The 71466-nt window shown below is 48.3% G+C and overlaps 1 protein-coding gene across 12 annotated transcripts; it reads right to left on the bottom strand.

Annotated features, from left to right (window-relative positions):
* Nucleotides 1–21473: 21473 nt before the first annotated feature.
* CNPY1 (canopy FGF signaling regulator 1) lies at nt 21474–57807 on the bottom strand. 12 transcript variants are annotated; one of them, XM_003896914.5, is made up of 5 exons: nt 57656–57801; nt 32252–32455; nt 30374–30470; nt 26417–26501; nt 21480–21755 (listed from the first exon to the last, which is right to left on the bottom strand). In XM_003896914.5, exons 1-4 carry the CDS (start codon nt 57731–57733, stop codon nt 26464–26466), a joined length of 417 nt encoding a protein of 138 aa, XP_003896963.2. In that variant the 5' UTR covers nt 57734–57801; the 3' UTR covers nt 21480–21755; nt 26417–26463. The 12 variants fall into 12 exon arrangements, 7 of the variants coding, with proteins under 7 accessions (XP_003896963.2, XP_031520836.1, XP_021792166.1 ...); XR_004183067.1 differs by lacking the exon at nt 21480–21755 and adding an exon at nt 25197–26273 and having other exon boundaries at nt 29966–30470; nt 57656–57758; XM_031664976.1 differs by lacking the exon at nt 21480–21755 and adding an exon at nt 25197–26273 and having other exon boundaries at nt 57656–57807.
* Between the last annotated feature and the right edge of the window lie 13659 nt (nt 57808–71466).

Here is a 71466-nt window from a genome sequence, read left to right as displayed (position 1 = left end):
ACTCTGCCTGTGCTCTATAAATGGACTAACAAAGCCTGGATGACAGCACATCCGTGTACAGTATGGTTTGCTGAATACTTTAAGCCCACTGTTAAGACTTACTTCTTAGGAAAATGATTCCTTCCAAAATATTACTACTTACTGACAATGCACCTGGTCATCCAAGAGCTCTACTGGAGATGTACAAGTTGATGAATGTTGTTGTTTGTTTGTTTGTTTTTGAAACGGAGTCTCATTCTGTCCCCCAGGCTGGAGTGCAGTGGCGTGGCATGATCTTGGCTCACTGCAACCTCTGCCTCCCAGCTACAAGCAATTCTCCTGCCTCAGCCTCCTGAGTAGCTGGGATCACAGGTGTGTGTCACCACGTCTGGCTAGTTTTTTGTATTTTTGGTAGAGACAGGGTTTCACCATGTTGGCAAGGCTGGTCTGGAACTCCTGACCTCGAGTGATCCACCCACCTTGGCCTTCCAAAGTACTAGGATTACAGGTGTGAGCCACCATGCCTGGCCTGAATGTTGTTTTCATGTCTGGTGACACAACATCCATTCTACCACCCATGGATCATGGAGTCATTTCTACTTTCAAGTCTTATTATTTGAGAAATACATTTCATAAGGCAATAGCTGCCATAGATGATGAGTCCTCTGATGGAGCTGGGCAAGGTAAATTGAAAGCCTTTTGGAAAGGATTTACCATTTGAGATGCCATTAAGAACATTCATAATTCATAAGAGAAGATCAATTATCAATATTCACAGGAGTTTGGAAGAAGTTGATTTTAACCCTCATGGACGACTTTCAGAAGTTCAAGACTTGCATGGAGAAAGTATCTGTAGATGTGGTGGAAACAACAAGAGAAATGGGATTAGAAGTTAAGCCTGAAGATGGGACTGAATTGCTGCAATCTCATAATCAGACTTGAACAGATAAGGAGTTGCTTCTTGTGGATGAACAAAGAAAGTGGTTTCTTGGCCAGGCACAGATTACAGGCTCACCCCTGTAATCCCAGCACTTTGGGAGACTGAGGTGGGCAGGTAACTTGAGCCTAGGAGTTTGAGACCAGCCTGGGCCACATGGCGAGACCCCATCTCTACAAAAAATAAAAGAAATTAGTCAGGCATGGTGGTGCACACCGGTAGTCCCAGCTATTCGGGAGACTGAGGCAGGAGGATCACTTGAGTCTGGCAAGTCAGGATTTCTGTAAGCCAAGATCGTGCTGCTGCACTCCAGCCTGGGCAATATAGTGAAACTCCGTCTTTAAATTAAAAAAAAAAAAAAAAAGGCTGGGCGTGGTGGCTCATGCCTGTAATCCCAGCACTTTGGGAGGTCGAGACAGGTGGATCACTTGAGGTCAGGAGTTCGAGAGCAGTCTGACCAATGTGGTGAAACCCCATCTCTTCTAAAAATACAAAAATTAGCCATTCGTGGTGGCACACGCCTGTAGTCCCAGCTACTTGGGAGGCTGAAGTGGGAGAATTGCTTCAACCCAGGAGGCGGAGGTTGCAGTGAGCCGAGATCGCGCCATTGCCCTCCAGCCTGGGCAACAGAGTGAGACTCCATCTCAAAAAAAAAAAAAAAAGTGGTTTCTTGAGATGGAATCTAATATTCCTGGTGAAGAGGCTGTGAACATTGTTGGAATGACAACAAAGGACTCTGAATATCACGTCAACTTAGTTGATAGCAACAGGGTTTGAGAGAATTGTCTCTAATATTGGAAGAAGTTCTACCCTGGGTAAAATGCTATCAAACAGCATCACATGCTAGAGAAGTCTTTCATGAAAGGAAGAGTTCATTCATGTGGCAAAATTCATTGTCTTATTTTAAGAAATTGCCACCACCACCCCAACCTTCAGCACCCTGATCAGTCAACAAGACCCTCGACCAGCAAAAAGATTATGATTTGTTTAAGATTCGTATGATTGTTAGCATTTTCTAGCAATAATATATTTTTAATTAAGTTTTTTTAGAGTTGTTTACACTATACTGTAGTCTATTAAGTATGCAATAACATTATTGTATTTTTTTAGAATAATGTTATTGCAGGCCGAACACAGTGGCTCATGCCTGCAATCCCAGCAATTTGGGAGGCCCAGGAAGGTGGATCACTTGAGGTCAGGAGTTTGAGACCAGCCTGGCCAACATGGTGAAACCGCATCTCTACCAAAAAAATACAAATATCAGCCAGGCATGGTGGTGCATACCTGTAGTCCCAGCTACTTGGGAGGCTGAGGCATGAGAATTGCTTGAACTGGGAGGTGGAGGTTGCAGTGAGCTGAGATTATACCACCGCACTCCAGCCTGGGCAACAGGGTAAGATCTTGTCTCAAAAAAAAAAAAAAAAAAAAAGTTATTGCATATCTAATAGACTACAGTATAGTGTAAACATAGTATAAGAAACTAAAAAATTCAAGTGACTCGATTTACTGCAATATTCATTTTATTGTAGTGATCTGGAACTGAACCCACAATATCTCTGAGATATACCTATATATATTTATATACAGGGTATCTATTTCTCAGCCAGTAATCACTTCTCTCCACCCCTTGACCCTTTCTGTGTGATGAAGTATGCTTTCCCATGCTCTTTGATGTTGAGCTTGGCTGTGTGACTTGCTTTGGTCAATGAAACATTTGCAGATGTCTTTGGCTTTACTTTCACTCTCTGGTGATTGGCTATGAAGGGAGCATGCTCCAGGTATCCTGGACTCTAGAATGAACACATGTAATGCAGACCTGAACCCACTCTGCGCCCCTGCAGCAAAACCGCCCCACTGAGCCCATGCTTAGGTCTACTGCAGTGGACCCGCAGACCCAGGAGCATAGGGGGAAATGCCTGCTTTTAGCAGCCACCGAATCCTGCCCTGATTTGCTGACGCAGGATGATGATGGTGATAGCTGACTCGAATGGCCTCTATCAAAATTAACTCCTTGTCCACATATGGAAGTTGGGGACTGATTTTTGGAGGGTTTAAAATAATCATCCTGACCCAGCTTTGATTTTAAATTCCATGTAAAGTTTAAGCTTGACATTTCAAAGTTTCTGATTTCTATTTAAATTCTTGGCTCTTAGTGGTGTCTACTCACTGCTCATTGAGAGTTACCTGTAAATCTCCCCAATTCACCACTACAAAATGATTAAGTGCTGATTCCCATTGTTCTCTTCCAATGGTAAAGCTAACATGCAGTCTCAGAACAGTCATTAGATGTGAAATGAAGCTGAACACAACTGGGGACCTCGTGGTGCTGGGTCTAAGCCCTCCCAAGTGGATTCCCTCTGTATAAAGTTCTTTCATGTTTTGGGGTGCTTTTTGGCCCATATATTTGTCCCAAGCCGCGTAATAAGCTTTTCTCATGGTATTCCCTAAGACAAGATCAAATAATTTCCCAAAGTTCCTCACCTACACTAGAGGACCTGTGTTTCTCTGCTCCCCGTAGCCTGGCAGCAGAGACCGGGAGTGGACTAGGGCGAGGCTGTGACTGCATCACCTGCCCAATGCCACATCCTTCTTCCTCATGCACATGGCCCATGAAAGCCAGACTATGCTCAGAACATGCTCAGAACATGCTCAGAGCACACTCGGAACATGCTCAGAACATGCTTGGAACACACTCAGAACATGCTCAGAACACGTGCAGAACAGGTTTGGAACACACTCAGAACACACTTAGAACATGTCAGAACACACTTAGAACACGCTCAGAACATGCTCAGAACATGTTCAAAACATGTTCAGAACACACCCAGAAGAGGCTCAGAACACATTTGGAACACACAACACTCTCAGAACACCCTCAGAACACACTCAGAACATGCTCAGAACACACAACGTGCTCAGAACATGCTCAGAACACACCCAGAACATGTTCAGAACATGCTTGGAACATGCTCAGAACATGCTCAGAATGCACTCAGAACAGGCTCAGAACATGCTCAGAACACACTCAGAACACATTCAGAACAGGCTCAGAACATGCTCAGAACACGTGCAGAACAGGTTTGGAACACACTCAACACGCTCAGAACATGCTCAGAACACGCTCAGAACAGGCTCAGAACACACTCGGAACATGCTCGGAACATGCTCAGAACACACTCAGAACATGTCAGAACACACTTAGAACATGCTCGGAACATGCTCAGAACATGCTCAAAACATGCTCAGAACACACCCAGAAGAGGCTCAGAACACATTCAGAACACACAACACTCTCAGAACACCCTCAGAACACACTCAGAACATGCTCAGAACACAGAACATGCTCAGAACAGGCTCAGAACACACCCAGAACATGCTCAGAACATGCTTAGAACACACTCAGAACGTTTGGAACATGCTCAGAACACGCTTAGAAAACGCCCAGAACATGTTTGGAACATGCTCAGAACACACTCAGAACATGCTCAAAACATGCTTAGAACACAGAACAGGCTCAGAACACACTCAAAACACACTCAGAGCATGCTCAGAACGTGCTCAGAAAATGCTTAGAACACAGAACATGCTCAGAACACGCTCAGCTCTGCTCCGTGTCAGCTTCCTGAGTAGCTCCACCCGTGACGCCTTCAGAGGCAAGTGGGGGCTTTCCAAGTCCTCATTCAAGCTGCTTTCCAGTGCAAGAATACTGCCTCATGGAAACATTAAAAATACCACAGAGAAGTAGAGAAAATGCCAGGATTTTCAGGAGTAGACTTGACAGACTTGCCTCACGTGTGAAATGGGTGGCTCTAGGAGAAGGTGTCCGTCACACTTCGGGCAGACGGAGAAGCTCGTTCGCTCATGCCATCAACCTTCACTGGGTATCCAGCAGGGGCCGGACGCAGGTCTCAGTCCTGGGAGTGCAGGGGGCACACGGTCAGGTAAGCCCCAGCTTTCAGCGGGCTTGTGTCTCGGTGAAATGCCAGGAGAGGGCCACTTGGGGAGCACTGGTCACTTACACGGGGTGATAGTGGTGTCCCCCAAGACAGGAAAGTAGGACTTTTTCCTACACACATGCCACTCTGAATCGAAGCATTTCTTTTGTTTCTTTGATGTCCAGACCCAAAGTGTACAGCAACTTTTCCTTCTTGCTGCTTTTCCTCTCTGCTCTTATCACAGACAAAGTCCTTTCAACGGGGGCCTCAGTCTCTCCCTCCCTCCATGGCTTCCTGCTTTCTCTTCCACGCTGTATTGATTTTCTTTTCCCCCAACGTGGGCTTCTGTGCTAATGCCTTATTCCAGTGAGGGAGGCTAATAGCGGGATTTCGGGGACTGAGGCAAGGCCATGAGGATCTCGTGCGCGGGGAGGCCTTTGTTCTGCAAATCTTAGCGTGCAGCTTGCACTCTCCATTCAATTAGGATCAGACTTGAAGAGGAGATGGGGCAAAGGTGACTCATTCTGTCTTTTTCAGTTTCAGCATTCTGTGTAACACGATGTTCCAAATCAATGTAAAAACCGCAATAACAAAATTGTTACTTGCCATAACTGAAGCCCATCCTGTGGCCCACAGAGAGAGCCGGGGAGTCTCAGGTCTGTGTGTGCGAGAGGCTCAACTGTTCCTTCCACTGCCTCCTCCTAGAAGGACTGGGGGCTGGCATCCAACAGTACACAGTGATAGAAGGAACTCTTGTGAAGAATCAACTCAAGAGGTGTTCGACAGGGCTGCGTCTCAGAGACTTCCTTTTGGTACACCCGCCTCTTAAAGCCTAGCACATAAGTGGAGCCTCCTCTGGAGGGAGACAAAAAGACCAGAATGCACTGCACGCAATGTGCTGCCTCAAACCAGATGTACAGGAGTCTCCGCAGTGGGAATCCTGCCCTGGGCACTTGCAAACCATATCTTTGACCACACAGTGAGCTTCAAGTTTGTTTTAAAAAAAAAAAAGTCTGGCCCTGTCTAAGCGGCTGTGCTGGAAGCTGCAGCTGAGGCCCATGTCACTGTGGACAGCCCAGGCAGCTCTGGGTCTCCTGCAGCTGTGCCGCATTGCCACTGCTTGGGACCTGGTCATCTGCCAGCAGGATGACCGCCGGAGTAGGAAAGACAGCTCCCTGTCATGACAGACACACGGGCGAGCAGCCATGTGCACGCGTGTGGGTGTGTGCATGTCCATGCATGCGTGTGAGTGAGGCGTTTGTAGGGGTGAGGCTCTGTCTGTTTCCCTGTTTGATGCCAAATGTTAATTGCTCTGAGGACCAGAAATCAAACCGTGATGCGGTGAAAAAGAGGACAAAACAGCTTCCCACAGGCTTTTGGGGAACTAACTGGGCAGCCACTCAGAGCCTCTGAGTTTCCATCCCCTGCTGTTTAAAGGATGTTGGTGGGGGGGGGGACTCCCAGTCTCTAAGACCAGGAAGGGGGCTGGTGACCTGCAAGGCCAGCAGGGCTCCTAGGGAAGTTCAGGGCTGGTACACGAGGTCCAAGGTCTAGGGAACCCCCACTGCACTTTTGCCAGGCTGGTGCCACAGCACGATCCTCAGTCCCACCAACTGCATCCGGCCAGCCTCCAGCTTTCAGGGTGAGAGAAGAAACCAAATTTGGGAACAATTCTGAACAAACAGGAATATCTCCCACTTTTTTCCCTGCACACACTATAGTTGTCTTCCTTGGTGTGGCTGGCTCCCTGAATTGAGTACGAGGCCTTAAGCGCCCAAATGTGAGGGCCACAGCCTGATGGAAGCTGTGCTTGGCCACCTGTTCACTAAGGAAGTCCATGATGACTAAGCAGAACAATGAATTCAGTGACGCTTTGGAATACAGTGATCACACCAGCACCTAAGGCCTTTGAGGGACAGCATGTTGTCCAGCCTTGTAGGCATTGCTTCATGTAAAACGGACTTACAGCTGTCAGGCCAGCTTCGTCACAGTCACAGAAAAGACCAACCCAAATGGGCTTAGACAACAAAGGGGAATTCTCGATCCACCAACCCCAAAGTCCTGCAGCCAGACGGGCTTCAGGTAGGGTTTGACCAAGGCTCAACAATGTCCCCAGAGGCTGGTTTCTTTTGGTCTCTTCCCTTTGCCTTCCACGGTTTAGGCTTAATCCTGAGGCTTCCTCCCTGCATGGATACAACTTGGCCTCCAGCAAAATCGGCCCGTGAGCTTCCTGGTTTGTATCTGGAGGAGAGGAACCCCCATCAGGTTCCATCAGCTCCCAGTGAACATTTGTGGATGCCTCATTGGCTCACATGGGGTCATATGCTTTTTCTGAGCCAATGACTTGAATGATGCATGGACTGCCCATCCCCAAGGAGCTGGGGGCGGGGCCACCCTTGCAGACCTCAGCCCTGGAACCTCAGCCCAGGACCCTGCTGAGAAGGAGGGATGTAGGGACTGGGTTGGCCTGACACATGGCTGAGGCAGCCCCCCATGACTGCCAGGGCCTCCTCTATCCTTCTGTTCAGTCACTGTCCCCTCCTCTGGCCTAACCCAAAGGACACTGTCCCTTTGCTAATTCCCTGGGGCCCTGTTTCCATCCCAGGAGGGACGATTTTACCACCTGCCCAACTCCTGCTTTTGGGCTCAGATTTAATAACAATTATCCACCTGCTGACATCCATCAGATCCGCACTCCACCCCCAGCAGCTGCCCACCCTCAGCGGCTGCACCTGGGCAACTTTGGCTTCAGGAAGCCAGCAGGTCCTCCACTATCCCCCCAAGGCCGGCTTTTCCTTGCCAACAGCACATCCTGGGTTCTTCCAAACTGCTGCCCTGGCTCTGTCGCTTCTCTGTAGGCTGCACCTCCCACCGCAAAGCCCCCTCCCCATCTCACTCACCCCTCCCCAACTCCTGCTGAGTTCTCTGTCCTCCCTAAGGTCACAGTTACTCAGGAAGGTTTGCATGTCTGACTCGAACCCCGGCCCCTCTATGGGTCCCCGTGCTGTGTCCACAGTCAGGTCCAGTGGAACCCCAAAGAGGGGGTCAGAAAAGGGTGTTCTTCATGGGGGAGGATTCTAGGGCCGGAGGCTATTCACTCGGTCCTTCGGCCTTCATTGGCTACAGGGGGTCCAGGGCTCCAGGAGGCGATACAGGGATACAGCAACACTGAGCTCCCACTGGACAGACGTGGCTCTGTTCACCACGTCCCCGTCGCGGTGGCCCGGGAAGGACAGAGAATCATTCTTACTTAGCACAAGGTGCTTGTTGACCTATACAAAATTAATTTCTTGACTGTCGCTGAGAATTCCCAGTGGAGGTGTTCACATCAGAGAGAACTAAGCGCACGATTGCCTGTTATCCGACAGCCTGAACAGAGGCTAGCAGGTGCCTGGCAGGCTGGGAAGACCTGGGGTAAAGGGAGATTTTTCCTAGTTCAGTGGTGAGGCCTCCAAGAAGCAAGACACGCCTCCATTGCTGCAGCTCCACGTGTTACTCCAGCCACCACCGAGGTGTCCAGAATGGGGCTGGGGCTGGGGCCAGGGCGCCTGGCTCTGAAGCTTGACTGTACCTCTCCTAGCTGTGTGCCCCTGGGAATGGGACTCAACCTCTCTGTGCCTCAGGTTTGGCATCTGTAAAACAGGGATGGGAAATTGAGTGCTTTCTTCAGCTGGGGACTCTTGTGTGCCTTAATCACTTCAAATCATGTGCTTCACCTATTGCTTTGTACCCAGGCCAGTGGGCAAAATCCAGCAGTGCCCATGGCAGCTCCAGGCATAGCAGGGTGCAAGAAGCCAACCCGGGAGGCCTCTGTCTCCTCCACAGACCCTACTTGTCGCTCTCATCTGGTTCCATGATTCCCAAACTTTGCAGGTACAAAGATCTCTTTGTGGCTGGGCGCGGTGGCTCAAGACTCATCCCAGCACTTTTGGAGGCTGAGGTGGATCACCTGAGGTCAGGAGTTCAAGTCCAGCGTGGCCAACATGGTGAAACCCTGTCTCTACTAAAAATACAAAAATTCGCCGGGTGTGGTGGTGGCGGTTGCCTGTAATCCCAGTCACTCGGAGGCTGAAGCAGGAGAATCGCTTGAACCCAGGAGGCAGAGGTTGCAGTGAGCTGAGATCACGCCACTGCACTCCAGCCTGGGGGACAGAGTAAGACTCCATTTCAAAATATATATATAAAATATATATATTTTAATATCCACAGACTTTGAGGTCTGTAACCAGATGGTAGTTTATTTTTAGTACTTTCTGAGAAAACATACAAAGTCAAAAAAAAAAACTCTGAGTTCTAAAGGGCCTTTGAAAGGCTCTGCATTTTCTCAGTCACAATAGCACCCACCTATGCATTTGAGGCCTGATTTATATACACACGAATAGGCCTACAACAAACACATATGCATTCAGAAATACATACATCCACGATACATATGTATAAATACATACATCCACAAATACACATATGTAAAGCTTGGGTGGCTTAACAGAGTCTCCCCAAAATACAGTGACCTAGGGAACGCAGTAGTTTACTTCTGTCACGACATCCTCCTGCTGTTAATGGGCCCCAGACCATGGGGCAGCTGTGTTCCTAGGGGTCATTTAGAAACCCAGGCTCAGCCGGGCACGGTGGCTCACGCCTGTAATCCCAGCACTTTGGGAGGCCGAGGCGGGCAGATCACAAGGTCAGGAGATCGAGATCATCCTGGCTAACACAGTGAAACCCTGTCTGTACTAAAAATACAAAAAAGTAGCTGGGAGTGGTGGCGGGCACCTGTAGTCCCAGCTACTCAGGAGGCTGAGGCAGGAGAATGGCGTGAACCCGGTAGGCGGAGCTTGCAGTGAGCTGAGATTGCACCACTGTACTCATCTGGGTGACAGAGCCAGGCTCCGTCTCAAAAAAAGAAAAAGAAGAAACCCAGGCTCCTCCTGGGTGCTGCCTGATAGACTTCCTGTGACGACAGAAGTGACCTGAGCAGGTGCTGTCCCATACCGTGGCCACCAGGCCCTGTGGCTACTGGGCATTTGAATTGAGCTAGTGCAACTGAGGAAATGAATTTTAAATTTTAGTTAATTTGAATTGGTTTTAATAAAGTGGCACATGGGGCTCGTGGCTACTGTGCTGGAGAACACGGCTCTCCTCGTCCCCAGGGCCTCGCTGCCATCTGCCCAGCTGAAGTTGTGAGTGGCCTCACTGTCCAGCCTCCGCTGCTGGAGGTGTGGAGAGGTGGCACGGCCGGCGTCTAGAGGCCAGGCCTGACCTTCCTTGAGAACATGTCACCACGTGATCACGCTCAAGCACGAGGAGGCAGGGAATGTGCTCTGACCAGGCAGCAAGTTGCTGGCTCCAAGTGCGGGACTCAGGAAGGAGGGAAGGAATCCCGGCGCTCAGTGAGCCGAGCCGGGCCATCTAAACCCAACGCCCGCTATTTCTTCCGGATCTGAAGGCTGTTCATCAGGACTGTACGCCCCCAGGGGTCTGTGGTGAGAGGGTGGAGACCACTTACCCAGCTCAGCTGCCTACTCAAGTCCCCATTCACTCAACACCACAGGCGAGTGTCAGCTATTCTTGGGGTACAGGGAGCCCTGGGGAGCTCCCAGGAGATGGTGTGGCCCCTACTGCTGGCCCTCCTCTGACCCCTTCAGCCTCTGGCACTAAGACATCGTCTGTGGTGTGGCCCTCTTTTTAAAAATCGTGTTTCTGTTATCTGGGGTATATACACCCAGCCATGGAAATGTGGGCCATATAGTCATTCTAGGTTTAGTTTTTTGGGGAGCCGTCATCTGGCATTCCACGGTGGCTGAGCCATTTTTCACTCCCACCCGCAGGGTACAAGGGCCCCAGCTCCTCCCCATCTTCACCAGTGCTTGTTATTTGCTGGTTTTCATAGTCGTGGTCTGGGCCTCCCGGCAGGGCATGATGTCCTCCCGGCAGCGGGAGACCCCGGGTCATTCCCTCTCTCCTTCGGCACCCAGGCACCCACCATGCTATCTCCCGCAGGCGCCCATCGGTACCCAGGGACTATGGACAGCAAGGACCTGTAAGAGGTCCTGCCCCTCCCTCTGATCACACCGGAACAGTGACTTCTCTGAGGAGGAAGCGGGTGTGGGGCCCTCTACCCAGGACAGGGCGTGGAGGGACACAGGCTTACAGCCAGCCCCAGCTGGGTCCAGCCGTCAGCTCCTGGACCTCAGTTTCCTCCTCGTAAAGGAGAGATGATGGTGCCTACTTTGCCTGGCTATTATGAAGATTAAAAGAAATCATGTTCACGAAAAGCTTAGGACAGCCCTGGCACGTGAAGCGCTGGGGAAACATGAGCTGTGGTTATTACTGTTGCACAAGTCGGCATCTCTGCTTATACAAAGCCATTGTCTCCTATTGTCCCCACACCTCTCCAAGTCCTCCAGCCAGCGTGGGAAACCCGAGGGCATCCTGGGTGCTGCTCAGCAGCAGTGTCTCCTCCTCCTGCTCCCTGATGTGGCCTGGGGGCTGCAGGACAACCCTCACCCTTTCTTCAGCCCTGCCCTCTCCCCAGCCCACTGCGTTGCCGTCTAGACTCGCGCTGGGCTTTCCATCTATCACCTGGGTGGGGTGATCTTGGCCCGAGCCTCTGTACTCACAAGGGAGCTAACAGTCCAATAGTGCTCAGCGCCTGGTGGCAGGAAGAACTCAGGCAGCAGCAGGCTGTGGTCACTCGCACGTTAATGGGGCACTGGGCTGTCAGACTGCACTCCGCTTAAAGGTCTGTGCCCCTGGAGGCTCCCAGCTGAGGGGGAGGGCAGGTGTGCATTTGGGTGGTGGTTGGTCTTGGGCAGGGTAAACTGGTCACCAAGCTAAAATAGTCTCCTTTTGCCGGAAAATTAACTTTTTGCCCAAGACAGACACCTGGTGGCCCTTGCCCAGGAGTCATCTCTCCAGGTGTGCAGGAAGGCGGCAGAGATCCCCTGGCCTACCCTCGACCATCGTCCTTCTGTCCAGCACCCCGGCCCCATCCTTCAGCCCAATGTGGGCCAGCTCCTCGCCCTCTGAGCCCAGGCCCTCCCACCCTTGGTGCTCAGCTGCTGTTGAAACCCATCCCTGCAGCCGAAGGGACACCCCACCCCAGGCCTGGACTCAGTGGGGCAAGGCCGCATCCTCCCATTGTATTCTCTAAGCACTGTGAGGATGAGCCCTTCATCTCATTCCTCCTGCAACCCTGAGAGGGATAAAAGGGCTGTCACCACCTCCCTGTGGGGGACACTGGCAGGGTGAGGTGACTGCCCAAGCCACGCCAGCCACGCCCTTTGGAAATGTCCTGCACAGCGAGCTCTTCTCTCTGCAGTGATTCTGCCTTCGCTGCCTCCACAGCCATCTTCCAGCCCTGGCCCAGTCTGGGACCATCTCACCACCCACAGATCCTTGCATGTCACATTTGTTACTTGGCCGCTCCCTGCCACTTCCCATTTAGTCTGGTAAGAAACTCGGCTGCTTAAAATTTTACTCAGTCTATAAATACTATTTGCTGAGCGTTTTCTATAACAATAGGAGCTGGAGACCCCCAAATCTGGCTGGCTCGTCTCATGTCTGTTGCCCCGCCCACTCCCCGCAACTTCTCAAGCAGCTCCCTTTGAATGATAATGTGTGTCTTAGAACTGACACGGCTGCGTCCCATGTGCCAGGTGTTGTGCTGTGTGCTTGAAGTTACAGCAACCCCTCACCACAGCTCTCTGAGGCAGCGGCAACTTCCATCCTTCTTACGGGAGGAGACGCTGAGGCTCCAGCCTCCACGGGGACTTCAGGGCTGAGTTTCCCTCCTGACAAGCAAGGCACTGTGCTGGGTGGGGCAGGTACGACCAGCCTCCCAGAGCTCAGGAGCATAGGTGTCTGGGAGCGAGATCCCCCCACCACACACACACTCCTGCAGGGACGCTCTCAGGGAACCTGGGTGCCCGCCTCCTGGCTTCAGCCAGGTCTCAGCCTCCTGGAGATGCTGTTGAGGCCAACCCTTGGGATGCTGCCCTGTCCTGCCCCTCCAGGGCAGGCCTCCATGAGCAGGGGCCTGGACTCTGTGGGTAGACAAGGCTTGTGTGGATTGAGACCGGGGCTGGTAAGTCCAGGAAGGGGCGACTATAGGCACTGCCCAGGTTGGGGCAGAATCATGCCATTGCCCGGTGATGCCAGGTACACAAAGGCAAAGCTGGAGGGACAGCATGGAGGCCCAGACTCATTTGGGTGCATTGAGAGCCAGTGGAGGCCTCCAGGACAGCGTGATCATAGGACTGCTTCTCGAGACTTCTCTGGCAGCGGGTGGGAGGGAGGCCGCCACTTTGAGGCTGGGACAGAAGGGTGAGGACCTGCACTGGGCATGAAGGCAATCGCAGCCACACGCAGAGCCAGGGAAGCCAGAGCTGTGGAGCAGATCTGTGCCCAGAGCCGGTGGGGCAGGCTGGCTCCTCCCGGGGCTCTGTGTCTGTCCTCTTTGGGCCCAGGCTGTATCCAGCTTGCCAGGCAGTGGGAGAGAGGCAGCATCCAGGCTCCCCTTCCCATATGCCAGGGGAGCGGCACCGGCTGGGACCACCAAGCTTCCCTGGCAGGACAGAAGAGTGGGGTCACTTTCACACTGCGGAGGGGAGGCTCCCTCAGTCACAGCCTCCCATCACAGGAGGGAACTCAGGACACAGAACCACGGGGACAGAGGCCCAGCTCCCGGCCTTGCCCTGCCCAGGGAGGATTGTCCTGAGAGCCACTGCCCAGGCCTTCATGCTTCAGAAGCCACCAGAAACAGAGGCTGAACGCGGCTGCCCTGGCCACTGCAGAGCCCAGGAAGGGCAGGGCGCTGAATGGCCCGCCCAGCTGCACGCATGGCTGCGTCTTCTGTGTGCCCTGGGAAGAGAAAAGGAGGGACCTCTCAGGAAGTGGCGGGGCATCTGCTCCCGCAGGAGAAACTCTTTTACATTTCTAATCAGGAGCCTGGGCTAGGGCGTGTCCTGCCCCCGTGCCCGCAGGGATGGGGGACAATGAGGCTCCCCAACTGTTCCAGGGTAGCCCTTGCAGGCAAATCGGAGAAGGCTATGGCTTCAGAAGGAAAAGGATCAGGGAAGAAGTCCTCGCAGGAATAGACCAGGCCTTGGGCGAGGCTGAAATTCTTCCTCTACGCCAGGACTGCTACAAGAGGTTGTCTGGTTTCTCTGCTGGTACTGTCTTCACACACTTACAATTAACATTATCAGCAGCAAGTGTCACTAAGGAGCAAGGAGCGATTTCTCCAGGAATCGGAAACTCCCCTCTGCCCCCCTGAGCACCCGGCAAACTGGAGCTGCCTAAAAGCCTGCCACAAGGGGCTGGGTTTCTGGAATGTTCTTTCATCCCCTGGGAGTCCTGGGCTGCTCCGTCCGGCCCTCCCTCCGTGAGAAGGGGAAGACGGGGCTTGGATGAGCTGCCCTGGCCGGCTCCGGGCTCCACCCCCTGCACCCCGGCTGTTGCCATGGTTGGCCTCAGGCATCTGGCTCGGCCTACAGGAAACACGCTTATAGGACTTGCTAGGGCAGGAGGGAATGGGGTAACGAGGAAGATGGATTTTTTTTTTGAAATGAGCAAACAGTTTAGAGAACCCCACAGAAACAAAAGGGAAAAAGAAGGAGACGATCCAACAAAAGCCACTAGAGCGAAGAGCATCAGTGACAAGACGCAGCTACGAGGGCGACCAGGTGGAGGAAGGGTGTGGCCGCAGCGGGTGTAGAGACCGCAGGGGGGCCAGGGTGGGGCAGGGCCTGCGGCAGAGGGGTTCCCGGGACCAGGGTGCGGGAACCCGACAGGCAGGGAGACACCAGGTGGGAAACAGGTGGACAGACAGACCTCCAGGGCTGAGGCTGAGAAACATGACCCAGGCTGGAGAGGGGAGGGCGAGAGACGGCTACCACCACAGCACGTGGGAGTGGGCTCTGGGAGTTCACGGAATCATGGAGTCATCAAAGGAACTCAGAAACCATCCCGTCGACCCTAGATTTTACCGGGTTTTTACAGAAACTGAAGCCAAGGGGTCCAGCACACAGCCCAGGGCCATCCCTCTGGCCTGAAGCAGTGTCCTCACCACACCAGGTCTCTGTGGCCAGCTCCTTTCCTGGGCCCACCCGGCTTGCTTTGGAAATACCCAGATGTACTTGAATACCGGGATTAAAAAACTGGAAGGAGACAGGAAAATGCTGAGAGAGGGGGAAGGGTTAATCCAAGAAGGAAGAAACAAGCAGGGCAGGAAGGAGGAGGAAGCTGGGGGCAGAGAGGAGAGGGACCTGGTGACGTGGGGGGCTGAGGGCGCAGGGACCCCCCTAGGCATTCTGGGTGCCATCTCTGTACGTGACAAATCTCCAGACTCAAGCTCACATCAGCCTCTCTCAACTGTCTCCGCGAAGCAGGAGAAGGGGCTGTAGGGTTATCCATGGCTGAGACTCAGAGGACAGGGGGAGGCAAAAAGAAATAGAGCCGAGATGAAAGTCAGGGGACAGACAGAGGAAACCAGTCCGGAAATGGCAGAGAGGGAGAGTTCGTCTCCTCCTGGGAGGGTTCACCGTGAATGGGTTAGGATGTCTTTATTATGGAAAGATGACTGTGGTATCGTGCAATAACCTTGGCGGTCGTGGAAAAGAAATTGCTATGGGAACTTATACTTCTGATTTACGATAGAGTGAAAGAGTCACATTACCCATGCTTTCATTTATATTATTAGTTAAATGAGGACATAACCGCAGACCATTCCATTCTATCTGGCATACATTTCTAGAAGTCTATGAAATCAATCTGTATTTGGGAAGACCACTGCCTCCAGAGCGCTTTATTTTGTGAACTATTTTGGCCCCTGAGGACCCAATGGTCATGGTCCCCTCTGCCACAATAAATGGAGCTTACAGCTGACTTCTGTAGAAATGTCCATTTCCTTTAAGTGTGGATGTTGGTCTGAAGGATTTCTTCAAACAGTCTCGTCACTAATTTTATCACGTGACCAAAACTGAGCACTGGACATTGGATTTTCAAGATTTTCTCTGATAAAAATGAATCTTCTAATCCTCCCTAATTGAACAATTCTGTGTGTGATTTGGGTTTGAATTGTAAATTATAACCCTTTTCCTATTTTCTAAAATGCTCCTTTAAAAGTCTTATAAATTCACCAGTAGTCTTCATCATTTGAGTAGTAAATATAGTCAATTAGTCTTTTTGGAAGCATTTTAGGATGAAACTTTCAGATTAGTATTCATTTTAAGACTGAGAGTTAATGAGGAAAAAGCTGGAGACGGCACTGGCCAGGCAATGTATTCAACAGAAGCTCTAATTTGCTGTGCTGTCTTGGACCAAACACTCAGCCTCTCTGTGTTTCGGGCTCCTCTAAACAGGATTACTTATTTCTGTTTACTTTAAAGCAGGTATTTTAAATCTGGAACCTGTGAACTTGGATGGGAAAAGTTCATCCTTGTTTTTACTAGTCCATCTCTAACTGGAATCCACTGATTCTTTTCATTATGAAGTAGACATCAAACCCTTGCAGGGTTTAGCAGTGCCTGTGACATTGCGGCTGATTTAAACCACAGATATTTTCATATCATGTTATACCTACAGATATCTCAGAATATCATTTCTGCTCCTCACTACTTCAAAATTCGCCAATAGACCTGCTGCTACATCTTGTTATTAAAGATATTAGTAAAGAAAGATGCATCACAATGAAAATACATTTTGTAACTATTTAAATCTGACTGGTTCCCTTGAAATCCTGTGTATGTTATTGCATGCATTTAAACATATTCATCTCAGAAGGGTATGTCAGTAGGCTTCCCATGGCTGCCCAAAAGATCCATGGCGTTAAGAAAGGTGAAGAAGCTCTGGTTTACAGGAATATGGAAAGGCGAAATGAGTATTTGCTAAAAGGACGTCAGCTCTCTAGAGCAAAAAAAAAGGAAGAAAAGTAAGGTCAACAAATCAGTGCTACAACGCTGAGGAATCCATACAATCAATAGCTGTGCCAGGTAAAGGGTTTGACCCTGTGGCCACACTCTAAAATTAATTGTATTCAAAGGAGTCAGTCCCCGCAAGGAGGATTTCTGACACACTTGGCCCTGTGTTCCTCTCTGGGTCAGCAGTAACATGTGGGTGCTGTTTCTGTTCCCCACCACTGGGCCATGTGGGGCCTCAGGGACCCCAAACGCCTTGTGCTGCCACGGAGGCCTGGGAGTGAGCATTGGTTCCGTGGTCTGCTCTGCTGCAGCCACGACGCTGGGTCCCCAGCACACCTTTGCAGTATGTGTTCCTCAGGGTGCCCTCCTGCCTCTCGTTGGCATACATGTTCACACCACGATCTCTAAGAGAGATGTCACCACGGACAAGCCCACGTCCAGCCTGTCCTGATGAGCAGCCGCCGGGCTGCCCAGAAAGTCATGGTCTTCTCAAAGGAAATGCTTCGGTGCTGATGTGTGACCCCACCACATCCGAGTGCAGAGCCCTGCAGCCTGGATCTCCTGACACCCTGCTCCTGCGTCAGAGCCGAGGGCCGCAGGCACTGTCTGGTCCAACCACTGCCTTTACAGGGTCTGGCCCATGAGAGCAGGGAGGGCAGGAAGCCCAGGTCTGGGGTCTTTCTCTGCCTGAGCGGCCCCTCAAGGGAGGCACGGGCGTGCTGCAGAGCCAGGAATCTGGCCTTTGATCTGGGCCACTTGTAAGTCTCCAGACCCTGGTTTGTTCTTTCCAACGTGGAGATGAAAATGGCACTTCTCTACAAAATTTGTACAAGGATGAAATAAAATAGTGCCCTCGGGAGGGACGTATAAACTGTAAAGGGCAGTGCTGAGCTCGCCACCATTGCTGTGCTAGCAGGAGCCGTGGTGCGCTGGACTCACCTGGCCGAGGCTCAGCAAACAGCCCTGCTGCAGAGCGTGGGCGGGCGGGGCTCGGGTCCGTCCAGGTCCCCTGTCCTGGAACTGAAGATGGGAATTTCCCATGGGCAGGACTCTTCTGCCTCCTCACCTGTCCAGTGCCAGGTCTCCCTGGAGGACTCAGAGTCGCTGGAAATGTGGGTCCAAATCTCTCTAGACCTTCCTAGAGCAGCAAGAAACCTGGCACCACGGGTGGAAGCCTGGCCTGCCCCAAGCCAGCCTCTCCCACCATCACCAGCTTCCCAGCACCGACTTCCCCTGGGAGCCTTTCACCTCTGCAATTTTAGCTGATGGAAATGTTCTTGAATTTGCTAAATATTCTCTTACAAAAATTAATGTCTGCATTGTTCTCAATAATAAACACTTGAAAATAATCGAAACGGCCTAATACAGGAGATCTGTTAAATAAACGTGGCTTGCAATACGTGAAATAAACACTTTGCAGCCATTAAATTTTATGCTGTAGAAGAATTTGAGTGACATGAAGACAGATTCACAATACATCAAGTGAAAAGGCCAGGTCATAATATGGTCGAAAAGATATAATCTAATTTATAGATGTGTGTATATACACACACACGTATTAACAGATTTGCATGTGTATATATAGGATGTAAACAATTATTTGGATGATGAAATTTTGAGAATTTTTATTTTCGTGTTTTTAAAATGTGCTTTCTAAATGTTTGTATTTCTCTTATAAGAAAAAAAATATATTTTTCCAATTTTCATTTTGTTTTATCTGGTTTTAAATAAGAAACCCAAGCTAAAGAGGTTGGCAGCCCTTTTCCTCCATAGTTTTCCTGCCTGAGCAGCCTGAGGTGGTAGAGACCGCCTGCCCCATCCAGGCTGGGCCTGCTCTGGTCGAAATATCCCTCCAGAGGAGCAGAGTCTCAAGGCTCCCCAGAGCAAGGCTCGCACAGGCCCACCCTGCTCCTCTGAAGGGTTGGGGAGGGCAGCTGGGACAGTCCAGCTGCATCTGCAGCACGGGAGGAGGCTCAGATCAGCATGAGTTGGTCTCTGAAGTGGATGCAGTGGAAAGAATTAGAAACATCCCCTCAGTGGGCACGAGGCAGGAGGCTAAGCCCGCTGTCAAAGCAGGCCGCAGTGAGGAGCTCCACGCAGTGGCAGTGATATCTTGAAAGGAGAGAATCCCCCGACCCAGGACCCTCAGGTACCAGCCTGTGTTGGAGACACACTCCCTAGGCCTGGCTTTCAAAGGGAAGCTACCAGGATGCAAATTGGCTTCAGGCCCACCACCGAGTCCATGTGTGCCGAGACAGGTGCAGCGACCTTACAGTCAGAGTCTGTGTTTAGCTTGAAATTTCACAGCACCTGTCCTCCAAGGTCTCCGGGCTACCCGCGGGCACTTCCTGTGGACATCCTGTCCCAGGCACAGCCCCTGGGGTCTACGCAGTGGCGTGGGCAGGGGGCGGTGCCTGGAGATTCCCAACACTCTTAGTCCTGCTGCAAAACCAAGTCCCTGCCTGAGATCAGGAAGTTCTCTGTCACACAGCCTGGGAGCACTTGCCCTGGTTTTTGGGCTAGGACAAAGCCTGGCTGGGTGAGGCATTCTGGGCCACCATGGGGTGGGGGGCAGGGGAAAGTTCCCTTCTGGATCTTCCCAGCTGGGTGAGGCATTCCAGGCCACTATCGGGGTGGGGTGGGGGGAAGTCCCCCTCCTGGGTCCTTCCAGCTGGATGAGGAGTTCAGGGCCACCATCCAGGGTGTGGGGGAAGTCCCCTTCTGGGTCCTCCCAGCAGGTACTGAGTCCTCCTGATCTGACTCCTTCACTCTCAGGCGAGAGACTCCAAGGGGCTCCCTTATTCCCTGACGTCACTGGAGCTCTTGGCCTGGCCTCCTTCCCTCATGGCTACCACAGCCCACCCAATCAAAGAACACGTTTTTTGACTTAAAGTTCTCCAATTTTGGTGTTTTGTGTAAGTGCTTCCAGACAGCCAGTGGCCTAGTCTTTCGTGGTCCCTGCTCTCCTCGCAGCTCAGGATGGAGGCCCTGTCCAACTAAGCAGAGCACCACCCTCCACATTAAATGTCCTCACCAGGCCGCACCACAGGTCACCCTCCTGCTATGCTGGTCTGACCTCAGGGGCTCCTCTCCCCATGAGGACCTCTGTGCCCCCCTGCACCACTCCTGTATCCTTCTCGGCACCCAGCATGGGGCCTCAGGTGCACTAGGGCTTCCCGAGTATTTGCTTATTTAAGCACAAACCCAAAAAGGCCAAGGGCAAGGGTGAGTGTGTTCAGAACAGTGAGCACGGCAGGTTTTAGGGGGCTGGGCGCTCAGAAGGGCCCACTGGGCATCTGAGTTCTGTGCGGAAGATTAAACCAAGAGGAATTTCAGAGGGGAGCGGTGCTTACTTGGAAACCATCATCGGCTACCAAGCTCAGCTGCAAGACCCCACCCAACTGTTCCACAGTCCTGGAGGGGCTGAGGTGCACTGCCCCCAAGCCAGGGGTGCGGGACTGGATCACCGGGAGGCTCCCCCAGCCCTTTCTCAGGATTCTGCACCACAGGTTCCATTCGGATCACGCCCAGGGGGAAGCGCTCCTCCAGTGGGGACAGTGGTAACTCACAACTAACCGGAAGCGCGGACTCATTGTGCCAGCCGCGAGCAGGGCCCTGAGCTGTGCTGGGGCCTTTCCCAGGTACAAATCAATGTGAGAATGAATGGGAAGGAAGCAGTAGGCTCACCCTCCTCCCAGAGATAAAGCTTTGTTTGAGCCTATGCTGTGGTGTCTGTTCCTTTGGGATCCACATTGGCGGGGTGAGGATAGCCTACGCTCAAGGGCATGGACTGCCCGGAGCAGGGATACAGGACAGCCAGGGGATCCCGAGGCACAGATGCTGCAGCAGCCAGCCTGGGCTCTCTGCCCTCACTGCCTGTGCCCAGGGGCTCCGCCTGGGCCAGCCAGCCCTGGGCTGGGTCACCCAGCTGGCCTGTGCAGGGCCCAGGTTGGGGCCTCTGCACCTGCTGCCGCCTGGGCTGAGGCATAAGGCCAATGGTACCTTACTTAACACTGTCGGTGCACAGGAGAAAACGCCCTTGGTCTGTTAACGAATCACCAGTTACTAGAAGGGAAGCACAAGAACTAGAGATGCTATCGTTTTCTTGGACTTGAGACTCAGTTATCAGGTACAAAGGAAAGCATTTCTTAACAACAACAAAAAAACCAAACGTGTTTCTTTCTGAAGCCCCAGTGCATCACACCGGTTAGGAAGGCAGAGCAGCATCTTTTACTAGGCTTTGTTTCAGAAAGGGATTTGCTGCAATCAGCCCTCTCTTCCAACCTCGACACAGCCATCTTTCTACAGCGGGATCTTGCCATAGGGCCAGTGCATGCTCACAAAAATGGCTGGGATTTTTGCAGTTTGAAAAGAGAGAGCCACACCACACCCATGGGCACACACGAGCTCCACCAGCCACAGCTGACCCAGATCCCTGGAATCGACTGAGGATTTCCAGTGGGGCTTCCACTCTCGAAATTGGTCAAGGTGTCAGCATCCACAGCATATGCAAAACTGAGCTAACCTGCAACATTTTCTGTTTATCATTTAGGGGCACTGCTTCAAAACATGCACGCACCCGTGACCCTTTAATCTTAGGGCCTTAATATTTCATCATGGCTTTGATTGCATATAAAAGCGATTCAAGGGTATATTTTTACCTGAAGGTCTAATAATTTAATAACACTTGTTGAAGCCACATTTGTATTAGATTTCACTCTGTTTTAATACCACATTGCTTTACATAGGGTCCATTTTTAATAAGGACCAAATAGTCTATTTTTTGGTTCTCCGCTTTCTTCTGTAAACCACAGGGCATGAAGGTGCTTCATCAGCGCCCTTTGATGAAGAACAACAGAGCCATGAAGATTACTTCTATCAAACAATGAAAATCACCTGATTGAAATCTTCTCTCTCTCTGTTGACAATGGTGTCGCCTCGTGGATTACAGTCACCTTTTATCGGCCAATATCAGAGAATACGCTGTAGAGAAATTCCCACTTATTCAGAAAGCTGCTATGAGGCAAAGCCTTAATATAAAACGTCAGGAGTACAGTCTAACTTTTCAGGTGCCAACCTTGTTATTCCTAAAGTTTGAGACAGCTATTCTTGTTTTTCCTAAAGTTTGAGACAGTTATTCACATTCTTACTTATAGTATACCGGATCTTTCTGAGCCCTGGCCATGCTTAATCAGCTGACCCTGGGCATCCGATGCTTCAGTACATAACCTGCCTTCCCTAGACGCTGGTGTGTTAACAATCCCAAAAGGAGAAGAAAGTTACTGGAGCCTTTATCAGCTCCACGGGAAGGCCATGTCCCTCTGGGTCACATCTTGGATTCACTAAGCTCATGATTTGCGAACTTCCCCCTGCCCTGTGGTTTTGAGGGAGCAGGACTCTCTATCAAACTGCTCACCTTACTGTGTTGGGTTTTTACTCTGTGCTACTATGCTTTAGAGGGAAATTCTTTAATCTGTGGTTTACTGAAACCCGTGTTCCATATAGCGACACACACTATAAGATTCTATGCTAGTTCCAGTGCAGCCTCATGGCATTTTTGTTTTCCAGCAACTTCATAATAGATTAAATATGTTTTATGAATATCTTACCGTGGTAGAGGGTAGAATCTTTTTTATGTCCACTGTAATTATTTTTTCTTTCATGAAAATCTGGAGATAATTCTCCAAGATACGGAGCACAGGAATGTTTCTTTAATTAAGGAATTTTAAAAAATAAAGACCTTATTTTTTCCCTGAGATCTCCACACTGGAAATTCGAAGCTCTAGCCGATCTCCCTGTGTCCTCTCTACTATGTATGTCTGTGTCTGTGTGTTTGTAGGCATGTATCTACACTTCCATGTTTCTACCTATCTGTTTATCTCTTTATCCATCCATCTATTTTTGGACTTTCCTGAAGAATCCAGAAGGGCAGAGAGCTGTATGTGACATCCAAGACTCTTCTTCCACAAACTGTCCTTCTGAAGCAAAGCCCCATGTTTCTGGTGATGACCCCACAAGTGAACGAGCCAATATTATATTAAATCTCATCACCACCTCCTGCCCTTGGAGCAGATCGTGAAAAGTGGGCTACAAAGAGCAGAGCCTGTCTCCTCAGCAAACACACGTTTAGGGGAAGGGGCAACAAGTTAAACTTCGCGTGAGAGCAATATCATTTACTGTATCTCTCCCCAGGTCATGTAAGGGCAATACATTTTTACGACTTCCATAATTCCATGTCATTTACTGCATTTGATCTTTTTATCCACTTGGTTTCTTGGTCTAAAAGCAACTAATCTGAGGAATTTAAGCAACGTATAAAGGGGAGTTAAATTACAGCTAGGGAATCATAATAAAAACACACTTGTATCTCACAGGGACATTCATAGTGTGATGGTTTCGTATCATTGTTAATTGCGTCTTGGTATCAAACTATACAATATCCTATTGCATGAGCTTCAGCACATTTAAGATTACCTCACAGATGGCCGGGCGCGGTGGCTCAAGCCTGTAATCCCAGCACTTTGGGAGGCCGAGACGGGCGGATCATGAGGTCAGGAGATCGAGACCATCCTGGCTAACCCGGTGAAACCCCGTCTCTCTTAAAAAATACAAAAAAAAAACTAGCCGGGCGTGGTGGCAGGCGCCTGTAGTCCCAGCTGCTCGGGAGGCTGAGGCAGGAGAATGGCGTAAACCCGGGAGGCGGAGCTTGCAGTGAGCTGAGATCCGGCCACTGCACTCCAGCCTGGGCGACAGAGCGAGACTCCGTCTCAAAAAAAAAAAAAAAAAAAAAAGATTACCTCACAGATTTGTACCAAGTTTTAAAACAGACCACAAAATCACATCAAAGAATGACTTTTCTCATATTCCATGACCATCTGAATTTTAAGCTTGATATATAGTTTATCATTTTTTATTTAGATAAAGTGATTACGTATGTGAATAAATATCAACCTAAGCCGAGAAACAGATAAAAAAGCACAGCCAGCTATTGACTCTATTTTTTTAGGGTTGTCTTAGTAAATAAAGTATTGATCTTTCCCGTTTGGGACTTCAGCACAATCCCACTCTCCACTCCTCAGCAAAATGGATTCATTGTCCTTGGCTTGTTCTTAGCAAATACTAATCCACATCACAAAAAATAAACTGGGCATCTCAGCCAATTTGGTCTTTTTTTTTTTCATGAGAACAGGTTCACACGTCTTCATGGAGACCCAAACCAACCATCTCATAAGAGAACAATCTGAAACCGTCCAGCCTCAAATGGGTCTTCTCTCCTCATTATTTTAATAGGCATTACACACCCTACCCTGTCTTTTTGCAGGGATTTTTTTTGGACATGGAATTAGGTCGCTTTTCATCAACTCTGAGAAACTTTTCTCTCACAGCATAACATTGCCTTGTTTCTTTTATTTTGTTTTTGTTTCCTCCCCATGACTTGTTTTTATTTCGGTTTTGGTCAATAAATGTGACTTACAAGGCACCGAGGTGGCTAGAAGGATGCTAAAGTGAGTAGCTACTCTATCTCATTGTTCATGAGCAAAAGCAGCACCACCTAACAGTGACCCACAGGGAAACCTAAGACTTCCTGCAGCCATGAGAAATCCAGTGGTTTGTGCGTTATCACTCAAATACAGGTTTACTCAGTAACTTCGTAAGCTACAAATATTTACATGACTTTAGCAAGTTTGATCTGGAAAAAAATTCTGGAAAGAAAAAATATACAAGTCATGAGATATTAAAAATTTGCAAGACACAAGACTATTTTTAATGAGAAATCCAAGAAAAAACCTGAAATGCCATATTTAGCAAAACCTTAGCTATTCCCTGTAAGTCAAGGTTCCTGGCCCTCTACATTCAAAGCAAAGCATCTCTGTCAAAGAAAGGCACCCCTCAGTGACAGGAGGTGCACCTCCCCACGTCCGTTTAGTCACAAACAGGAGTCCACATTTTCTTAATTTCTATAATTAGTGTTAGTATTGTCTACATTTGAGAATTTTTAATGATGATCAATGAGAGTATGAAAACAAATTTGGCAACACTTCTACAATTACAACTGTTAACATTTTTCAGTGAAGCTTACTTAGAGTCACAGTTCCCACCATGTTCCTGTGAAGGTCACCAGGTTTTCGGGAATAATTTTCCTGTTTAGTGCATTTCCCAAGAAAACCCAAGTTAGGAGAATGTTCCTGATTTACTACTTTAAATGCCAAATTAACCTTAACTAGGTACATTTAAATAAAGCTATAGGGACTACGTTTTAAATAACAATTGTCCTACCCTACTGGAAAATAGTGTTAATTATTATTCAGTTCTATTTCCATCGTGTGTCAGCTAGAGTGCGAGTTCGTTGGCTTATGTAAGGAGCCATCATACTTAAGCAGCTACAGACAAGACCAAAAAAAAAGCACCCAAATAATTAAGTGATATTAACTCACTAACTTTTAATCAGAGTTGAGGTGGGGAGGGGGCATGGAAAGCCCTTTCCCTTAGCTTTGGTAAATTTTCCTAAATATAAGGATTGTTTCCTGCTGAAGAGTCAGGAGAATGATTTAAACACATAATGTGCTTTTTAAGCAACTGAGTAACAATATGGCAAAGAGTTTTAGGTCTTCCGGGCAGAATGTGTAGCATCCTACCCACTTGATTGCCACCAAAGACAATGAGAATCTCTTTGCAGAAACTGGTGTAGACTATACCCAGACAGTTTTCATCATTAAAGTCAGATTCCATTGAATGCAAATGTAACAGAGACAAATAAATTTCCGGGAGTGATTGTTACTAGACTTTGTATATTAAGTGTGGTCAAAGGATAATTTCCCACCAGGTCCCAACTCTCTTTCCATTCCTGTAGAAGAATGGAAGATTATTTAGTAGTAAATTCAACACACTAAATGTGAGCCAAAAAAATAAAAAAAAATAAAAAAACTTTAGAAGAAAAATAAACAAACCAGAAGAGTTTGGAGTAAAACAAAACACAATCACTAGTGTCATCTTTTAACACATGATGCAATAATAATTCAACTTGCTAAACCATTTAAACTCAGATTGGTGTTTGAGAGGCCAATATAATTATTGTTTACTATAAATTAAAGCATTCATTAGTTTTTACACACTCCACTAAATTTTAGAGATGAATTTTTAAACTTGTGATTTCTAAAAATTTAAATTTCATTCCTGATAAAAAGTGAGTTTGTTTCTTTCACCAATAGCCATATCTCACCCAGAAGACCACATTTTGAATTTGTTGCCATGTATTTCCTTAAATTTATAGGCAATCAAGTATTTGAGAATTCAAATTCAGTTCTTATCAGATAGCTACTGCACTTGTATACGTGCACATACACTGTTATAAAATAAACAGCATACATTATGAAATCCCTATTTTGTTTATGAAATGTCTTCACTTTTTCCCCCAATACAGAATTAAATTCTTTCTTGTCAAGCTTGATTCATCAAAATCTGCAAAGGTTAATTTAAGTTTCATGTACTCCTCAGCTTCACCTATAAAAAAACTCAGGGTTTGTCATGATGTCAAACAACAGATTTTCAAAATAAATCATAAACGGAGACAAACATGGTATAAACAAGAGACAAAATTTCTTATCATGAAAGATAACATGCAAACATAAAATGCAGACATTGACCTTTGGGTGTGACTTTACTCCTCTCTACAACTAGCAGCACGGCACTCCTAGAGCTCAGTATGATTAGCAGAAGTTTCACACAGATCTGGAAAAAAAAAATTAGATAGCATCATTATTACTTTAGACACCAGCCCATTAAGTCATTTTCATTATGCAAAAACGACGTTCTGGTGGAAGCATATTTTTAAAACTTTTATTACGGAAATTTTCCCAAAATGTTATTATAGAAATTACCCCAAAGCAGAAAGAAAGGTGTAATCTATTCCCCTGCACCCCAAACCCAACTTCAACAAAGATCAACACTGCTGTTCTTGCCTCATATTCCAGTCTTTTTTGGCTGGAGGATTTTAAAGCAAGGCCAAGATATTGTGTCATTTCACCCATGGCTCCACTCAGAGATATTTCACAGCTTGTAAGGGGCACAGGACATCTGGCGTTTAACCCAAGGACCACAGCAGCAACTAGATACTTTGGTAATACTACTTTTCCAATTGGAAGCAATTAATGCAAACTCTATTGAAAAAGGCTATGGATTACTTTAGCTACATAACTTTTAAAAAATATGCTCGCCTTTGAAAGTAATTATTTCACGTATTAGAATTTAACATTTCCATTAGTGTTGAGAAGTCTACATAAAAAGGGAAAAATCTTTTACTTTAAATGTAGGCTCAACATTTCTAGATACATGATCTCATCTTCATACGCTGCATTCAAAATTGTTATGTGGCAAATTCATCAGTGATGATGCTTTTAAATGTTAAGTTTGATATGGAAGCAGAAGTGATACATACAGAATATATTTGTGTATTTATTTATGCCATCACATACTCTATTTAACAAATACTTCCATGAGTATTAGAAGATCCATTCATTTCTAAGCTACAGTACTCTGTTCCATACCTTGAGTGGCAAAGAGGTGCACTTTTCATCACAACCCTATAGCACATTAAGATTTTAATCATTTTGACTCCAAGACATCAAAATGACATTCTAGAGAAGTCTGGGCTATATGCCCCAAGATATTCCACCAAGAACATCTAATGAACTTGCCTTTATTTCTTGCCTAGGAAAAAAAGAGATTATTTGAGGAATAACCCCTTATTATTACTCTGTCTCACACTCCAAAAACCGAGTACATTTGATGACTTTTATTCTATCCAGTATATAAACTGCAGTGGCAGCCACAGATTCACTTGTAATCCTATAACCTTTCATTGAGATTTTTTTCACTCATCAAAAAAATGACACACAATGTTTATGAAAATCTCAGTGATGTGTTATATTTTCATCCAAACACAATCATCTTAAATCTGACATATATATTTTCTCCATTCTTCCCCACTTATTTTTGTGTATGGGTGAATGTTAGAACTTCAATATTTGGAAGAGTCTGTGAACATGCCCTTACTGGCCAACATGTGATTATTATAAATAAAGTGAAATAATTTGCATTAAGAAGAAAAAAGTGAAACTCTTATATAAACAAGATGTATGTAAAGTGTAGAAAGGAACTAAACTTTCAATAAAACCTCTAATTCTACCAATGTCTATTTTCTAAATATTTATCTTCCTAAAAGCAGCGTGTGAATATTTTAATAGCATAGTGTCTTTGCACTTAGTATACACTCAGTAAATAGTTATTGCTTAATGTGCAGTTCCATACCCTCCAAAACACACACACACGCACACACACACAGAGTCACATCTTTAAGACACTGTTTAAACTCTAGAGAATCCATCACAGCAAAGCTGTAGTGCTAGATCACAGGGCAAAGTATCGCCTTCACAAAGCAGAGTGTGACTGTCATATTCTGGTTGTAAAGTGGCTGTGCTTGTGTTTTCGATTAGGCACCAGTGCATCTGGAGTTTTCTACTATACGAACATCTCATCCTTCAGTTGTCTGAAACCATCCTCATGTGTTAAGATGCATGAATTCTCTGTTGCTTTAGTCGCTTATCACAGTTTTTATCATTGATGTGTTGCTTGAGCTTTTTCTATCAAAAATTGTTCAGTTTGAAGAAACTCTCTTCCTTGTTATTGTGGTATTAACTCACTTCAACAGCAGGGCTTTTCGAGTGGGTGGGAGAAGTCTAGTCCCTTTCTAGGAGTAATTTATTCTCGGTTTTTAACTTATGAGTGGTTCAGAACATCCATAAATATGTTTCAGGAAGAAACGCTACCTGAAAGGACTCACCCTGTTTCACTACGTTGTGGTTCAATGATGGCTTGCACCTTTGAGTATCTTTCACACCTTTTACTTCCAACACTGCTGTTCATAGCGGTAAGGACTTAATCAGTGTTTTAAAAATCAAATGCCAATTAAGAATTATCTAATCAGGTTTCATTTTATCCTTGCAAAATTGCACCTATCTTAGGTTTATTCTTTAGGCTTGCATTTTCCCAAGGTTAGTGTTAATTTTTATTCCAATTATAAATAGGCAGAAGGAATGAAGAAAGGTAGTTAAGATTATTGAAATTAAGTCAAATTGACAAACTTGGGAGCAGTCTTTCCCCAGGATATTATTATTCGGGGTGACCACTGCTGGGACTAGTTACTGGAACCCTCTCTAGTCCTCCTGGAGCATCTGAGAGAGGGCCCATGTAGCAGTGGATCTGCGTTTGTCATAGACCACGTCCTTTATGAGGAAAAAATTGGAAAATCAACATTTCAAATATTGTTCATCACATTTTTGCTTATATCTGAATGCCTACATACATCTCTGAATTGTTTGAAACACTTTAAAAACATTTTCTGTGGGAAGTTGTGGCTATGGACGTCACACATTTCTATAGTATATCTCCAACATCAAAGAAAACTACGCCAAATGCCTGAATAATCCTGACTACGTCGTCTCACTGTATTCTTTTGCAAGCTTCATTAAAACTGGATTTTAAACAGGAAACAACCCAATTATCTACTCAGAGTAAAAAAAAAAAAAACTACTTGTTCTGTTAATGGGGGATTTGTGTACTTCTTGTTTAATGGCTTTTGATGACATGAATATTTATCTACAAATATGCAGTAGCTGTTATTTTAAGGACTTTGGCACTACATTTGATATAATGGATGTAGGTGTATTCTATACTTTACTGTAAACAACTGCCGAATGCTAATTGTCTCAAACTTCCACATTGTTTAAAAGTACCCCACTGGCTTTAAGTCATTGTCTTCATATCTACTCACTCATTTCTTCCCAAAGATATCCAAAAAGAATGCACAACTGTGTACTCCATTCTTATAAATGTATTAAACAAGCATCCAAGTTAGGGGACTAGAAGGTCTACGTACAGCCAACAGAGTGGAGAGTCAGTGACCACTTTCAACTCTGTATGTTATAAATACAATTCTGCTAATTTTTTCCAGCTTCTGAGTGTGTGTATATGCTTAAGAATTAACTTATTTTCCATCCTCTGAGCCAGAAAAAAAATTTTTTTAAGAAGTGGATACAGGAATGGAACCTGGAAAAAAAAAAAATCCAGCATCCCCCCCCGCCCAAACAAGCAAACAAAAAAAACTTTAGAAAGTTCTTACAAAACAAAAATCGCACCTTCTGCTGGTGTAGCAAATACTCAAGCCATGAAGTGAGGGTCTCCTTCCCTGGTCCAGGATGGAAAAATCCTCTATCTCAAAGTTCTTAAAAAGAAAGTACTTTGGAGTCTTCTAATGCTGAACAAGAATGTTCTCCTTAACAACTGGAAATCAAGAATGTTTGAATTCACTTAACATGTAGAGGAAAGAAAGTACAAAGAGGAAGGCCACACAGCCCTGTGGTTTCTGTTTATCTGTTTTCTCTCACATGCTGTTGTTTCTGATTCAGCGGAGACGGGGGATCCTGTGTCAGAGCTGTGGGTCGCAGAGAGGCAGCGAGGCTCGGTCTGCAAACACGACGCTGCAAGGCTGAGTGAGAGACAGAGGGTGTGCGAGCAGCGAGTACATGTTACATCAGACACACTACCTGATTTTTCACTGCACAGCTTGTCAGCTAGATAGTGTGCCTCCTGGGCGATAAGTGAGAATATTTCATCTTCATACTCTTCTATTATAGTTTCACACTGCAGAAACATAATAACAACATATGTGGATAGACGCACACTGGCGGGGCACTTTGTTAGGAAGGACTTTGCAACAATTTATTAGCTACACATAGGAAATCATGTAACCAAGGTGGTCCATTTTTATTAGCCCTTTTGGTTTAATACATCATTGCATTGGATTAACCCTCTTCCCAGAATGTTAATTGCATCATTTTCCTGGGGCTTAAGTACATGATGAGTTGTGTTGGAAGATGTGGGAGGCTGAGGAAGGAACATCATTCTTTGCATGTTTCACTTCCTTAAATTGGAATGGAAGCCATAGGAAGAAACGGGCCTCCCATTTAAGGTGCTGAAAAGTCTAACGGTTTTTAAATTACAAAAAAAAATTAAAAGACCACAGTTCCTCGAAATGGTTAAACCAGTTTCCTTCAGATTTAACATAAAAATCCATTTTGTGGCTTGAAAGTGTGAAAACAATTAAGCCTTCTCAGCAATCAAAACAAACTCATCTTCAGTTTCACTGTGGAGAACACACCTGACAGTTACTTCGGGAAGTGTCTTTTCATACTATTTAGAGATCCATCCAAAATTTCACTTCACTAAAAAAGAGGAAAAACAAAACAAAACAAAAAACCCTGACCTTTCAGAGAAGAGGGTGCTCAAATATGCCCCCGCATTTGATACTCTTAAATTCTAACTGAAGTATGTTTCTTTGTTAAAGAACTACCAGGTTATACTTTTAGGAGCTGTGAAGTTACCCAACGGTATTCACTAGAGACTTGTAAATCATTTTCTGAGTTCATTAAGCAAGACTCTAAAAATTTTTAATGGCATTTTAAAAGATTTAAATTTCACAGGTTTTGCCTATTTAAAATCTGTGAAATACAAACGCACTTATTCATTGCCATTCTTATTCTGTGGTACTTTTAACCCTGATAATTGCCTTTACTTTCTAATTAAAATAAAGTATTTAAAAATCGGCTAAAGCCCTTATTTCAAGGATTCAGCAGGCCTGATATTCTGGCCAATGTGTGAACTTAATAATACATTTTTTAAAACAGGACTGGCCATCACTTTGTCTGATTCAACAGCATTGACTAAAGTGAAATATATTGCAATGTACTTTGCCAAGCATATTCTAGCAAGCCAGAGACTACCATTCATGAAAAATCAACATTATACTGGAAGGAAATTTGACATCAAGCCCACTATCATACCTAAGCCTTTGTTTAACTTAGCTTGGGCTAGAATACTTGAATTAACTCAGGATACAATTCTCCCTCCTCTGTGAAGCCTTAGAAAAAAAGAGATGGTTGCATCACTCTCCCTCTAGCATTTGGCTGTAAATATTTGAAAGCGACATTCGTTTTAATTTGGCTTTTAACCTGGAAACCACAGCCCCTGATTCCTTACGTGGAAACCTGTGAGAGAACCTTCCTCGCACCAGCACGGAGACCACTCCGGAGTCCCTACACAAATGTTTTAAGCAAAGCATTGTGCAAAACTGTGTCTTCAAGTCCCCAGGATTTGTGAACAGCACCTTCCATAAAGTATCACTGAAACGTGTCCATTGATCACCACAAATTGCCACAACCCGTTAGGGTCTCAAAAGTCAAGTTACTAAATGTATGGTGAGCACTTAAGCAGCAAGATAACAAAGTCAGCAGGTGACATTTTAATGTGCATTGTGATGTTCCATATCTTGAAACTCAACTACAACAAGAGTAGTAAACAACAAACAAGAGTTCCAAAAACACGTTTCTGGATCATACGATTCATCTGCAAGGAAGAGAGCTTACCGCAAATTTCAAAGGTCTGTAAGCATCAGAATAAAAATATAATTTTTTAAATTCTTGGTATATTCTGTCTCCTTTCCTAGGAGCAAATCTCTTGAAAGTTCTCTCCTTCGTCACAGGGTCTTCCTCAAGCTTGTAGTCGTTCATTCGCTCACAGACTTTCTCCAAAAGGTCCGTTAGGAACGCCTCCGACTGGGCTAGGGGGATCTAAGAAGAAAGACAGGGCGAGGAAACTTGTCTTAATGTTAATGTTACTTCAAAGACCTTCCGGCGAGTCCACATGGAAACGCCACACTCTCCATGAATGCAAACGTGTGCCACTTCCCCAGCACAGACACAGTAGACGGTACCGTAGACTGTTATTACAATGTAACAACAACCTGCTTTACATCATTACGGGGTTAGCGTAAATTCTAGCTTTTTAAAAGTGCATATATTTCAAAGTGGACAGAAAAAAATACATTCAAACTAGAAACTATACCTCTACATAGAATCATGTTTAGAAGTCACTGAGCATGTAGCAAAAAGCATGACGCATAGAAAATGGCAGTTATTATCCATCTACTTGTCAGACAGAGAGGAGAGAGAGAGGAGGGGGAGAGACACAGAGAGAGGGAGAGAAGGAGGGAGAGACAGAGAGAGGGAGGGAGAGAGAGGGAGAGAGAGCGCGCGCTCAGCTGGCTGCAGACCCCCTTAGTCGGGGAGAAGTTGAGGAGGCCCAAAGTCTGGCCCACCCCGGGGCTGCCCTTGGCTGCGCGTCCCCCGCGCTGCAGCCGCGCGATGGCCCGGGCTGGGGTGGACGCGGGGCTGGGAGAGGAAGGGGCTCACGGACGGGCGCCCCATCTCCCAGGCGGGCTCCTGGGCTGCTTTCTTTGGGAACAGCTGGTGCACGTCCCCGCTCGCCCCTCTCCCTCCGGAATTCGGCGAGGATTCAGCTGGACCCTTTGGCCACCACCTCCGCCCCGGGCGCGGGTCAAAGAGCACCCTTCGCCCTTGGTAACGGAGACAAAACGCTCGGGGCCGTCTAGACAGGTCAAGGTGCAGGATGCGGCGTCCCCGCGGCTCCTTCCGGAAGGGGGCGTGGAGCCGCCAAGGGCGCCGGACCGCGCCGCAGCCCGCGGCCTTTGCGGGCTTTTTCCCTCTCCACCCTCTGCTGATCAAAGTAGGAAGTTTGCATGACAACCGCAGTGAAAGGGGCTGAATCACAAATGAACTCGATTTCTGCAGTGTTGATCTCTCCAGCCTCCATTGTCCCCTTTCAGGCGCAGTATGAACCCTTCCGGTGCCAGCGACCGCGCTACATTCACAGGCGCGCTCGGGGCGCACAAAGGGTCTCCGCGCTTCACCGCCATCTGGCCACAAATCTCATCAGCGGCGCGGCGGCGTCCCCTTGAAAGCGCGGGCGGAGGGTGCGCCTGTGTTCTTTAGACCCAGGTTCCATTACAAACCGCCCCGCCTCGCCACCGGCGCCCCCCGTTTCAATAAGGAAGCCAGTTTGTCAAAACATTCTAAAAGAAACTTGGGAAGAGGACGCGCCAGAGAAATACAGCCGCCGATTAACTATCAGCTGCGCCTCCCCTGTGCACAGGTAACGTCCCTCCTCCTCCCCCACGACTCCACTGGAGCTTGATTTTGAGCTGCTCTCAAGGCCCAGACACTCGAATCGGAAGTCAAATAGCTTATGAACTATTTAATAGAATATACCACCACATGTATCTAATCACTCAAATGCCACGTTTTTAAAACTCACGAATGTTTTAATCTCTAAAAATGTCTGCCCTCAAAAACTGCAGCCTAAGCGGCTCAAAGTGCACATTTCAAACACAAGTTGCTTTCTACTTACGCTTTAATTATGCCGTTCATTAATTTTCATTGATTAAGTTGTAAAACATGCACACAACACGTAGATTAACAAACAAAACTGAAAATCTGTTTTATTAATTTACAGAAACAAATAATTAAACACATGCTAATCATTGGAAAAACTATAAAATGCAGAGGCAGATTTAAAATGTAATTTAATCCAGACAGATCACTAGCGGAAAGATTATGGAGGTTTTCGTTTTCTGTGATGCATGTATTTTAAGTATTATTTCCTTAGCTGATACATATACAATATATTCATAGTAGCTTCTGGATGTCAACAGAGTAGCATTTTACCTGAAAGTGAAGAATAGACTCTTTCATTAAAAAATATCTAACTGTAATCAAGAAATTCATTCTCTCTCTTCTTCCCTTCCTCCCTCCCCCCGTCTGGTTTCCCATCTGAAAAGTAAACATACTTGATGCTTGGGGGGATGGGGACAGAGCCAGGAGGCACTATGGTCTGATCGCTGGGGCTTTCAGAAACTTAGGCCTTTCTTCCATTAGAACACCAAACTCCATCCTAATACACCACCTAATTCATGCTGAGTAGAGGCCACGCTGAAAACTAATTTTTCAATTCACAGAATATTGTGAGCTATTTGCAAAAATTGCTGAGCATATAAGTTTTGAGCAAAATTGTGATGCTTATGTGGAAGGCCTTCCACAACTCACTTCTGCGGGCCATTTGATTCACTTCCTAGGCTGCACCTTTTGGAAACAGTTCCCCATGTTACAACTTTCCACCTCCCAGTGGATTGTTTTTATTTTGAAAGTGTAATTTGACATGTTTGAATATACTACCATTTTGCCTATTTTAACACAAATATGTTATGGCAAGGTGCAAACGTGTGAATTTCTATAATTTTGTCAGTCTATGAAGGTTGACTGGCTTTTTGATGTGATTCGCTAGCCCTTTAAAGTAAACATCCTTTAAAAGTAGAAAATGTTTGCTGGCAGCTAGCTCGGAGACACTACCTTATGATGTTCGTTAAAAAAAGGAAAGGGAAAACAGCCAGCGTGACACGAGTGGAGCTCATTTTTGCAGAAGGTTAAGAAACATTTTGATCCTAAAATGCCAAAGCATCAATTTTTTTGAGAAAATATTTAAGAAAAAGATGCTATGCATTACAGCTCTTTATACATTTATTCAAATGTACATGATTAGAGTTTAAAATGATTCTAAGCAGTTGAACTACGATAAGTACATTTAAAGACTGTTCACAGAATAACTGGGCTTCCCCCCCCCCCACTTCAAAGTGTTTTGATTATAAGAGGCCAATAAGTATTGGGACAAGTGGAATAAAACGAAGTCTTTCTATACTGTGAAGATTTTGAATAGTACTTGTCAATAAAGCACCTCCTATTGTAATCTTAGGGAGCCTTGCCTCTGCCCTCCAAGGACTGTCTCAGAGATACTAACCTCATTAAAATATGAATGAGAAGGCCTGTGTATCCAGAGAAAACCCACGCACTGGCACAGTTTTCTTATCTGCCATTGCTTTTACATATGGACTTGTTTGGTACAAGTTATAAGTAGAAAAATGATCCATGATAATTTCATTGCTATCTTAGAGTACCCCAAGCACTCCAAGTAAATCCTAACTTTTCCTAAATTTTAAACCCACCTATAACTCTTAATCATACTTCCTAAATGTAGTGCCTATTTCTCCCCCTTTACGTTTCTTCTGACCTTGTGCTTGTTACGTGAGCAATGGAATGGGGGTGGGGGGATACCCACATCCCTACTTTAGAATGGAAAAAAGTACTTGAAAGTTCTGACTTTGACTTCTCTAGAAAACCGGAGCTAGGGAGTTTATTACAGACCGCTATGATAACGCTTTAATAACGGCCAATTACAGCATGCCTCCATGTTTGTTCATTACTGTGTCTCTGTTAATCTTGTAGTAAATTTCTTGCTTGATAGCTGTCACAATCAGCAGGAATACAATTATGTTACAGTGGAAACTGTCGTTGTAGTATATCTGTCTCTGCCATTACAGTCTGACAACCTCCAATAAATTTCACTCATCTTTATCGTTATTTTGGAGTGTCCTTCAGATATGAAACCAGTACTTAACCTGCTTAGTGACTGATAATTAATTTCACATTGTAGCAAAGATTTTCTTTCTGGAGGTTTAGTTAATGTAAAATTTTAATTGCATTGTAGCAATATTGCATCTAGTTTAATCACTAACTTTTCATCCATAAAAATTGAAATCACTGCTGATATTAGTTAAAAGTCAATATTTAGAAGTGAAAATTCAAAGCTCCTTTGCTCTAGGCTACAACAGGGAAAGCATGAATTCAGAAACTCTTGTAAGCTGATGAGATATATAATTAGCTTTTATGTTAATTGACTGCTATGAGTTTGTTGTATGACACTTCTTCATATAATATGCAAATAGCATTGACTGTTTAGTTTTATTAGACAATATAATTAGAAATCTAAAGGCACTCATTTCGATGAGGAATAATAAAGGCTGATACATTTCCAGTGTTCTGCATATCAGAAAAAAATGAATTGCATCTGGACGTAATAAGAGAGGTTTTAGCTAGACATTATTTAGGGAGCCAAAACCACATATAACAGAATTAAAAGGAGTGCTTCCAACCACCGTAAATTCCGTATTTAAACAGGTGAATTTGTGGTGTCCATAAGACTTTGGGGGGAAAACACAAATGTTTCAGTACAATTTGCCACAAATAATAGTGCACTTAACGAAGATAATACCTAAATGTTGCCTGCAATAATTAGAGTGAAATAAGTCATTCTTACTTAAAATAGTTTGCAAGTAAGTGTTCCTGTTCTTGTTACTCACAGACACTTACCAATAACATATATGCTTAGGTTTTTCAAAAAAAAAGAGTAATAAAATAAGAACAATGTGATTTTGGGGGGATGTTTTTCCAGAATTCTTTTTTTTTTTTTAATTTCTGGAGTTTATTTTCAACTTAACAGTGACCAAACAGAAAAAAAAAAAAAAGAAAAGGCATAATACATCAACATTCATGATCTTTCCAAATGGGAATCATCTAACAATTTGATTCTTTATGAAGTTAAAAAACACACTTTGCTTTTATTATTAAATGCAAAATTGGTACTAGCATTCACTTTCCTATTTTAAAATGCATTCTGCCAGTTTAAAAAATAAACCCTTTAATTTTTGAACATTTTAGGGAGAATGAAAAGAAATACAATCTGTCACACGAAAAATACCATAAGCTTAACCTCTGTTAAAAAATCTTCTAAGCAAGGACTTTGGGCGCCCAATTCACACTGCACCTCTCGGCTGTGCCCTCCGGTGGGCACCGCTCAGAGGGCTCCTACTGGTTTCAAAAAACTCCTAAGAGGAGAAAGTGAGAGTACCTAAAAGGGCAGAGGTAACAATATTGCAGCATAAATGGAGCATGATGCGAATTTGTTCATTCGTTCAACAAATATTTACTGAACTCCGTCTAATGTCAGACAAATACACTTCTGTAATTCCGACGTTTAAAAAGAGGACCCTTCCGTGATTCTGCATAAAAATTAAAATAAAATTTTTGAAAGAGAACATGTGCCCAGTGGAAGTCCAATAAACATGAATTAATGATAATATAACCCTTTGTCATCAATTGAGCCAAACACTGAAATTCAATATCTGTTTCCTTATTTTACAGTTTTCCGCCCAACAAAGAGCTGCATGTTTCACCGTCTTGTTACTGAGAACATAATGGTTGATGAGTGATGATCTGTTTGGAACCACCTCTGCAAAACATTTCCCCAACCTAGAAAAGGGGAAAAGTCCTATTTTTGGAATCTGTTGGGGCATTTCCCAACTTGGCCTTCTGAATACTTGCAGGCATATGGCAAGACTTCCTTATAAAATGTTAGACGTCTGGCCGGGCGCGGTGGCTTACACATGTAATCCCAGCACTTTGGAAGGCCGAGATGGGTGCATCACCTGAGGTTGGGAGTTCGAGACCAGCCTGACCAACATGGAGAGACACCATCTCTATTAAAAATACAAAATTAGCAAGGTGTGGTGGCACATACCTGTAATCCCAGCTACTCGGGAAGCTAAGGTGGGAGAATCGCTTGAACCTGCGAGGTGGAGGTTGTGTTGAGCTGAGATTGCGCCATTGCACTCCAGCCTGGGCAACAAGAGCAAAACTCTATCTCAAAAAATAAAATAAAATAATAAAATGTTAGATATCTAAGAGGAAAAAGGACAAATGAACTGGATGATGAGTCAGGAAATTCTGCATGCTTCATCTCACAGATGTGAAAGCACACACATACTGCACACACGCACACACCACGCCATGCATACAGGCACACAGATGTGTACACACACATGGATTATGCAGAAGGGGCCAGCTGGCTTCTGGCAAGCAAACTAGAAAACATTGTATGGCTTCCGGGGAGGCAGAGACCGCTGCAAGCAGAGGGGCTTCAAGGTTTCCTGACCCTCTGCTCTTCCTGACCTGCGGTCTCTGCACAGGGCCACACCTCAGGGGAGTCCCTGCTCATCTGGTCTCCACACCCCCGTCCTGGTCTCAAGCACCACCCCCCCAGGAACTCTTTCACATCCCAAGAACAGGCCTTGGTGATTCGAACAAGAGGCTGTTCCACCTCCCAGACCACCAGGCCATGTCTGAAGCCACACCTGGAGAGCTGCTGCAGGGCACTGGGCTTCCCCCATGGGAGATGCCTCACCCACTGAAACAGACATAGTTCACCTCCCCCACCTGAGGGACCTGGGGACTGCAGGGTGTCTGTGCATCCCAGATGCCCGAAGTGAGTCCCTGATGTCCAATCACAAACTGAGAGGGTGGAGGGAGAGACCAGGCTGCCTGAGGAGTCGACTAGAGGAAACGAGGGGATCCGGGGCTTTCTGGGAGGTGTGTCTCTCGGCAGGTTTGTGCTGCTGACTAGGAACGCTGGGGAAAGGGAGAAGTCGTCTGGAACTGGGATGAAGTGAGGCCTTTCTGTAGCGGGGAGGGCAGAGCCTTTTTTCAATGAGCATTTATTTTCTGGTTCCCAGGGGCTAGAAAGACAGCTCTTTCTTTAAAAACATCTGTTAATGGAAAAAAGTAATACATCAATTTGATTTCTTTAAAGCAAAAACAAAAAGAACAGAAGGGTAGAGTAAAAACGAAGGCTCATCCCTCCCCCAGACCCCTCAGGCCCCCAGCTCTCCTCCCCCGAGAAACATTCCAGGTGTGTGTCCACATGTGTGAGCAAATGAACATCCACGCGTGTCTGTGTCCCTCCTCCTCTTTGACACAGATTAAAGCACGACATGCTCCCCGTTCAGCTGCTGCTGTGTCTTTGTCCTTTGATAGACCTCAGGGCTAAGAGGACTCAGTCCGTGTCCAGGATTTGAAGGGACAAATGAACTGGATGATGATTCCTTCCCTGACCACTGACCATTCCCTGAAACAAGCGACTCAAAAGTCAAATCCACCCCCATAGGAGACAAGAGTTAAAGAACGCCGTCCACCTGGAAGGCAGTTTCAGGTGGGGTGCTCCCAAGAGTTCTGAACGATGGCAGAATATGGCTAGAACATTTGTGAAAAATCAGTTATGTTGTTTCACTAACAGTGTTCGAGAAGTTTTTGGATAAAATTTACCTTAATCTATGCCAAAACAACAGTCTCAGTGAGAGAAGATGAGAGTTTTTAACCCCACTTCCCAAGTGCAGACCCCAGGGTTTCAGGGTTGGCCAGTGAGGAGTGGGCTGGCACAGGATGACAGCCAGAGCAGAACCGCGGGGACCTCAATAGAAACTCTCAGATGAGGAGGTTGAAGTATGATGAGGAACACGGTGTCCCCAAGGAGTCACAGGCTAAGCTGGACGGAAACCCACACAGAAGACTCCGACCCCAGCCTGGGGCACACCCAGTGCCTCTAGAATGCTCGGTCACCCAGTAGGAGCAACGCTTACCTCAGCTGACTGGGAAGCTGGGGATGGCCCAGCAGGAGTCTACTTCTTGGGGTCACAATGACTCAGACCCAGTGTGCCATATCCAGGAATGTTCTGGGCCCAGGGTGACACTCAGGCCATTCCCTTGGTCCTGCCTGGCCACTTTCTGTTCCCTCCTGGTGCCTCCTCGCCCTCCTAGATCCTCAGCAGCCCTCCTGGAAGCCCTTAGGTTGGGCTGAGCTGTCATGGGCATTGCCTCTGCTGGGCCAGCAGATGGGCTGAAACTGCTGTGATTGGCGTCTCCACCACCCTGGCCTTTAGCTGAAACATGGCTGCTGGTCCTTGGGGCATTCTATTTCCTAATCAACTTCTGCAGCAGCTGCTGCACGTACCATGCCTTCCACAAACGACCAAGTAGGGCCATAGCTGTGGGCTGAATCATGTCGCCAAAATCCATATGTTGAAGCCCTAAATCCCGGGACCTCAGAAGGGGACTGTATCTGGAGATAGGGACTTTGAAGACGGGATTAAGAGCAGATGAGGTCACTGGGGTGGTCAATGAGACTGTATCTGGAGATAGGATCTTTGAAGAGGGGATTAAGATCAGATCAGGTTTTTGGGGTGGTCCCTTTTCAAATCTGACCAGTGTCCTTGTAGGAAGAGGACATTAGGAAACCAACATGCACAGACGGACAGCCATGTGAGGACGGAGAGGGAAGACGCCATCTACAAGCCAAGGAGAGGCCTCAGGAGAAACCAGGCCTGAGACACCTTGATCCTCCTAGGTGTCCAGCCTCCGGAGCCATGCAAGAATGAATTTCCATTGTTAGGGGCTCCTGTGTGGGGGACTTGTTACGCAGCTGCGGCTGTATCCACAGTCACAGAGCATGACATCCTCCTGCCTCAGACTCTGCTAGCTGCAGCCCACGCCCATGGATCTGAGCGTTCACCAAGAACGGGTGACTCCACCTCCAGGAAGCCCGGACACCACGCAGAGGCGGCCAGCGGGTCCACCCCACACGCCGAGCAACACAAAGGTCCCTGCAGGGCTGCACCTGCATGCGCAAAAAATGGTTGGTCATCTGAATTTGACCTGCAACACGGCAAAGTGGGGACACGGGGCTCGGGGTCCGGCCAAACACCTGAATACTAGCCTGGCTTCACTTTTATTCACTGGCCATGGGTGGGGACATTCACACATCTTCTTGTCTTCTAGTGTCCTCATCTGTGGAACCGGGGCGATGATATCTGCCGTAATCAAGTAATTGGTTGGAAAATCCTTCAAAGCATATGATGGGATACAGAAAGGTGCAGTGTTATTACTTTATCTCTGATAGCCATCATCATCTTAGATCTTAAACACCTTTAAAATGACACGCATTGAAGCAGCACAGTGAACAGTGATTTCTGTCCTCTCCCTGCAGGTGGGGAGCAGGAGGAGGGACACCGTCCTGCATATGGCCCAGAAGCAAGGCCAAATGGTCCCTTCACACCAGTGTGCATTGAAGAGCTTTCCTGTGAAGCTCTTTCTGCCGAAACCCTTCTCCTCCCATCCTCTCAGGAACTGGGAGCTGCCAGGAGGGGTGGCCAGATCCACAGTGCTCAAAGTGTGGTCCAGGGACCAGCAGCATGGCTCCCGTGGGAGCTCATCAGTCATGCAGAGTCCCAGGTGATTTGTGTGCACAGCCAAGTGTGAGCAGTGCTGGTTTAGGAAGATGAGGAGGAGGAAGAGGAAGATGGTAGCTACCTGATGATTGTTTTATATTCTGCTTTTGTGCTTTATCTAGAAAGTATGCAGCAGAGATCAGAGGAAGGGCCATTTGGTCCAGAGAGACCCTGGTTCACAGGCTTGTCCTGTTCCACACAATGTTGGGATGAGCTGAAGAAAATGCCTCCATTCTCAGACCCAAAAGGTGCAAAGACGGCACCTTTGGGAGAGCCAGGCACTCCCAGTGTCCTGAGTGCTGAATTTAGTAAGACACCGTATTGTGCATTCAAAAGCAATTAGATCTCTAGAATGAACTTTTCACTGGCACTCAAAAGAGAACCAAGGAAGCAGAGAAGGATGATAAATGGCATCTTAGTGGTTCCTGGCACCTGTCTTCAGAGTAAGATCTTTTACTACATTACAGGGCTGGACATTTTCTCAAAATTGTATAGATCCTTCGTGTCATTATTTTCTCCTGCATTTCTGGTCATCTGCAGCACACTCCCCAGGTGGGTGAGTGGTGTCCGAGGTCTCACCCTGCGGGACTGGGTTCCACTACTCAGGAACCGGCAGCCTGTGTGGGGGAATGCTCCCTCCATGCGGGCACACACCTGCCGGACCATCCAGGAAGAAAAAGGGGTTGTGTCTTCTCTGATCCACCAAATTCAGATCATTCTAGAGCGAAATCCAATTTCAGTTTAGAAATGGGTTTCAACACTTAACATTTCAGACACTGCATCTTCTCCTGGCTCCAAAATTTTTTGTCTTTTAAGAAATATCCAGTTTTGAATAGGCTGTGACCAGACCTGTCATCACTTCAGGTGGAGACAGGGCAGGTCATCAGCGAACACCTGGAGTGTTTGAAGAGGCCACCACACCCCAAGGGCCAGGGAAGGGGCGACCTGTGTCTTTCTGCTTGCCTAGTGGTTCCTGGATCCCAGGTCCATACCATCTTTGCCAGACCGGAAAGAATGGATGCAGGCTGGGTGTGGTGGCTCGTGCCTGTAAACCCGCACTAGAGAGGCCAAGACAGCAGGATCCCTTGACCTCTTGTTTGAGACTAGCCTGAGCAACATAGTGAGAGCTCATCTTTACAAAAAATGAACAAACTTAGCTGGGCATGGTGGTAAGCACCTGTGGTCCCAGCTACTTGGGAGGCTGAAGTGAGGGAATCACCTGAACCCAGGAGGTGGAGGCTGTAAACCGACTTCGCACCATGGCACTCCTACCTGGTGATGGAACAAGGCCCTGTCTCAAAAACAAACACACAAACAAATAAATAAATAAGAAAGAAAGAAGAAAAATGGGTGCAAAGTATAAAGAACAGGTTGAATCCAAACCTGACCTGTTATCAGTGGCAAAAAAGAGACTATTAATACGTTAATACTGTTCTGGTCAAATAAAATCTTTTGTCTTGTTTGCCTGTCTACTCAAGTAGTGAAATTCAAACCTGAAGGGAAGCAATGAACTCACAATCTCAGCATCCTGACAAATCGAAGTGTCTCTTTCCAGCCTTCACCCACATGTAGCTCTCATTCTCTATCCTCCATCCCACATATTCACACTGAATTCAGACATTTCCGTGGTATTACACAGCCTCCATATCCATAGTTAGTGGTAACAGAGTGCTCAATAAGAATTCATAGCTTCTTGACTTTGGGACATTTGGGATATTGACAACATTTAAAAAATGGTCAATAACTCTGCTGTGAGGATTTCTGTATCCCTTTTTCCTGTAGAATTATTTTTGCGGAACATATTCCTAAATTTGGGGTAACTAGGTCGAAGGAGGTATATATTCCCATATGCTCATATTTCTGGTCGAGGAATGGAAGAGCACTCAGCTAAGACAGAGACATCTATAAAATAAGCTGAAAACCAAATCATGCTGTGAATTTCTGTAGTGGGCTCCCCTCTCGAAAGAGGAACAGGCAGCTCATCGTTTGGGATTCCTCTGAAACCTCTGGCTCTCGTTTATCCTGTCCACTTGGAGGCGAGAGCCCGTGGTAGAAGGACAGATAGTGTGAGCTTCATCGTGCCGGCTGAGAGGACCCACAGGCGGTCCCAGGGTATTTCTTAGCACCTGCTGGGAGTGACCACTCTGCACAAGGGCCCTGCTGGACATGAAGACACAGCTGTGGACAAAGTGAAGGGCTCCCTGTCCTCCCAGCATTTGTGGTCTGGGTCTGAAATCGCCGGGCGGCAGCTTCCCTCTTATACAGAGTCCCTGGGCCGCCGCCTTGTTTATGTACAGTTGTCTCTTTTCCTTTTTTCTCTTTATTTTTATTTTTTTGAGACAGTTTCACTCTTGTCACCCAGGCTGGAGTGTATAATGGTGCGATCTTGGCTCACTGCAACCTCCGCCTCCCCAGTTCAAGCGATTCTCATGCCTCAGCCTCCCGAGTAGCTGGGATTACAGCAGTTGTCTCTTTTAAGTCCTTCGTGTCATGTGTTTCCATTTTGGCCCCTGCTGATTTTTTAAAAAGTAGATAGATGTGAGATAATTTTGTTCCATTTGAACAAAATGTTTTCACTATTTAAAAATTAATAATCTCGAGATTACATTAAATGTCTTCCCTCTTGACACTGTGTGCATTTGGCTAAAGGTTATCTTTATGTTCATTAATACCCACCTCTTGAAAGAGGGTTATGTTTCTAAATCTGGGGTATGAAACATTCCCCTTTGGCCAGACGAGGGGGCTCACGCCTATAATCCCAGCACTTTGGGAGGCCAAGGCAGGCGGATCACTTGAGGTCAGGAGTTCAATACGAGCCTGGCCAACATGGCAAAACCCCACATCCACTAAAAATATAAAAATTAGCCGGGCGTGGTGGCACACATCTGTAATCCCAGCTATTTGCAAGGCTGAGGCATAAGAATGAAAAAAAAAAAAAAGAAAAGAAAAGAAAAGAAGGAAGGAAGGAAGGAAGGAAGGAAGGAAGGAAGGAAGGAAGGCTGGCTGGCTCCCCCTCTGAAGCTCCTGAAGAGAAGAAATATTAGTCCCATATTCTTCCAGGCCCAAGAATCCTTGGCTGAGGGTGGAGCAAGCCTTCCAGGAAAGTCGCAGATGGGACTCTGTGATTGCAGAGATCACATGCACTCCGTAAACTCCACCCAGGAGCTCTGTGCGAAGGACTGACATGAACAAAAACAAGTGGTGTTTCTAATGGGCAGGACCAGGTTTCTTTACATGCAGGCGACCCAAGAATGGCAAAGAATGCCCCAGAGTAGAAAGTCTGGTGCACGCCATGAAGCCAAACGCTGAGATCCGCTTGCTTGCTCATGGCCCCTGAGCACCCCCTCTGCTCCAGGGTCCTGCTGGACATGCAGATACAGCAGTGGACAAAGTGAAGGGCTCCCTGTCCTCCCAGCATTTGTGGTCTGGGCCTGAAATCACTGGGCGGCAGCCTCCCTCTTATACAGAGTCCTTGGGCTGGCGCCTTGCTTATGTACAGCCCGTGAGCTGAGATTGGTTTTTACATTTATAAAGGATTGAAAAAAGGTCAAAAGAATAATATTTAATGACACATGAAAATGATATGAAATGCAAATTGCACTGTCCATACATAAAGTTTCATGGGACACAGCTGTGCCCACATTTGCATACTGTCCCCAACTGAGCCGAGTGGTGGCAGGCGCCCGGCATCCAGCACCCTGAGCTCTGGACTGTGTTTACAGAAGATGCTTGCCAGGTTCCAGCATGCCAGCCTCACGTCAGGGGCCTTGCACCTGCAGTTTGCAACCTGCGTCCTGCCCTGCGGCTGACGTCACCCTACCTCCGCAAGGGCAGGTCCCCAGCTGCTCATGCCCCTGCCAAATCGTCTTCCTTTCTCTGGAGGCCAACAGCATTTTCCTCCTACTGGGCACAACCGAGGTTCCTCTAGACATGCCGAACACGCATGTGCGCGTGTGCCCACATGCATCCACACACGCAGCTGCGGCACCAACTGGAGAGTCGGGCTGCGCTCACCCAGGCGCTGCATCTTCTACCTGTTGGCGTTGACTGAGGATACCCTCTGGGCCAGGAGCCATGAACGGGGCTTTGCAGATAGAGGTGCAGTCCTCTGTGACAGCCTGGTGGCGTGGGTATCGCTACCACATGTTATAGGCCAGGAAACCAAGGCCCTGAGACACACTTCAAAGTGGGGGAGGCCGAGGGTGTGACTGACACACCAGGCCATGTCTCTGCCTATGCCACCATGTGGTGCACACTCTGTAAGTGCCTGTTGACCTGGTTTCCTCTCGGCCTAAGGTGGGTGGGTGGTAGCCACGTTAGGGTATCCCTGCTGGGGGCTTCCATCCCTGCTCCAGTTCCTACCCTGAGGTTGGCGGCCCACCCCATTTCACAGAGGAAGCAACACAGCCTTTGAGAGGGTGAGTCTCTTGCTCAAGGTCACAAAACCAGTTTAGATGCTGAAATCAGAAGACAAACCAGGTCTATCTGGAGCCAAAGCCTTTCTCTGAATGTCAGGGCCAGAGGGGGTGAGCACCTCGTCTTCATGGAGGTGCTGGGATACCTCCGCAGTCCTCATAAGAGATGCTGCACCTATCCACACCACCATGCACACTGCCCTGGGTTGCTCCTTACAAGCACACCAGTCACAAATAGCACCAGGCAGGTGCCCCCAAATGGGTTCTAGACCAATCAGTGTCATGGAACTCAGCCTCCCCTCTCTTTTTCCAAGACAACCAATGCATCACTTTCCTGCCGAACATTCTATGGAAAGAACCATTTGAAAACAGCCAGACTCAAAGCCAAAGCACATTAAATCCAGCCTCCCTCTATGGGAGCCGCACGGTGCCCACTGTGTGTTCTGGCTCCTTTTGTCCTGGGGGAGAAACACTGCAATCCTCTAAACACATCCCATTATCCTCCATTCTTTACCCGATTTGTGGATTCAAACAATTCTTATTCAGTGGAATAAGGAGCAATTAACAGGACTAGGGATTTATTAAGGATAAGTCATGCCAGACAGTTTTGACAGCTTGTTTTGAGTGTGACAGAATTACAAAATCCGAGGCTAGATGCATTATGTATTTAGGTTTTTGTGCAGCATCTAATACCAGGCTTGTGAAATTATTCTTGCCAAATGGTCTGAACCCGCCTGGATGAGAACAGTCTCATGTACCAGAAACTGACTCAAAGATCAGAGACAAAGGATAAATGACATTCAGCCATGCACCCAGATGGGGGTCGGCGTGGCAGGGGTAGGGAGTGGTGCTTCACGAGGGGCTGCAAAGGTCAGTGTTAGGGTTTGTTTCCCGTAACATCTTCATTATTATCTGGAGGGAAGGGCACACTGCCGGCCACCAGGGCTGTGTGGGAGGGTGGGAAGCTCCAGCCTCTGAGAGCTGATGCTCACCCTGCAGCTGCTCAGCAGTGACCGAACATCAAGAGGCCACAGAGGGACTGGAGCAACATGGGGGCTGGGCCAGTGCCCCTAACACCCCTGCCGCCCAAGAACAACCCACGGAAGGCGGGAGGGGACAAAGCCCATCAGCCTCATGGACTTGGAGAGTGGGGAGGGCCCCGGGGTCCCCCAGCCATAAAGCCTCAGTGGGTTGGGCTGTGTCCCCAGAGAAACGCTCAAGTCCTAACCCCAGTACCTGTGAATGTGACCTTATTCAGAAAAAGGGTCTTTGCAGATATACTCAGTTAGGTTGAGGTCATATTAGGATAGGATGGGTTCTAATCCCATATGACTGGTTCCTTACAAGAAGAGACCCAGACCACACGGGGGAGGAAGGCCATGGGACCACAGAGGCAGCGGCTGGAGTGATAGGTCTCCAGTCCCAGGAACACCAAGGGTTGCCACCACCACCAGAAACTAGAAAGAGTCACGGACTAGATTTTCCCTCTGAGCCCCCAAGAAAAATATGAGCCTGCCAACACCATGGTCTTGGACTTCTGGCCTTTGACCTGTGAAGGAATCGCTTCTGCTTGAGACACCTGGATTGTAGTGCTTTGTTATGGAAGCCTGAGGTCACTAACGGAAGTCTGATTTCAGAAGTGAAGAATTAATAATGGAGTCCAATGGTCCCCACTTCTGTCTCAAGGCTAGAGGTGGGTGGTAAACTGAGGCACTGCACAAGCCACACCTGCCAAAGGGTAGATTCATTTTCCCTCCAAGATACAAATGACAAAAGAAGAACTTTTCTCTAAGGGCAGGGGTCCCCAACCCCCAGGCCTTGGACCAGTACCAGTCCATGGGCTGTTAGGAGTCAGGCCACACAGCAGGGAGTGAATGGCAGGCCGGTGAAAGAAGCTTCAGCTGTATTTACAGCCGCTCCCCAAAATTCACGTTACCGCCTGAGCTCCACCTGCTGTCAGATCAGCAGCGGCATTAGATTCTCATAGGAGCATGAACCCTATTGTGAATGGCATATGCAAGGGATCTAGGTTGCATGCTCCCTATGAGAATCTAATGCCTGATGATCTGTCACTGTCTCGCATCATCCCCCAGATGGGACCATCTAGTTGTAGGAAAACAAGCTCAGGGCTCCCACTGATTCTACATTATGGTGAGTTGTATAATTATTTATTTATATATTACAATGTAATAATATAAATAAAATGCACAATAAATATAAAGCACTTGAATCATCCCCAAACCGTCCCCCTACCTTCACCATTGGAAAAATTGTCATCCACGAAACCTATCCCTGGTGTCATAAAGGTTGGGGACCGCTGTTCTAAGGGGCCCGAGGGAAGGTTCATAAAGGTTGGGGACCGCTGTTCTAAGGGGCCCAAGGGAAGATTCAGGTCTGTTAGGTGGTGGCTAGCACAACCCTCAGCACAGCTGCACCTGGCGGCACAGCTGCACTTGTTGTTTGTATTTATGAAATGGAACACACACGCCATCGGCACCTGGTGAATTACCCCTAACTCTGTGCTATGCTACTATCATCTTTCTCTCTCTCTCAGCACTTCACACCCTCAGATGATGGGTTTTTTTGGTCTGTTCAGGAGTACTGAATCAGCTGTTTATTTCTTCCCCCTGAGGATAGTATAGCATTTCATCTTTGTTTCTTTCTTTCTTTATTTTTTGAAACATAGTTTCAGTCTTTGTTGCCCAGACTGGGAGTGCAATGGTGCAATCTCGGCTCACCGAAACCTCCACCTCCTGGGCTTGAGTGATTCTCCTGCCTCAGCCTCCCGAGTAGCTGGGATTACAGGCATGCACCACCACGCCTGGCTAATTTTTGTATTTTTAGTTTCTCCATGTTGGTCATGCTGGTCTCAAACTCCCGACCTCAGGTGATCCACCCGCCTCGGCCTCCCAAAGTGCTGGGATTACAGGCGTGAGCCACCACACCCAGCTCATCTTTCTTTATTCCCAAATTCTAAATGCAATGTTTCCCCCTCTTAAACAGAATATTTGGTTGATCAGAACATTGTGCTTCTACTCATGTAATATATTCTCCTACAGATTTTCAAATTCGTCCCAGCCAGTACTGGTAAGACCACAGACTCCATCTCAGTCCCACACCCAACAGGTCTTACTGTACTGTAAAGCTACTGTCTGGATAAACAGGACTTCCTAGACCCCAAAGCCACACTATTTGTGTCTTTTCTATGAAACCCCAATTCTGGTCTTGTGGACTCTTTTTATATCATGCTAGTCTTGATCAGCTAAAACCTGACATCCCAGACACAACGTCATCAAATTAAATACCCAGTAGGTGAACAGGTGCCTAACATCAAATTAAATACCCAGTATGTGAACAGGTGCCTAACTCCTCTGTTTTTCTTGACATTGTATCACTCTCCTAGAGTCTTCACAAAATATCGGAAATGGTCCCCAACTCCTCATAGAATTAACATGACATAGCTACAATCAACTACTTATTCTTTCATTTTCCAGATGTTGAGAACCTATTATGAGCAAAATATTGTGCTAGGGAATGGGGGTACAAGATTGAAAACATAATTAAGGATAGAAATGTGTTACAGTACATACATAGCTAGAATAAAATGCAGAATTTAACAAATATCCTAAAAATGCTATAAAAATACTTTTGATGTTCCGAAGTTGTGAGAGGATATCTGTATCTTAATTTTCCACAAATTCATCTTTGTGAAAAAGTGACAAAGTGTCATTCCAACTCAGTGTGGGGGAAGCAAGGCTTATTTCATAAACAGTGCTGGTACACACCGTGATGTTCACCCAGAAAACAACTCTGCATGTAGATGGAAAACATAAAGCAAGCACTAATGGGAGAAAATTCAGAAAGCAATTTGTATAACAAAAGGCTGGCAGAGGACATTCTCAAACGAGATGGGGTGCCCAATGCCTTCGTGGATGGGGAGGTGTCCATGGGGGAGAGGAGCCACCACACACGGATCACAGTCAGGAGGAGACACGCATCAGGCAGGCCAGGGAGAGTTACTATCCCCATATTCACAATGGTGTAAAAGACAAACCACCCAGCAGAATACTGGACAAAGGCTACAAATGCACACCTGGAAATAAGAAATCCAAATAGCACGCTGGTGGAAAGATGCTTAACTATACTAGTAGTCAATGAAAGGGGAATGAAGGCAATAGCGAAATACCATCTTTCACTGGTCAGATTACCAAAATTAAAAGAACGCTATTATCCAGTGCTGGCAAAATGCAAGAAAGCAGCCTCTGTCATCCACTGCTGGCAGGAATATCCACGCTGCAGCCTTCGGAGAAGCAGTCCAACAACATAGGTTCGGGTTAAAATCTTCCTACCTTTTGACCCCTGCCTTTCAGGAATCTGTCTGGAGAAATCCAATCAACGGTACTTAAGGACGGACGCATCACCATGGGGGCTTGCTGCAACGTCGCTGGTGGCAAAACACCAGAAACAACGTGTGTCCATCTGTAGAATGGTATTCTTAACTGGAAAACGTCCATATCCTACCAGCTACACTGTTTTTTTTTTTTGAGGTGGAGTCTTGCTCTGTCACCCAGGCTGGAGTGCATTGGCGTGATCTCAGCTTACTGCAACCTCCACCTCACAGGTTCAAGCGATGCTCCTGCCTCAGCCTCCTGAGTAGCTGGGACTACAGGCGCCTGTCACCACACCCAGCTAATTTTTGTATTTTTAGTGGGGATGGGGTTTCACCATATTGGCCAGGCTGGTCTTGAACTCCTGCCCTCAGGTGATCTGCCCACTTCTGCCTCCCAAAGTATTGGGATTACAGGCGTGAGCCACTGCTCCCAGCCGCAGCTATGCTTTTAAAGAAGTTAGATCTCTGTCTGTTGACCTGGACAGTGTGTGGGAAGCCAAGTGCCTGAGTCCGTTAAGACTGCCATCACAAAATACCATAGACTAGGTGGCTTAAACAGCAGAAACTTGGCTGGACTTGGTGGCTCCTGCCTGTAGTCCCAGTGCTCTGGGAGGCTGAGGCGGGAGGCTTGCTTGAGCACAGGAGTTGAAGGTTACAGTGAGCTATGATAGCACCATAGCTATCCATACCCTCCAACCTGGGCAACAGAGCCAGCCCCATCTCAAAAAAAATTAAAAAAATACAGACAGGATCTCACTCTGTCGCCCAGGTTGGAGTACAATGGTGCAATCCCGGCTCACTGCAACCTCCACCTCCCGGGTTCATGCAATCCTACCTCAGCCTCCCGAGTGGCTGGGACTATAGGCGGCGCGAGTCACCATGCCTAGCTAATTTTTGTACTTTATGTAGAGATGGGTTTTGCCATGTTGCCCAGGCTGGTCTCGAACTCCTGAGCTCAAGGAATCCACCCGCCTTCGCCTCCCAAAGTGCTGAGATTACAGGCGTGAGCCACCATGCCTGGCCCCAATATTTTTTTCTTATAAAACAGATATGTATTTTCTCACAGTTCTGGAGGCTGGAAGTCCAAGATCAAGGTGCTGGACGATTCTGTTGCTGGCGAGGGCTGTCTTCTCGGCTCACAGTGGCCTCCTGGGGAAGCATCCACAGAGGCAGGGCATGCTCCGGCGTCTCCTCCTGTCTTGTAAGAACATCAGTCCCACTGGATCCGGGCTGCAGCCTCATGATATCAGGGGACCTTAATCACCTCCATAAAGGCCCTGTCTCCATCCAGTACAGTTACAGCGAAGGCAGGGCTTTATCATGACTTTGGGGGGCACCGCCAGGCCATTGTGTGCAGAAAACATTTAAACTTATTTAACATTTCCACATTCTTCAGTGGAATATACATAGCATGATTTCACTATTATTTTAAAACATCGAAGCCAAAAACCTGCAGAGCTGCTGCCTGGTGTCTGAGCGAGTGCAGTGTCAGCAAGGGGGAGGCTCTTGACTTCAATGGGAATGGAGCAGGGTCGGGAGGTAGATATGCGTCTTTTCTCTTATCTCTCGCTAAAATCATCTTGTGTTATTTTGATAATTAATTAATTTTTTTTTTTTTGTATTTTTGTAGAGACAGGATCTCCCTGTGTTGCCCAGGCTGGTCTCAAAATCCTGAGTTCAAGCTATCCTCCCACCTTGGCCTCCCAAAGTGCTAGGATTACAGGGAGGGGTGAGCCACGGCAGCTGGCCTTAAAATTTTTAACAAAGGAATATTTGAAAACCCGCATAGAGTCATGACACATGTGAGTATTTGGCCTACCTGATTTGCACAAGGCCTGGAAAGCCACACACAGGGGTCCTGGCCACTGCTGGGCCAGTGCAGGGATCTCCAGGAGCCTCTCCTGAGGCGGGCCCTGGTGGCCCCAAAGGAGTTCAGGCTCCTTCCCCAAAGCTTCAGGCAGCTTGAGAGCTCCTTTGCTAAATAGATGAGCTTATGAGTGGACCTCAGGAACCCCCTCGAATATTAGAAATGACCATTAATCCTGCATTTTCGTAGAGAAGGGACAGCAGAGCTCTCCAGGACACGCACGCCCAGCCTCCATGTGGCTGGAGAGGGTTCCTTTCCTCTGATGTTTTCAGAAACTTCAGGAAAAAGGACATGAGAAGGGCCCAAAGAGCCTAATTAACTTTGACTTAACTTCAACAATGGGCAGGAGAATAAGACCCCTTTTAATATAAAATTAAAATCTCTGCACCGGAGCTCTATCCTCACCAGCGCTCTCTTTCATTGCTTTAAATTGGTCTTCTTGGCCGTGTAGGACTGTGGCAGGCGGGCCCAGGAGCCCAGACTCGCCCATTCCCGGGCAAGTGTGTTCACAGAGCTCTGACAATGCTGGCTCTCGGTCATTGTCACTCTCCCTTCTCTGTCCCAGGTTAAGCTACCCCGTGGGGGGATCAGCTGCTGCCAACGTGGAGGCCAAGCTGGGATCACTTCTTCATTCCAACTGGAGAGAAGGGAAGTTCAAGTCCAGCAGAGGGTGGGTGGGTAGACGGTGACATTCAGAAACGTCAGCCGGACCCCTGGCCCTGCATAGGCAGGACAGCAAGGCTGTGGCTCTTCAGGGCCAGCTGAAGAACAGGACACTGTCTCCACTGCCACAAAGCATCAGAGATTCCCATCTTCTTTGAAGCACAGGCATCTTGGTCTTCCTGCACTTCCTGTTCTGTTAGAGACCTAGTTATAGACAAGGCTTCTCCACCTAAGAAAAAACAACTTTGTCCCAGCCATGAGGATTCTGGGCTTCAGAACCTGGAGGTGTTGAAGTCCCCAGGAGGGGAACTGGACCGTCGGCTCCTGGTGAGTAGCCAGAGGCTGGGAGTGGCTGTTTCCCAGTCTTTCATGAGAAACCAGAAGTCTGACGTTCTATATGAAATCTTGATCCACATTGGAGGCCCTGAGCCTCCAACCTTCCATGTGGCTGGGTCCTTCCGCCATCACCCTCACCCATCACAGCTTCAGACACCTCTGGCCTGTGTTTGTCTCCTAACCTGCTGTAACAAAGTGTCCCAAGCTAGGGCCTTGAAACAACAAAAATCCACTCTCTCACAGCTCTGGAGGCCAGGCGGCCAAGACTGAGGCACTAGCAGGGCCGTGACCTCCCTGCAGGCTCCAGGAAGGGTCCTTCCTTCCCTCTTCATAGTTCCGGTGGCTGCTGGCAACCCTCGACATTCCTCGGTTTGTGGACGCATCACTGCACCTCTGCCTCCCAAGGCCCTTGGCATTCTCCCCGGTGTGTGTCTTTGTGTCTCCATCTTATCTTCTTATGAGGATGCTGGTCACTGGATTAGGCCCTGCCCCACCCCATCCTGCTCCAGTATGACCTCATCTTAACTGACAACGTCTACAAAGGTTCTATTTCCAAATAAGGTCACGCTTCAAGTTTGTTTTCTTTTTTTTTTTTTTTTTTTAAATTTTTTGAGACAGAGTCTCATTCTGTTGCACAAGCTGGAGTGCAGTGGTGCGATCTCGGCTCACTGCAACCTCTGCCTCCCTGGCTCAAGCAATTCTCATGCCTCAGCCTCCTGAGTAGCTGAGATTACAGGTGCCCACCACCACGCCCAGCTAATTTATTGTATTTTTAGTAGAAACGAGTTTTACCATGTTGGCCAGGCTGGTCTCGAACTCCCAACCTCAAGTGATCCACCCGCCTCAGCCTCCCAAAATGCTGGTATTACAGGCGTGACCCACTGTGCCTGGCCCACCTTTCAAGTTTCTGAGTGGATGCAAATTTGGGGGGCACTGTTCAATCCAGTGCACTGCTTCATCGGATTTGGGGCATAGTTCCACAACCACCTTAGCCTCTTCCTGTCCTGCTGATGTGTCTCTCTCTCCACACTGGCTGTCTCTTTCTCCACACTGGCCCTAACTATAGTCAGAGGTCCACAACTGGCAGCAAAGGTTTTTAAATGGAAATAAACACACATCACCAGCAGGGTTTTTTTGTTTTGTTTTGTTTTTGGTTTTTTGTTTGTTTGTTTGTTTGTTTGGAGACAGAGTCTCACTTTGTTACCCAGGCTGGAGCACAGTGGCGCAATTATAGCTTACTATGGCCTTAAACTCCTGGGCCCAAGCAATCTTCCTCCCTCAGCCTCTCTCCCCTCCACGACCCCTGCACCTGCCCAAGTAGCTAGGACTACAGACCACCATGCCCAGCTATATTTTTTAAAGAAAGTTTTTTACAACTGGGGTCTTGCTATGTTGCCCAGGGGTCTTGAACTCCTAGCCTCAGGCGATCCTCCCACCTTAGCCTCCCAAAGTGTGGGGATTATAGGTGTGAACCATTGCCTAAGGCCAGGCAGCCTTAGATCACTCTTTATATGGTTACAACCCCACATCTTTCTTTAAACATTGGCAGCTGGATTTGAGTGAAGAAAATTCCAGACTTTTATAGAACAGGGTTTCTCCATCCTCGGCACTACTGTCGTGGGGGACCCAGTGATCCTGTGTTGTGGGGCCGCCCTGTGCACTATGGTGCTGAGTGCCATCCCTGGCCCCCACCCACTGCATACCAGGAGCCTCTCCTCCCCTCCAGCTGTGAAAACCAGGAATGTCTCCAGTCACTGCCAAATGTCCCTTGAGGAACAAAACCATCCCCAGTTGAGAACCACTGGCATAGAACCTAGCTCCAAAAGTAGAAACTTGGGCTTGGTCATTCTGCTGAGATGAAGGCTCTCTGCTCTCCAGTCTGATGGCCTCCCTGCCTTGGCCTTCCACATAGTTTTGTTCAGGTGGAACCCTTTGTGCAGTTTGACTTGATATCCTTGGCTATAAACTGAGCCCAGAACCAATCTGACTGTCCCCAGACACAACCCGCCTAGTTCCCACAGGCACGCATGCCCTGCGTCCTCAGGCCTCAACTGAGATCCGATGCTGCAAACTGCGTGACCGTTCACCCTTTCTTCTAGGTGTTAACAGGCTTCTCATTCCAGAACTTTTTTAAAAGGAAAATTTGGGCTCATACTATGCCAAAATTCTTGGCAAATAATTGCCGTCTATGCTAAATGTTGATATTTTTAGAAATAGAAATTCAAGAAATGGAATCTGAATAACCTGTAGATAATTAGGCTCGCTATGACATTTAAGTTCGAGAGGCTTCAATAACCAGCTTAGAAGTTTTAAAACAGTGTCTGGACAGCGCAGTCTGGTGTTGGACACCACCAAGCCTTCCACCAGCCGGCCCTGGTTTATAGGCCGCTCAAAGCATGTCCTTCTCTTCCTCTCTCCGCAGCTTAGGATATCGGCACTTCCCTGTCAAATGGGGCTGTGCCCACGGAGACACGGCCAGCATTCAGAGAGGGGATAACTCCTTATTTGTACTTCTGTTTCCTAAGGACCACCGCCCCCACCGTTGACCCTCTGGGAGCTTTCTCTGCATTCAGCTTCACACAGTCACACCAGGCAGACAGCAAACAGGGAATCCCAGCAAGAATGTCAGGCCCAATGGGTGTCGGCCTAAGAAAGAGCCTGGACAGAGCTCCAGGGCGGTGCCTCAGAAGTGGGGAAACGGCTTGTTTTGCTTCACCAGTTCCCTAGAACCACCTAAGCCCTGGGCCTCTGGCCACTGTCAGCCCAAAAGCAACAGCAAGGAGCCCTGAGCAAGATGAGTGGCCCTTGCTGTGCGCACTGTCACTCTCCCTGCGTGGATTGGGTTAAAGTGTGAGAACCAGACCAACCTGGATTCCACACTAACAGCTTGAGCAAATAAAGAGGATATGCGTCAACATCTGCTCAAACTGATACATAAGATTTTGCGGAGATCAGTGTCTAGGAGGATACTTCATAAATTAAAATGATACTAAAATTTAGAGAGGAAAAATTGGTTCTGAAAATTCAGCATGATTGGTTTTATAGCTGATGGATGACAAAGCTAGCTTCGTGGGTTCTGCTGCCAGAGGGGAGCTGTGTCTCTGTGCGTCCCTGCAGGCTCTGTATCTTCCTGTAGGTCACTGCCTTTCTCAACTGTTCTTGGACAGTGTTCTCCAGCTCTTTAGAAGGAGGACCCCAGATGACCCACTGCTGTATTTTATGGTTCCTACTACCTCCTCTGAAAATATGTTGCTGAGAATTTTTTTCAATCAAATCCAGCTGAAAAGAACTTGAATTTTAAAATCCCATAATACCTCTACAATATCTTCCCGTATTATTACAATGGAAAAACTGCCTCGCTCCTAGAGTTGGGTCTGCAACACACACGTGCTTGTGCCTCACCGTCTCCTGGCCATGCGTGTTGGGAGTCCCTGGGAAACACGACGGACAAAGTTCATCTCATCAATCAGGAAAATGCATGCCCTCGCACACCACCTGTCTGAGTCTACAGTCAGAAAACAAAACGTGCTCATTTCTCCTTTACCGGTATTACAACCAAAAGAATCCCAAATCGATACCCACTCAGTGTCCTTCTAACAGATACAAGCTCTGCACATCACTCGAGAATCTTCTATTGCAGTGAGAGTAACCAAGCATAAGCCCTGGAGTGAGAACCTCCGTGTGGCTCACACCACACAGGCAGCCGCAGAAACAGCGCCTCCCAAACGGCGCGGCCTTGCTCAGCCTCCAAACCCGGGCCGCGCCGGACAGGAACGGCTGGAGGGAGGGAAGAGCCAGGCACCTCTCATTCAGGGTCTGACATTGTAACTTGGCACATCCGCGAGTCTGCTCGCATCTTCCGGCTCGGAACATGCCCGTTCGCCAGAGAGGGAGGGGAAACATAACGAGCTTGTGCCGCATTCCCGATGGCTCTCCACGCAAAGTGAACGTGTTTAAGCACACGCCCAAGCGAGGCGTGCACACCCACCTCCCCGCGGGTGCAGGGCGCGCCTCCGAACGGCAGCGAGGCCGACGCTCCCGCCAGCGCAGAGCGGGGCCAGCTCCGCCCCCGGTGCGTGGGAAGTCCCGCGGCACCACCAGCAGGGTCCAGCGCTTCGCTCCATCCTGGTCCCGCGTGAAACCCCCGAGGGGCCAAGTAGGTATCAAATGTGGATTCCACTCGTCCACAGCGCCGAGCATGATGAAAATCTGGGCGCCTCTGACCGGGGAAGCCATAGCTATGGGATTAAGGCGAATTTCTCGTGGAGACGAGGAAGACGTGCAGTTTGTAATTACCTGCTCCCCGTGGCACAGTCCGTCCTCCATGCCTGGCTCTAACCGGACAAACCCTCGGCGGCTTTGCTCTCCCGGCATTGTTTCAGCACCCACCAAGAGGATTAAAAATAATCTCTTTCCCTTTTAATTTTGTGTCCCCCACATTCCCTCCGCCTCCTCCCCGCAGCCCCTGGGGACGGCATGAATTTTTAATCCCTGAGGTTTGAGGGGGGGAGGGGGTGTTAACCCCTTGTGGAGGTGGCGCCCGAGGCCTGGAAGCCCGGGGGGAAAGGTCCCCCTGCTGGCCCCGCCGGGAAGAGCACTGCGTGCCCCCAGGACTCTGACCATGCCCGCCGTGTGTGTGCACTGCCCAGGCCAGCGGGTTAGGGGCCCGAAACAGGTAAGCAGGAGAAGCTGCCCTTCCTTTCCCCTGACCCAGGCACAGTCTCCTGATGGCCTCAAGTGCCTCCCCTGGTGCCCAGATAGGCTGCCGGCCACACAGCTGCTCCACGCCTTCCCTGTCTCTGCTCTTTGAGCTCAAACACACACGCACACGCGCATGCACACAGACACACATGCACACACACGTGCACACACATATGCACACACATGTGCACACACACGCACACCGTGCATGCATAGACACACAGGCACGCGTACACACGTGCACAGACACAAACACACATGTGCACTTGCATGTGTGCACACAGACACACACGCATGATGCAAACACTTGCTCCTGCTCCCCCAGGTTTGAATTTCCACCCTGGCCTTTCTGATGACGTCAGACCTTAGGATGCGGGGCTGATGTGGAAGGCGGATCGGCCGCAGGCAGGGGCCGCTGTCTCAGCGTCTGGGGGTGGCCAACTGCACTGAGCGAGGTAGCCCTGGTGGCAGGTCTGGGCAATTCATAGAATTGGGTCCTGAACGACCCCTACTGCCCCCACAGCAGCAAGGGGCTGGCGTGGAGACTGGAACGTGATGGGATGCCAGCCTCTAGTGAAGGCCACAGTCAGGCCACAACTAACATGCAGAGCACAGGGCTTTCTGGGCACTGAGGGAGTGGGCACTGGGCAGCTCCTGGGCAGGAGAGATCAGGCTGGGGAGTCAGAGCTCGGCCTTGGCCCGGTGTCTATGGGCAAGGGACACTGGAGGGCATCACCTATCTTCCTGGGAGGATATGACTGAGGAGGTCGGTGGTTCTCTGGCTCTGGTGGGCACAGGACCTCAGCTCGGGGAAAGGGAGGTTGAGACAGCCCAGTGGTGACCTGGCTGATGTGAGAGCGGGACTGTGTTCAGCAGAAAAGGCGGCTGGATGCGCAGGACATTGCAAAGAGCAGGGAGAAGGCTCCGCTCAAAAACAAACAAGTGGCAAAACACTCCTGCATCCCGAATTCCCTAATGCCAAATCCAACATCTGTGGGGCTCCTGCCTCTGTGCCCGATCAGCATGCAAGCACTTCTGAGATGGACCCAGCATTGGTGCCAGGGCTCCAATCATCTTGGACTATGAATGCCAGCTATTCCCATGTGCCCTGCCTCCGGGAAGGTGAGCTGTGCCAGACCAGCAGCAGAAGCTTCAGGGGAGAGCCTTCTCTCTGCTAATGTTTGATCACTTGGGAGAGGAGGACGGGAGCATTTCAACGGCAGATGAATCATGATCCAGAGATGGGAGAAGCCAAGAGCTTACAGGTGCACACACTCAGGCACAATGGCAGCCAAACACATAAGGCATAAGGATACACTCAAGAAATGTACAGAATCCACAGGAATAAGACGGAAAAGCTTTACTGAAGGACATGAAGGAAGCCGGGAATGAGCAGAGCACATACCATGAGACAGGTCCAACCGGCTGCCTCCCCAAAATGCCTTCTCCCTTCCTTGCCCACAGACGGGGCCTGATTTAATCCCAGAAGGCTTCAAATAGGGAGGTGACATTCAGGGCCCATCCTGCCTTCCACGGGGCTGCAGAGGCTGGAAAGCAAAACCCTACGCTTCCAAGACTCATTTGCACCTGGAGGGCTCTATAGGATTGGGGCCATGTCGTCGGATGCATTCCTCTGTGATTTAGAAGGTGGTGGACGGAGAGCCCGACTTCTCACCGATTCTGCTGTTCTCTGGTAAGCACGGTCTACGGTCATTGGGATTTTCTGGAGAAGTCTACAACATCTTCTCATGGGAATCAGTATGGTGAGGGTGTTGTGATATGAAGAGGCAGGTAAATTCCTTTCCATTTAAAAGAGCTCAGGTGTTTCTGAGATTTGCAACTGGAGGCTGGCAGGTACATTATTTGGTGCAAGATTTGGCTGTAGGTAGTAAACCCTCCAGGATGAGATTCTGGGCTGGGCTGGCCTCACCTGGAAGGGTCAGAGGCAGTGGGGTCCAGATGCCATTTGAAATGGCATGCTGTAAATCCATGGCATGCAGTGGCGAAACAGGGACTTGCAGCATTACCTGTGGTCACCTGGAGTGAAGTACCCAGGGAAGGGGAGGCTGTGGACAACTGATCACCCACCGCAGCAGACAGGTCCTGGCTGGGGCAGGTTATTTCTGCAGTACTGGGAGGTTAGCAAGCCTACGGGCTGCTCTGTGCTTGAAACCTATAGTTACAGGTTTCAGGAAACTTCTCAGATCACCAAATGCATCCAGGGCCATACTGAGGTGCCTTTCTTTGTCCCATGCTACCAGGCTTCTCTCCAGTGACCAGTGACCTGCTGTATGGTCACCACACTCCACTTCATCCTCCTCCTGGACACAGCTCGACTGTTTCCAGCCCCTCTTCCAACTAAGTGAGGACATGTGCTGGAGTCCCAGCCATGGAACGTGGGTAGAAGCAAGGCCCCTTATTGTTAGCCCTGCCTGTAAACATTTCCCACAGAATCCTCCATGCTCTCTCTCCCCATCTACCTGCTGGATGAAGAGGACTGTGGGGCTTACAGGAGGAGGAGCCACAAGACAGAAGAGCCTGGGTCCCTGAATGACCAAGTGGAGCAGAGCCCCCTGCCAACTGACACTAGACTACAACATAAGCAAGAAGTCAACTCTCAACTCTCGTGGCGATCCACACTGACACCAGGCGGTGGTATGGTTCTTAAACTATCCTGACAAACACACTCAGTAAAGAATGATGCCAGCAATTTAAACAAAAATGAGTGATGGTGTTTCTCTTTTTAAACAAGATAGAAAAGAAATAAAATAGAAGATGGTACACAATCAAAGCCACCAAACAAATTAAAAATGTATACAACCCTGAGTCCTAGGGACACAAGGACCAGAGCATCCATCTGTTCATGCTTCTTGCTCTTCTTTGAGAGGAAAGGAACATGAGGACTGTAAGTAAAGGAGCCAGGGCTATTTATTACTCAGCATGCTAACATCTGCTCATGTCCTCTACATGGCTGAGAGGTGAGACCCACGTGTCTCAGAAGAGCAGGTCCTTGGCCAATGAGAGTTATGGAAAGAAGAGAGAGTAGCAGCAGAGATAAAGGGGGAAGCTACCTTCCAGCCCCTCCTTCTGAGGACTCTCAAAGCATCAAAGGACACATGCAAGGAGCAAAAATAGAGGATTGCATCAGTTCCTGAGGCTGCTCCAGGGCCAGTGACACCACCAGGAATGAAGCTGGACAAATCAAGTGAGGCCCACATCACAGCTTTCTGTGGTTTTTGTTTGTTTGTTTGTTTGTTTGAGATGGAGTTTCGCTCTTGTTGCCCAGGCTGGAGAGCAGTGGCACGATCTCAGCTCACTGCAACCTCTGCCTCCCGGATTCCAGCGATTCTCCTGCCTCAGCCTCCCCAGTAGCTGGGGCTACAGGCATGTGCCATCACACCCGACTACTTTTTTTTTGTATTTTTAGTAGAGACAGGGTTTCATCATGTTGCCCAGGCTGATCTCAAACTCCTGACCTCAGGTGATCCACCCGCCTTGGCCTCCCAAAGTGCCAGGATTACAGGTGTAAGCCACCGCGTCCAGCCTCTGTTGAATATTTTAAACGAAACAAAATCATGTGTCTGTGCATAGCTTTCCATCTTATTAAGAACGATGCTACTTTTTAGAATAGGAATTTCTACATTATCATGGAATTATTTTGATTTCTAAAAACAACAACTTCAAAACTTTATGTTTTAAAATTTCATAAGTAATATGTTTATTATAGAAAAAATTTTAAAAGATAAACAAAAAAAGAAAGAAAGAAGCTCAGCAGTAATACCGAGAGACAAGAACTGTGACTACTGCGATGTATTTCCTGAGGCTCCCTCCTGCAGCAAACAGATACAGACACGTAAGAGGGCATCAGTATGTACAGGTTAATAACCTCTTTTTTGCACTTAATAACAGGAAAATACCCTTCTGACTATTTCACATGGCAATTTACAGGTTCCTGTGAACAACATTTTCTTGCACCATCATGTTTCTCAATTGTTGCGGAAGTAATTTACGTATTACAGTGGTATCCATAGGCCAACAACCCTTGTGAAACAATTTAGGAGTAGTCCCTGAAACTCCTGGTTGCTAAGTGTGGCCTCCAGCCCTGCTGCCCATCTGCACACCATCCCTTTCTCTTGTGCTTGCAAGAAAATGCAAGTAAGTACTAGGGACTGTTGTCACCAACCTAATTTTCAGACACTGGGGACCCTGCAGGCTGGTCTCACTCTCTTCTGAGCTCTCTGCCTTCGCCCGCGTGTGACCCTGAACTGTGGCAGATCTGGGGACCGCCCACCAAAGAGCCCTCCCACCCGCTTCCTGCTAATCCCAGACTCCGCCCCTCCTCACGTGCCCAGGACAGGTCGCACCCCTACAAGGCCCCAAGCTTGGGTCTGGACTGATCTGAGGGGCGTCTGCGGATGCCCCACTTGCCCCACAGTTGTTCTAGCCACAGGCGTTAGAGGCCCTCCTGACCCATGAGATATGAGGGGGAGTTCTAGGGGCTAGGGGTCGGGGCTGCTGGACAAATATCCTCCTTGTTAAAAAAGAGACCCCATGCAAAGCTGCTCACTTTTCTGCTCTGAGCACCGCTGTGGGCTGACTCGCGCCCCCTCCTATTCACTTCCTGCCCACCCCACACCACCTACCCTTCACTCTCTAAGAGGTGGCGTTCACACTGGCGGCTGCTGAGGTCTCTGGGTTAGAGTGTAAGCTCCTATTGGGGAAGAATTCCTCCCCTAGTCCACACCACACATAGACCCAGAGTGCTGATCCAAAGGAGACCAGTGCCAGGGCACATCAGTAGGAATCTGAGCCCCAAGGCTGCTGCCACCAGGGTCCAGGAGCCGGCTTCGGGCGCCTTTCTTTGTCCCCCTCCCCACCCCACCCTGCCCAGCTGTGGTTCCTTGGTCCATAGAAAGCGTAGGCCGCTAAACCAAAGCTGTCACTGCTGTAATATCAGGATTCAGAGATGTTCTGATTTTCTTTCTGCAGAAGGAGTCAGGAATGGTTGCAGCATTGTTTGGGTATTAATAATCTTCCCAAATGAAATACCTTTAGGCTACTGTATCATGCTGGGGACAGCCATCTGCTATAGTAGCTTTCTATTTTTTGGACATGACCCACTTCTTACACCAAAACTCATTATATAAAGTGTCACAAAACATACTTTCCTTTTATATAAGATGTACTCTGATATTTAGTATATATTTCTACATTCTTGTATGCCACTACACAAATTTCATGGCCCTCTAGTGAGTAGGACAATTGCTGATGGACTGAATTCCCCTGCACCTCCTGACTGGCCTGTTAGAATAGCCCGCCCTCTCATTTTGTCCATGTACAGTTGTGCAGGTTGCGCACTGCACAGCTCCAGGATGTTATAGCACCCTGTTGTTTCGTAGTACCTAATGGGATGGGGTAGTTCTGTCAATAGTGTGGGGGCAGTGGGAAAGCTTCCCTTCTGCTCCCTGTGAAGGTTTGTTGAAATGACTGAAAAACAGATTAATAGGGGAAAAAAGCAGACAAACATTAATGTGTGTTAGCATGGGAGCCATATGAAATATGAGACTCCAACAAGGGCAAGATGGTTGAGACTTAAATATCCTTTTCATGGAGGAGAAGGAAGTGGGGGGCCATGGGCCATTATAGAGGGATAGTCAGTGATTCTTAGGAGAAATGAATGGACCCAGGAGGCAGATATTATCTTGTCAATGATTCTCTTAGGAAACTGAATAGGACCAACAAGTTACGGGAAGGTGAGGGGTAGAAGTGCACCGTGAACAAAGATTTTCTTCTCATGTGACAAAGCCTCCCAGGTCATCACTTTGAGCTGCCCTTAGAAGAACAGATGAAAAGTCTGTCTGGGGGTGGTGGCGACCTTTAGGCTTTTCTCTCCTCTGATGGCTAAATCTTTCCTGGTTATTTGATCAAATTCCTCAGGAAGAGATCTTGACAATTGTATTTCTTTTGGAAAGAAGTTTCCTAAGTCTGATAAGGAAATTCCAGGGAGAGTCTCTCCGCACTTGGGGGCTGGAGGAGGAAACAAGGTTAGAAAGTTCAGGATTCTGAGAAAACTTCAAAGGGCTTCCAACGTCCTTTAATTCAAGTGCTCAGCTTGCCAAAGCACCGTGCGTTGGGGTCTAGTTCTCCTCATCCTAGCGCTAGCAAATGGGATTGGAATTTGTCTAAATTAACTTATCAGCAAATTAAATTAATACTAATTTGTCGAAATTAAGTGAGTCACTAAAGCTTTCTGGGCCTCATCTGCATTTCTAAAATGAAGTTAATTACAGCGGCCCTGTTTACTTCCCAGAGTTGTTTTTTAAAACTTCAGTTAAAGAAGCATGAGGCGTTGGTACAAACCCGATATTGGCCTTGTCCTCACTGCTGCTGTTGGTGCTTTCTGATTGAACTTTCCAAGTTTCGTAGAGAGCGAGGCCTTGCTCTCACACTCAGCCAAGGCAGAGGATGCCCCTGAGCTCTGCTTCATCATTTACGATACCCTCGGTGAACACACATTTCCTGGGTCCCTGTGGGTAACACACATCTTGTGCTGCTGATCCTGAATCCAGTGACTGGAGTTCGGATGCTCAAAATCTAAAAGCAAATGTGAGCCCCTCGACTCCAGCTCCCTGACCCTGGGTGCCCCCCGACCCTGGGTGCCGCCCTGAGAGCAGCAGTGCGTGCGTACCCTCATTCAGGAGGCCGGCCTTTCGTCACTGGGAAAGGAGGCGGGTAAGCAAATGTGAAGTAACTGCCTCCAAATTGTCTTCTGCTATGTTGCTCTGTTTTAGGAAAAAGTGCCATTAATCCAATCCGTTTAATAAACAAATAAATAATAGGGAAATAACCACAGTGCTGAGATGCTGGCTGCATTTTGCTGAACAGACGAGGCTTTGTGCCAGTGCTGAGGAGCTATCAAGTGAAGACATCCCACCTACTGTGGCAGCGGGGGTGGTCTCCCACCTGTCACCAACAGCCTGGGGCCCGAGGAGGCAGCTCTCTGAACTCTCGACTTTAGTGAGCGCTCCCCTGGAGAGCCTCGCCGTTCCCGCTGTTCTGAAGACAGAGACCTCTGCGAGCGGAGCGCGTGCTCCCTGCGTATCACGAACATCCAGCAAGACGGGGCACGTGAATTTCGTTTCTCAAGGAGAACAGCACTAAAATCCTTGACTAGGGAGAATGTTTCCAATGGAGCAAGGCAATCAATCCCCTGAGATCTGTGTACATCGTGTATCACTAAACACTTCCGTCCTCTGTACTTTTACAGGCTGTCCCATAAAGTTGGTAACATTGAAGGCTTCTGAGCTAGCTTGAGAATGATGTTGATTAGAATAATATGCATTATTTTCTAATCATTCCCCGCACCATACGACCCACAGCTTCCTCCCTTCTAGCCTGCTTGGAGGGTCAGCCTCAGATGATGGGAAGGGAGGCCAACCGGGCTTGGCTTTGAGGCTCCCCAGAGCACCCCCAGTCTGCTGAGTGTGGGGCGACCGTCCAGTGGGTCTTGCTCTGTCTAACTCAAGGGAAGCTGGGGCACCGTTCCTCGAGGGTCTTGCTGCCTAGCTGGCCAGGAGTAGAGTGTGGATGGAGCCACACGCCCTGAGGTCCTTCCCAGGAAGGAAAGTCTTCCAGCCTCACACGGGCCTCCGTAACCGTCACTCAAAGGCAGGTAGGCAGCCCGGGTGCTCAGAAACCACGGCAGCCCTACGGAGGGAACGCTTTGCTTGACGGGACCTTTCAGTACTGTCTTTGTTGGGATTCTCCCAGGGCTGTTTATCGGGAAGGTTCTGGAAACACTGGAGTGGAGGGGAAGTTCTGCTGGAAGGCAGCCAATGAATGCTGCGTTTGCAAGCCGGCTGCCGTGGCGGGGGCAGGGTGGGGGGAGAGAATTCTGCCGGGAAAATCCTAGAAGCCGGTGTGGAACGTGCAGTGGGATGCTCACAACCCCTGCCCTAGGGCCTGAGAGCTGACTCCCTCCCTGCCAGGCTGAGTACTGTCAGGCAGGGAAGGCAGAGCTGGGTAGGGGAGTCAGGGGAGCCAGAGGGAGAGCAAGTCCTGCTTGGTCCTGCCAGCTGCTCTCTGGACCTAGGGGTCTGGGAGTCACCAGGCTCCAGGGAGTGACCCCCCAACCATGGTCAGGGCACCCCTTGCCCATGGGCGGGCATAGGGAGCCAAGTGAGGAAGGTCAGAACAGGGGTGAGGCTGGGGGCGCGATTCCTGCAGCCCTGGACGTGGGCGTGGAAATCCTCTTCGTGGCGACCTCTGCTTGCTCCTCGGGGCTCACCTGAGCTTCCTGACCGATGCTGGGGCCTCACTGCTGGGCCTCACGTGGAAAGAGCCACTGCACACCCCTGGGGCTGGGGGATTTCTGTCTGAGCTGCAATGGGGCTAGTAGCAAAGTACACAGAGTAGAAAAAAAGCGGGATCCCCACATATCCCGGGGCTCCTGCAGCACAGCCAGACCCAAAGACCTGCCCGCTGCTGGGAGGACACGCAGACCCTCATGGGCACCTGGCCCTCATCTGTGTCTGTCCAAGCCCCACATCCACACCAGGGACTGAGCCAGTGTGGGCAGAGGCCTGCCTGCAGCCACAGCCCTCTGACTTGCCGCTCTCTGGGGGCCTCCTTTGACTCTTCTTCTAAGCAAGGGATGCCTGACCTGAGAGAAGCTGGTTTGCACATCTCCTCTGTCCACACTGCCCTCCCCAGAGCCACCCCAGCCTAAGGCTAGACGGAGAGAATAGCACGGTATGGACACAGGCCACTTTGCACCCATAGGGTCTGCACGGTGCCCGAGAGGCCACTCACTCGCTTTGCTTCTTCCCCTGGCTCCCCTTAGGAACTCAGGTTCTCCGGGGAACCCGCCTCATCCCTCTCACAGAGGAACAGCCTCTCCAAGGACCCTGTGGCATCAGCACCCTCAGCTCTGAGGACACGGCCTGTGTTTCATTCCATCCTGACTGAAGTCCAGAAAGGAGGAAAATGCAGGCAGGGTGTCCGGCCACCCTGTGGCCAGCCGGACCGGGCTGGGAACACCTCTGGCTTCGAGGCTCCTCCAGGCAGGATGACGGAGGCCTGAGACCCTCTCGTTTGGCAGCTGTGTACCTTCTTTTGTTCTTCACTGAAGGCCAAGCTGAGCACGGGCTCTGTGAGGTGCTGTGTGGAAGGAAGAGAGTGGCCCCCGCAGTAACACCAGCCTGGCCCCCATCCCAGTCCAAGCGGGGCAAGGGCAGAGCTGACTTCACACTGCCAGATCCCCTGCTTTCGAGTTTGGCCAAGTAGCCTGCTGGCAGAAGAAAACAATGCCACAGGAATGTCAATCACAGCAAGGAAGGGTTTTCTAAGTGGGAAGGATGAGAGACCTTCTAGAAGTTTCCTGGGGAAGATGGTGCAGCTCTTTGAAGCATGGGAGTGGTGGGACGTGATGGGGTCACTGCGTTGTGAGTTAGCCAGAGGCAGGAACTGCTGAGCCACACCCCCACCGCCAGGCCACGCCATTCCCCAACACGAGGGCTTTAAAGACGAGTTCTCCAGCACGAGGAACCCACACGCACGCTGTAGGGGTGCGCCATGTTTGCAGAGAGAAGTCTCTGTGTAATGCTGGCCTGGGCTACTTCTGACTGAGCAGGAGCCCCAGGCAGAAAGATCGCCTGAGATCAGCACCAGCTCCTTGTAGCTGCGACTCTGAGATTGCCCTGGGCACACTGGTGGATGTAGCAGCCGAGCTGCTTTCAAATTGCTTTGCAGACTGAGTGTTCCTGACAAAATCAGAGAAGTCATTTCAACTTGATCGCCTTGAAGTGGAACATCCTTGAAGACAACAGAAAGCAGGGGAGGGTGTGGCCCACTTTCTCCAGGCAAATTTAATTCCATTCTGGGATTAGATACACTGGAAAGGCTTAGGACTCCCAAACGTGGACTCCTGGGTCACATCACTCAAGGATGAGGTGTGAATTCGAGGAGGGTGGAAGGTACAATTTGGCGCCATCCCAATCCCCGCATGGCCTTCCATCCACTGTGGGAGCTGTGGCCACTCAGCCTGATTCCCCCTGTTCTCGTCAGTAATGCAGAGACGCTATTCTTTCTGCAGGGTCAGTGTCAGGACTAGAAAATCACTTAAAGACTGTCGCCCAGCAGCCGTCAATAAAGAGGGGCTACCCGGCTCCTCCCCTTCCAGCCCCTTCCTCAGGGCTCTGCAGTCATGTCCTTGGCTCTCCTTTGTCGGCCCGGTAGAGAGACTTCCTTTCTGCTGGCCCAGGAGCACTAATGATGGGTCTGATAGCCCAGATTGAAGTTATTGAAGTATTGAGACTCAACTTATCTTCAAAGCCATGCTAGCTGGCACACACCCCCACACCTACACATATGGACACGATGCACACACAGACAGGGACTCACATCTTCCCTGGCCCTGCTTGACGGTGGGAATCAGCTCCGGGCCGGGTGTCAGGGACCAGTACTGTTTTGGGTTTTGTGGAGGCACATGTCCTGCATTCAGGTGACCACAAAGGACCTTGAGATTCCTGGGTGCAGGCGTCAGACCTGCAGCAGAGCAGCCAGTGGGCCTGCACGGGGTCCCTCCAGTGGACTTGCCAGACATACCTCTTGAAGGATTCATCTTTGAGTGTGCCTTTGGGGAGGCAACACACCCAACAGGGATCCCTGAGAGCCCAGCACTCTCCTTTAGAGGTACTGACCTGTGGATGGAAATTCCTCCCTCGTTCATAACTGAGGCGCATTAGAAGCCTGGGGCACTTTCGGTAAGGGCTGCCTGTCACAGCCCCACAGTTCAACCACGGCACCCGTCGGTGACTCTCCTTTCCTGCCCTGTCCTCTTTGGATGGGCACACAGCTCCAGGAAGACATAGACCCCACACAGACAGCCTGGCTTGCATTATTTAAGGCAGGTGCAGTGCACCAGGACAAAAGAAAGCTGCAAGAAATCCAGACCCACTTCTGTTTAGCTTTGAGTGAGTTGGGATATATTGGGGAACACCTTTCTGTTAATATTTCTCCTAGAATGATGCTGAAATTGGCTTGTGTGCTCTGGGCACCTAGTACCTGAGGGCTCAGAGGGGAAGGTGTCCCCTAATGGGTCCCTCCTGGTGTCTTAGATTCCATCCTTCTAGCACCCCACTCACCACCTCTGATCCTCAGGGGGAGCCCCTCTCTAGGTTGTGCAAGAACATTTCTTCTTTCTCCATAGCCAAGTGTCCGGTCCGTTACAGAAAGTGGGTCTTACAACCTGCACCCCCAACTAGAAATCTGCACATCTTGGAAGGGGAGGGAGTGTGGTACCCAGGAGGGGGCCGTTCTGCTTTGAGCATCTCTAGGCCACCCCTTTGGCCTCTTCTGGGCCCCCTGCTGGCCTCACCAAGAACCATGGACGCACTATTTTTATTCTGATGAAGAACAGTGCCGAAACGTCTTTCGACTTGACGAGACACAAAATTTAGGTGCTGAGAGAGATACTTCAATTTCAAGCTTAAAGATTACTTTGGGTCCCCCAGGACTCAGAAGCAATTTAGAGCTGATACCCTGAACAAGAGAAAGGTTAGAAGATTAAGACCAACTGCTGTTTGGATAAATGGTTGGTAATTGCCCATATCCGCAATTATACACTGGCACATAATATCTTTTCCGCTACCTTTCTCCTCTCCTGCGTCCCATCAGGATTGATTCGGAAGGAGCCCACCTTGGCCTTCTTCTGCCGAGCCTTGGTGATGTCGTGCTCTACCTCGTCCATCAGGGCCCTGCACGCTAAACAAGACACAAAACAGCTGTGATCAGAGGAGGAAGAGAGCCAAAGCCAGGCCTGTGCAGGTGGCCTCTCTGGGAGGGGCAGAGTGACTTCCTCTGTGCCATCCTCCAGCTAGAACAGGGACAGTGCCGATGTGCCCAGGACCTGGGGAGGACTCTTGTCCTCTGCAGAGTTTTCAAACATGGCAAGACAGACTTTTTTTTATGTTCCCTTTTGTATTTTGTGTTTTCAAAACCATATACAATCTACTTTTACATTTAAAATGTGCTTTTCTGTTTTTGAGACAGGGTCTCACTCTGTTGCCCAGGCTGGAGTGCAGTGGCACTATCTCAGCTCACTGCAGCCTCAACCTCCCACACTCAAGCCATCCTCCCATTTCCACCTCTGAGTAGCTTGGACTACAGGCACACATTGCCACACCCAGCTCATTTTTTTTTTTTTAAAGACAGGGTCTCACTATGTTGCCTAGGTAGGTCTTGAACTCAAGACATCCTGCTACCTCAGCCTCCTAAAGTTCTGGGATTACAAGTATGAGCCACCATGTCCAGCCTTAAAATGTGCTTTCCTATTTATTTATTTATTTATTGAGACAGAGTCTCGCTCTGTCACCCAGGCTGGAGTACAGTGGCACAATCTTGGTTCACTGCAACCTCTGCCTCTCAGGTTCAAGCAATTCTCCTGCCTCAGCTTCCCGAGTAGCTGGGACTACAGGTCCTTTCCTTAAATACAGCAGACGCTCATCCACTGAGTCCATGGGACCTGGAAGCCCCTCTGGGTTGCAATAATTACACCCAAGTAGCTTCTGCACTGTGGGAAAAGTTGGTCGAAACTAGGCCCTTCTCCAAAAGATACATTTTTGCTGGATTTGAAGTCAAAGCGGACTCTCTGAAATTTATTTTTATGGGAAATGCAGCTGGTTTTGTCCCCTAAAATCCCTTCTCCCCAGCCATGGCTGCCCAATGGAGACAGCTGAGCTGTGCCCTTGGGTCTGAACTCTCACAAATAAAAGATAAATGAAGTGATGCGTCCAACATCAGCCTCATTTGCTGAACCGAAAACGGATTCTGGCTTTCCTGTCTGTGGATGGAAGTCAGCATGTCAGAGCCAGCCCAAAGGGATGTGGGAGAAAAGAGACAGCGATGTCAGTGTCCTGACGGCCACGAGCAGAGGCTGCCCACCCGTGTGGACCGCTCCCCTGGCTGTGAAATGAGACCCAAAGCTTCCATCTGAGTCACTCTCCCTCTGTCTGTGTTTTGGTCCCTGTTAGAACAGCATAGCCTTTCTCTGCCCAGGACATGACTTGGGCACAGTTGATACCGCGTTTAGTGCTCCCTTCTCATCCTGTGTCCGAATGCTGGCACTGAGGGCACGGGCTGTGTGGACGAGGTCAAAGGCCAGTTGTGAGCGTGAAGCTGGAACACCAGCATGCTCACTGCCTTTAGTTGCTGGGTATTGCATTCCACGTGTCATGCCCTGGTACACTCCAGGACCTTATGGTGGTGATTCCAGCACTATCCCCATTTCACGGACATGGCTTGGAGAGATGGAGGGACTTTCCCAGGTGTCTCCCCTACCCAATGTGCTACAGAAATCAGCAGAGCCACTGTTTGAGGACACAGATGGCACTCAGTCCTCGGAGGCC

This window comes from Papio anubis, chromosome 4 (assembly GCF_008728515.1).
Source record: "Papio anubis isolate 15944 chromosome 4, Panubis1.0, whole genome shotgun sequence".
Taxonomy (NCBI): domain Eukaryota; kingdom Metazoa; phylum Chordata; class Mammalia; order Primates; family Cercopithecidae; genus Papio; species Papio anubis.
The sequence above is the reverse complement of the archived record's forward strand: the minus strand, read 5'-3'. Positions and strand labels throughout refer to the sequence as shown.

What these genes read in the sequence shown, in the direction of transcription:
- CNPY1 (XM_031664976.1), bottom strand. Translation starts at nt 57,733, where the DNA reads ATGCCGGGAGAGCAAAGCCGCCGAGGGTTTGTCCGGTTAGAGCCAGGC. An exon ending in ACAGACCTTTGAAATTTGCG is followed by an intron (nt 30,471 to 32,251) that starts GTAAGCTCTCTT and finishes ATGTTTCTGCAG; the next exon opens with TGTGAAACTATAATAGAAGA. An exon ending in GCTGTGCAGTGAAAAATCAG is followed by an intron (nt 26,502 to 30,373) that starts GTAGTGTGTCTG and finishes TTTTTTTTCCAG; the next exon opens with ATCTGTGTGAAACTTCTGCT.